Raw genomic sequence first — 72,089 nt, 5'->3', positions numbered from 1 at the left:
TGTGTGTCTTGTTCCTAGAAGACTTAACGGACTGACCCCTCTTCCAATTAGAATGCCTAGAGTATTCTCTGTCCGGTCTGTAGCTTTTACTTTCCCTAAAATAACCTTGATCCCTGAAAGGTCTACGGTCAAGATGAGGTCTCTTAGGACGTCTATCCTGTGTCAGCATGACCTGCTTGACATCAGCAGCTTTTTAATAGCTTCATCCAGTGGTTTACCAAAAAGTACCTCTCCCGTAAAAGGAAGGGTACACAAATTATTTTAAGAGGAAAGGTCTGCTCCCCAGGACCTTAGCCAACGTGCCTGTCTGGCAGGGACAGAATGAGTTATAACCTTAGAGAGAATTCTAAGATCCGTAGAGGATTCCAAAAGCCAGTCACTGGCGAGTTTGATATCCCTTAAAGGAAAACTCCAGTGCCAGGAAAACAATCCGTTTTCCTGGCACTGCAGGTCCCCTCTCCCTCCCACCACCCATCCCCCGGTAGTTGAAGGGGTGAAAACTCCTTCAGGTCACTTACCTGAGACCCCGCCGATGTCCCTCGGTGGTGGTTTTTGCTCGCTGCCGCTCCTCCCAGTGATTACGTCAGCCGGTGGGCGAGACTGATCCCGCCCGCCGGCTGAGGAGACCTAATGCCGCGCATGCGCATTAGAGCTTTTCAATGCTTTCCTATGGGGAATTGAGCGATGCTGGAGGTCCTCACACAGCGTGAGCACGTCCAGCGACACTCTAGCACAGGTTTCCTGTGCTATGGACACGGAAGTGACCTCTAGTGGCTGTCTAGTAGACAGCCACTAGAGTTGGAGTTAACCCTTTATAAAAAACTGAAATAATTACACTTGCAGGGTTAAGAGTAGTGGGAGTTGGCACCCAGACCACTCCAATGGGCAGAAGTGGTCTGGGTGCCTACAGTGTCCCTTTAAGGATTCTGCCATCTGATGTCTGCTTACCCCTCTATCCAGGTCTTCCTCCAAATATAGGATCCAGGAATGCAAGGCTCTGGATAAAGCTGAAATGGATACAGCTGGATGGCATCCTAGTCCTGCTGGCATGGAGATCTTAGATAAATCAGCATCTATCCTCTTATCCATGGGTTCCTTTAGTGAAGCATTGCTATCAATTGAAAGCGTGGATCTTTTTGCTACCTTAATTATAGGAGCATCTATTTTTGGGACCGCTGTCCACATTCTAGAATCCTCCTCCTTAATCGGATACAACTTAGAAAGTCTTCCTTGACTAGTAATTATTTTCCCTGGATTATGCCATTCGGTCCACATCAGGTCTTTAATAGAGCTGTGAACCGGGAAAGAAGGCCTTCTTTTGTGTAAATCACCAAAGTGTCTGTCAGAAGCTGAACATTCCTTGACCTCTTCAGGTAAATCTAATGTTCTCTGACCGCCATAATCAAATGCTCCATAGCTTTAGAGTCCAAGGAGCAAGGCTGTTCCATAAATTCCCCCTCACTGGATTAGATTGGTTCCAATTACAGGGAGTCCAAAGCCTGTCTGAAGTCATCGTCAGACTGATCTGAATCAATGCCAAAGGTTTCACATCTTGATCTTTTACCTCTATTGGATTCTGCAATTCCCTCCACCACTGCCTGCTTAATCCAATAAGCAATATCCTTGCCTGAAGAGGTAGAGGCTTGTGGTGATTTCTGATGTTCAGACTCTCCTCCAACCATGGCTAAGCATTTTCTGCACAACCTGCAGTTATCCATAGGCCTTGCACCACATCCAGGGCAGGCCGCCGGTTTTTCCCTTCTCCTAGATGGAGATCTGGGGCTGGACCGGTCTTGAGGACTGTAAAACACAAAAGTCATATGACTGTACCCTCCATGCACTCTTTTTAGTAGTGATGTAGTGATAAAATAAAGAAAAAATTGATGCTCACCTATGACTTATTGTTGATCTTGCTGATTTTGCACAAGGTAATGATGGATCCATACTGGCTGTAGGGCTAAGAACATTAAAAAAGGTAAAAAGGTAAATAGCTATGTAAAAATAGGAGAGTTTGTTTGCAATGATCCATGACTATGTTGGTTTCTATTGGCAAATCTGCCCATCCATCCATTCCCTCACCTCCTCCTTAAACTTACAACCCTTTATTTTGCTCTCCCCTTATCCCCCCCACCCCTCCCCACTTTCCCTATTTATGTATTCTCTTAGATCACTTACAACACTCTCTCTTTAAACCCAACTTGCAACACGACGCCATGACTTTGCATTACATTACAATGCATATTATCTAATGGGGAGACAGATACATTTGTTCTGGGGGAAAAATATAAGCTGACAGGCCCAACCTCAGAGGCTCGGTGATTTCAGTTTACTGAGTAAAGGCACAAAATATCTTGAGTATAGGCTTTGATATTTAAGTATATAACACGGGTAGTGTGGAAAAGTACTGGCGCTTTAAATTCTTATTTTGTTTATTGTTTAGTTAAGCTGCTGAATACACTCCGTGGGTACTCCCGAAATCCCACCACAAATTGTAATCACCAAAGACACATACAATTTTGAGTCTGGTTAGTGTCTCCACTTGCCAGATTCTCAGTCAGAGTGCAGTACTATATCAGTGTTTTAAAGTGCACATACAACAGAATACAAATATATAAGTACTTATCCCTTTAAGAGTGTATCTTAGGGGGTTTACATGAAAATAAAAAGAGAGAGACACATAGAATAATATTGTAGAATATAGGTGAATTAAGAGCCTTTCTTGAGATTTAGGCTCTAAACTTCATCTTATCTGTGTCTTTAAGGTAGACAGCATTAACCCCTCTTGTAGCTCGAATTTCTTTTCAGTTGCTTTCCATAATATGCATAGGTAAGAAAAAGCAGAATAGGCAAACTCTAGGTGTATCACCTTTGATTGCAGGCTATATTATAAAACATGTAACAGAAATAACTGCTCACCTTTTCAAGAGCCTTTTAATAACTGGCTCTAAGTATCCTTGCTTAGTGTCAAATTGCAGGGTGACACAACCCTTACTGGAACCAGTTACAACATGCAGGTAGTATAGTATAAAGAATTTATTGAATATAAATTAAAATAACACATAAAATTACAAAATTAAAAAAAATATATATGGATATAGTATACAGAACTTTCTCCTATTGTGAAGACGCGTTTCGCCTCTACTTCCGGCTTCCTCAGTTAGCATAATCTTCATTGTACTCTTTCCCAGTTTTATGGCGTTCGTATTTCCTAATCCTCCAATAGGCATCCTCCTGTAGTTCCTCATATTGTTTTCTTGTCTTATGCAATAATTTAAAATGTTCAGAAACAGTATGCTTCTCATACATACCCTTTTTTTATTTTTTATTTTATTTGCATTTTATAATGTCAACATGCATTTCAGTATTTAGTACAACAAGGAAACATTTCACTTTGTAACAGCTTTGTTCAGCTGTTGCACAATTCTTGATGTGTGCTTTGTACTTTTCGAGCAGGTTGATACCTTAACTTTTGTTAACAGTAACGGGTTAAGGAGGGGGATGTGAGGGAAGGTGGGAAGGGGGGGTAGGAGAGTCTAGGGGTAAATCTGTGTTCACCAGAGGCTGGATATATATTGCGTAGTCATCATTACAGAAAGCAGATTCACAATTAATTTATGTTGCGTGGGTACCTTCTGTTACTCTTAGTTGTTACATTCATATTGTTGCTATGTGTCTATTGGAGAAAAGAACAAGGGAGGAAGATCTAGAGAGAGATAGGAAACTCCTAATCTCTATTCCAGATCGACCAAGGTAGGAAACCCCTTCCTAGTTGTAATGCTAAAACATAACCTTTAATGGAAATATAATAAAACAATATAAACACAAATAATGAAAATAACGAAGAAAACAAAAATAAAGATAAAAATAAAAATGGAGTGGTTCCTAAATAACTGTGGTAATGGACAATAGAAATCGTAGAAAAATCAACTGTCGTCCTTGAAAACCACCTATAGATAGAGAACTAAAGTCCAAGCTGATCCCAAATAAGGGGAGGTGTAGAGAGGTAAAGGGAGAAAGTCAGAGTTGTACTATGTTGGACCTTTAAAACTCTTTAATGGAAAGGTTAGCAACTCTAGAAAAACTGTTGCATACTAGCTAACAAGTGGGTACTATAAAAAAAGTAGCACTGTGAAATATACACTTGTAGCAAAACCCTAAATCCTTAATGGAAAGGTTGGCAACTCTAGAAAAACTGTTGCATACTAGCTAACAAGTGGGTACTATAAAGAAGTAGCACTGTAAAATATACACTTGTAGCAAAACCCTATATCCTATGGAGCTCCCATGCATTGTACATACAGGAGACCACCCACATAGAGCAGAGGAAGTGTGTCTAAACTCGGTAGACTGAATCGCCAGCTGAACCTCCAAACTTCCAGTTAAAAATCGGCTAACTGTTTAGCCAACAGAGACTCTCAACCCCTGGAACCCCTCTTAGTAAACCTCAAGTGTTCCGATAAAAGAACAAACAGTCTGGCTAGACTAAAGACTCAAAGTCTGGAAAACACTCCTGACTAGCTACCTAACGCGCGTTTCAGCGCTTCTAAATGCGCCTTCGTCAGAGTTACTCTGACGAAGGCGCATTTAGAAGCGCTGAAACGCGCGTTAGGTAGCTAGTTAGGTAGCTAAACTCGGTAGACTGGTAGCTAAACTCGGTAGACTCGGTTAGGTAGCTAGTTAGGTAGCTAAACTCGGTAGACTGAATCGCCAGCTGAACCTCCAAACTTCCAGTTAAAAATCGGCTAACTGTTTAGCCAACAGAGACTCTCAACCCCTGGAACCCCTCTTAGTAAACCTCAAGTGTTCCGATAAAAGAACAAACAGTCTGGCTAGACTAAAGACTCAAAGTCTGGAAAACACTCCTGACTAGCTACCTAACGCGCGTTTCAGCGCTTCTAAATGCGCCTTCGTCAGAGGTACTCTGACGAAGGCGCATTTAGAAGCGCTGAAACGCGCGTTAGGTAGCTAGTTAGGTAGCTAAACTCGGTAGACTGGTAGCTAAACTCGGTAGACTCGGTTAGGTAGCTAGTTAGGTAGCTAAACTCGGTAGACTGAATCGCCAGCTGAACCTCCAAACTTCCAGTTAAAAATCGGCTAACTGTTTAGCCAACAGAGACTCTCAACCCCTGGAACCCCTCTTAGTAAACCTCAAGTGTTCCGATAAAAGAACAAACAGTCTGGCTAGACTAAAGACTCAAAGTCTGGAAAACACTCCTGACTAGCTACCTAACGCGCGTTTCAGCGCTTCTAAATGCGCCTTCGTCAGAGGTAGTTTTAAAGGGCCAACATAGTACAACTCTGACTTTCTCCCTTTACCTCTCTACACCTCCCCTTATTTGGGATCAGCTTGGACTTTAGTTCTCTATCTATAGGTGGTTTTCAAGGACGACAGTTGATTTTTCTACGATTTCTATTGTCCATTACCACAGTTATTTAGGAACCACTCCATTTTTATTTTTATCTTTATTTTTGTTTTCTTCGTTATTTTCATTATTTGTGTTTATATTGTTTTATTATATTTCCATTAAAGGTTAAGTTTTAGCATTACAACTAGGAAGGGGTTTCCTACCTTGGTCGATCTGGAATAGAGATTAGGAGTTTCCTATCTCTCTCTAGATCTTCCTCCCTTGTTCTTTTCTCCTATAACGTATGTAAGGGTTACCCCCTTTCCCAGGTTTCCCCAGGCACACTCATAGGCTGGTTGCCCCAGGCAACTAGCTTTTGGTTCTCTCTTTTCGATATGTGTCTATTGCTACGTACTTATGGTCACAGCTGGTGGAGTTTCATTTTTGTCTCATATTAATGGGTGAATTTGCATATTGGTAGCTCAGGGTTTCAGCCCTGTGAAGTGGCGAGGTATTTCTCCCATAGTTCCCAAGCTGTAGTTATGGCTGGCTTCGGTTGTGCGGTCTTCCTTGCCATTTTTTCGTATAGTTTTGTGAGTTCTATCGAAGCAAGGCATTGGGCTTTTTTTGGTGGGCATGGGTCCCGCCAGTGCCTGCTTAACGTTTGGAGGGCTGCAACTATAATTTGGTATATAAGATATTGGTGGGCTTTTGTAAGGCCTTTTGGAAATAGTTGTAATAGATAAATTTCTGGGGCTCGCTGGAGGTGGACACCTGTGCAGGCCTTTATTACCTGGATTACATCTGTCCAATATTGCTGCATTGTTGGGCAGGACCACCATATGTGGAGCATGGTTCCTTTGTTTCCCATGCAGCGCCAGCATGAGTCCGGTATGGTGGGGTTACCTTTATTAAGCCGTACTGGTACCATGTACCATCTGTACAAAATTTTGCGTGTAATTTCCATATGGGAAGTGCACAGGGAGAGGTTCTTATGTGCCCGGAGTATTTGGCCCCACTGGCCCTCAGTGATGTGTACACTGAGTTCTCGGTTCCATGCTTTTATAAACGTGGGGACGTGGGGTCCCTCGTTGGCACTAAGTGTGGCATAGACCATGGATATCAGTTTCCTCCGTGGTCTTAGTTTAAGACATATTTTTTCTACCTCCGGCGCTGTAGACCATTTACACTGTTGTACAAGCATATTGTTTGGGTCCTAAACCATGACAAAAGCTGTCTGTGCGAAAATTGTGCTGTGTCTGGTAGCTTATGTTGTTTTTGAATTTCCGCAAATGGTTTCAGTGTGCGGCCTTGGTATATGTGAAAAAGATGTGTGATATTGTGGTTGTGCCACAGCCTAAAGTTGAAGCCTGGTATTACTAAAGACACCGATGTCAGGGTACCTGGAGTCTCTACCTTTGAGAGAGGTAGAGACTTAGAAGGTTATCCGTCCGGACGCCATGTCTCCTCGGTCTCCCGCGGTTCACTCGGTCTTGCTAACGCCGGCCGCGAGGGAGTCACTTCCTTTTATAACAGAAGGACCGGAGGTAGACGTCATGACGCTAACCCGAAACATCCTGCCACTCAAATCTCGGGAGACGAATCAGGACTCGCCGGAGGCGTGTCCCCTCTCCCTAGCCAGGATACTTAACGGTGGTTCTCTCATTCACTCATTGCCCTGTCGTGGTTCTAGTCCGCCTAGTCACACAGTGCTTTATTATTCACTTGTCTTTTGGTTCTGACCCGGCTTTGTTGTTTACTCTCCTGCCTTTCTGTTATCCTTGACCCGGCTTGTCTCTCGCTTACCTGTCCTCTGTTATCCTCGACCTCGGCTTGTCTCTGACCATTCTATTGTAGTTATACGTTAGTCCGGCCATTCTAAGGACCGGTATACGTATCAGCTACTCTTTGTACTCTGCGTGTTGGATCCCTGACCCGATCCTGACATTACGACAGGGCCATGGATCCTGCAGGTACAAATTGTCAGCTTGGTTCTCCTGATCCTAGGTTTGACGCCATGGATCATAGGATGGATCAGATGGCTCTGGCACTACAGGCGCTGCTGTCTCGCCCTATTAATCCACCTGAGGAGAGGCGTAACACTTCTGCTTCTTCTATGGGTTCAGGGTTAGAGGTAGCTACTGTAGGTGCTTCTTCCCGAGTTACCCCACCTGTACGTTATGCTGGTTCCCCTGAGAGGTGTCGTGGCTTTTTGAACCAGATCAGTATTCATTTCGAGCTACAGCCCCGTTCATACCCTACTGATAGGGCAAAGGTGGGATTTATTATTACCTTACTCATTGAGAAAGCTCTGAGATGGGCGAATCCGTTGTGGGAGAATGATAATCCATTAGTCTATAACTATAATTCCTTTGTAGCTGCTTTTAAAAGAACTTTTGACCCTCCTGGCAGGAAGGCCAATGCAGCCAGATTACTGTTGCGCCTTAGACAAGACAACCAAACACTTGTGGATTATGCACTAGAGTTCAGGTCTTTGGCGGCAGAGGTAAAATGGAATGAACAGGCCTATATAGACGTATTCTTAAATGGATTATCTGATGTAATACTTGATGAGGTAGCTACAAGAGAACTTCCCGAGAATCTGGAGGACTTAATTTCCTTTATCTCCCGTATTGACGAACGCCTAAGGGAGAGACAGAATACTCGAGATAGAACCGCTAAATCTTTCTCTAGACTAGTACCATCATTTCAAGTTGCTGAAACCAAAGATCCACAGGTTTCAGAACCTATGCAGTTAGGCCTTACTCGTCTCTCAGAGGAGGAGAGACAGTACAGGAGAAGAGAGGGACTGTGTATGTATTGTGGGTTCAGAGGTCATGTACGTTTGAGCTGTCCCAGCCGTCCGGGAAACGCTCGCACCTAAGTTTCTCTAGAGGACAGACCTTGGGTGTTTCGATTTTGTCCTCTACTCATAACTACAAAGAACATAGACTCCTATTACCGGTCTCTTTAACTTGGGAGAAGGGAACTTTAGAAACTATGGCATTGATAGACTCCGGCGCTGCTGAGAGTTTTATCGACCAAAAGTTTCTCACCAAACACACTATCCCATCCCAGTTAAGGAAGACACCCTTGGCTGTTGAAGCCATTGATGGTAGACCTTTAGTTGAGCCTGTGATTTCCCGGGAGACCACACCTCTTTACTTAACTATTGGTATTCTACACAAGGAGGAAATATCCCTACTACTCATTTCATCCCCTTCTGTTCCCATAGTCCTGGGATACTCCTGGCTTAAGAAACATAACCCCGTTATAGATTGGAGATCAGGGGAAATAGTTTCTTGGGGCCAGAATTGTCAAGAGAGTTGTTTAAAGAAAGTGTCACCTCTTTGTAGTGTCAACCCACTTAATAACGCTACTGACTCTACCAAAGTACAGATACCGTCCTTGTATCAAGATTTAAAGGCAGTATTTGACAAAAGAAAGGCTGATACCTTACCACCACATAGGCCTTTTGATTGCAAAATTAATTTACTTTCTGGTACCATGCCCCCCAGGGGTCATGTATATCCTTTGTCCACGAATGAAAACTTAGTTCTAGAAGAGTATATTCGTGAAAACCTAGACAAGGGGTTCATTAGAAGATCCTCCTCTCCTGCTGGGGCTGGATTCTTTTTTGTTAAAAAGAAGGATGGTTCTTTAAGACCTTGCATTGACTACCGAGGTCTTAACAAGATAACCATCAGAAATGTTTATCCAATTCCCTTGATCACCGAGCTTTTTGACCGATTAAAAAGTTCTAAAATTTTCACTAAGTTAGACCTTAGAGGTGCTTATAATTTGGTGAGAATCCACGACGGTGACGAGTGGAAAACTGCATTCAATACTCGATATGGGCACTATGAGTATACTGTAATGCCTTTTGGTCTCTGCAATGCTCCGGCAGTATTTCAGGACCTTATTAATGAGGTTCTTAGGGAGTTTCAAGATGACTGTGTAATTGTATACCTTGATGATATTCTTATACATTCCAGGGATATTGAGACTCACCACAGGCAAGTCAGGAGGGTTTTACACAAACTTCTTCAGCATGGCTTGTACTGCAAACTAGAGAAATGCAGCTTTGACCAATCCCAAACTACGTTTCTTGGTTATGTGATTTCTGGGGAGGGGTTTGAAATGGATCCGGAGAAGCTCCAATCCATACTAGACTGGCCTTTACCTCAGGGTCTCAAGGCTATCCAGAGATTCATTGGTTTCTCTAATTACTACAGACGTTTCATTAAGGGATACTCCTCTATCATTGCTCCCATCACTAACATGACCAAACAAGGGGCTGAGACTAAGAATTGGTCTACTGAAGCTCTTCGGGCTTTCGAGACACTCAAAGAGCTGTTTGCTTCCGCACCAATTTTAGTTCACCCTGATACTACTCTACCTTTCCTACTCGAAGTAGACGCTTCTGAGACAGGTATAGGTGCTGTTCTGTCCCAAAGGTTGGGTGTAGATAAACCATTACATCCTTGTGGATACTTTTCCAAAAAATTGTCCGGTACTGAAAGCAGATATGACATTGGGGACAGGGAACTACTAGCGGTTATAATGGCCTTGAAGGAGTGGAGACATTTATTGGAGGGTACTTTGCATCCTGTTACTATTTTGACGGATCATAAAAACTTATCCTATATTGGGGAGGCTAAACGACTATCATCTAGACAGGTTCGTTGGTCCATATTTCTCACTCACTTCAACTACGTACTCACATATAGGCCAGGTTCTAAGAATTCTAAAGCCGACGCCTTATCTCGCCAATATGAACCTGCTGCCGTATCTGAGCCGGTTTTGTCCTCTATAGTACCCAAGTGTAACATTATCGCTAACACTACTCTCAAAGTTCATTCCCCGCTACTTGATCAGATAAGGAACTTGCAGCATCTGGCACCTAGACTGACTCCGGTTTCCAGACTTTTCGTTCCTCCTGAACTTCAATTGGAGCTCTTACAGTGTCTTCACGAGAGTAAGGTGGCTGGTCATCCGGGTGTCCGCAAGACGTATTCTTTGATCTCCAAGGATTTCTGGTGGCCGTCGTTACGGAAGGATATTAAGGATTTTATCGGGGTTTGTGTGGTCTGTACTAAAACCAAACTACCGCATACGCTTCCTTGTGGCCTTCTACAACCGCTGGAAATTCCTGACAAACCTTGGTCCTGTGTGGCAATGGACTTTATTGTGGATCTGCCGGTTTCTAAAAAACACACTGTTATCCTCACCGTAGTCGATAGGTTTACCAAGATGGCACATTTCGTACCTTTGCCTAAACTCCCGACTTCTCCTGAATTGGCGGAGGTCTTTGCTAAAGAGATTTTTCGTTTACATGGGATTCCTTCTGAAATCACTTCTGATAGAGGCTCCCAATTTGTTTCACGTTTTTGGAGGTCGTTCTGTTCTCAATTAGGCATCAAATTGAATTTTTCGTCCGCCTATCATCCTCAGTCTAACGGAGCTGCTGAACGAACTAACCAGAAGATTGAGCAATACTTACGTTGTTTTGTTTCCGAACACCAGGACGATTGGGTCGGTTTGATTCCTTGGGCAGAGTTTGCGCACAACAATCTTGTTTGTGACTCCACGCATTCAAGTCCCTTCTTCATGAACTATGGCTTTCATCCATCCATTCTTCCCCCGGTTTCTCCTTCCCAAGGAGTGCCGTCGGTTGATGTCCATGTGGCCAACTTGAGGAAGTTGTGGGATCAGACTCGACAGATTCTTCTACACAATTCTGTACTGGTAAAGAAACATGCTGACAAACGTAGAAGGGCGGCTCCGAATTTTGTTCCAGGCGATAGAGTGTGGTTGAGCACTAGGAATATTCGTCTTAAAGTTCCTTCCATGAAATTCGCTCCTCGTTATATTGGTCCCTACAGGATCTTGACTCGAATTAACCCAGTGGCATATCGTCTAGCTCTTCCAGCTACTTTACGCATCCCGAACTCCTTTCACGTGTCATTGTTGAAACCTCTAATCTGTAACAGATTCTCCTCCACAATCGCCCCTCCGCGCCCTGTTCAGGTGGAGGGTCAGGAGGAATATGAGGTTAACTCCATTATTGATTCTCGTGTCTCCCGGGGACGAGTACAATATTTAGTTGACTGGAAGGGATATTGTCCTGAGGAGAGGAGTTGGGTACCACAAGAGGATGTTCATGCTCCTCGTCTTCGCAGGGCATTTCACTCCCGCTTTCCATCTCGCCCCGGCTCCTTCCGCCCGGTGGGCGTATCTGAGGGGGGGGGGTACTGTCAGGGTACCTGGAGTCTCTACCTTTGAGAGAGGTAGAGACTTAGAAGGTTATCCGTCCGGACGCCATGTCTCCTCGGTCTCCCGCGGTTCACTCGGTCTTGCTAACGCCGGCCGCGAGGGAGTCACTTCCTTTTATAACAGAAGGACCGGAGGTAGACGTCATGACGCTAACCCGAAACATCCTGCCACTCAAATCTCGGGAGACGAATCAGGACTCGCCGGAGGCGTGTCCCCTCTCCCTAGCCAGGATACTTAACGGTGGTTCTCTCATTCACTCATTGCCCTGTCGTGGTTCTAGTCCGCCTAGTCACACAGTGCTTTATTATTCACTTGTCTTTTGGTTCTGACCCGGCTTTGTTGTTTACTCTCCTGCCTTTCTGTTATCCTTGACCCGGCTTGTCTCTCGCTTACCTGTCCTCTGTTATCCTCGACCTCGGCTTGTCTCTGACCATTCTATTGTAGTTATACGTTAGTCCGGCCATTCTAAGGACCGGTATACGTATCAGCTACTCTTTGTACTCTGCGTGTTGGATCCCTGACCCGATCCTGACAACCGATTCCAGTGGCATTGCTAAGGAGATGCCCCCTTTCGATATGTGTGCATCCCCGAATTTGTCCCAGGTTTGTAGCGTAAGCTGTGTTGTGGGAAGGATGTCCTTATATTTTGGTCTAAGTTTCCTAGACATCCAGGCCAGGGTCGGTAATGTGAAGCCATTAGTGTAGACCGCCTCTATCTGCACCCATTGCGGGGGGTTGGGGTTGCCACTGGTAGCTAACACCTGGCCTATGACGGCTGCTCTGTAATAGTTGGTTAAATTCAGTAGGCCCATACCTCCCAATGGGAACATTTTATATAGAGTGGATTTGGCAATTCTGGGTTTTTTACCATGCCATATAAATTAGTTGATTACTGTTTGTGCTTTGCGTAGGTAACTGGTAGGGACCGCTAGTGGGATGGTTCTGAATAAGTATTGTATTCTCGGGAGGAGTAGCATTTTTGCAGCAGCTATTCTGCCCGCCCAAGAGATAAACTTCCCTTTCCAACTGTGTATGAGGTTTTTAAGTTTTATGAGTAGCGGGTTGTAGTTGGCTTTGTGGATGCCTGCTAACGTTTTTGTTAATGCTACCCCTAGGAATTTTAGATTATCCGTTCACCATTCATATGCGAACGTCTCTTTAAGGATGCCTAGCTCCAGCTGTGGGATGTTGATGCCCATTGCTTGTGTTTTGGAAATGTTTAATTTGTAATATGAACAGTTGCCATATTGGCGGATTAGGTGGTGTAGTGCGGGTAACGAATTCCGGGGGTCCTGTAGCGTAAGGAGGATGTCGTCTGCAAATAACGTTAGTTTGTGTTCTGTGTTCCTTACTTTGATACCCTGTATTTGGGGGTTGGTTCTGATCAAGTGTGTGAGGGGTTCCAGGGCTAGGATGTACAGTATTGGGGATAGGGGCAACCTTGTCGTGAGCCGTTGGATATGTTAAAGTTGGCTGAGGAGAAGCCACCGTTCACCACCTGGGCCGAGGGGTTTGAATATAATGCCTTGATGAGAGTCGTGAACTGCGGGGGGAATCCGAATCTCCCTAGGACTGCGTGGAGGAAGGGCCAGTGGAGGCGATCAAATGCTTTCTCGGCATCCAGTGATACCAAGACACTAGGCGTGCTTCCTCCACGCAGCCCACCCAGCAAGTCCAGCACCTTCCTTACCCCATCCGCTCCCTGGCGCCCGCTCACAAAACCTACTTGGTCCGCATGCACTAGTTTGGGAATAATTGAGGACAGTCTGTTGGCGAATATCTTGGCTAGGATTTTCGTGTCCGTATTGAGGAGCGAGATTGGGCATAAATTTTGACTTTTGTTTGGGGGTTTCCCTGGTTTGGGGAGTGTCACTACGTGTGCAGTGAGCATTTCTTTCAGTATCTGGCCTGTGGTGATAATATGGTTGTAGACTGGTGTCAGGCGGGGGGCTAGTATGCTAGTGAATGTTTTGTAGTAATAGTTTGTTAGGCCGTCTGGTCCCGGGGATTTCCCGGTTGGAAGAGCAGCTATTGTTTGTTGTATTTCGTGAGTAGTTACCGGTGATTGAATCGCTTGCTTTTGCTGCTGAGTCAGTGTTGGCAGGTGTATGGGGTCTAAAAAGTCCTCTATTTCAGTGTCCGTGGGTTGATGAGTGCCGTCATCCTGTTTTAGGTTATATAGAGTATGGTAGAATTGGGCCATTTCGTCATTGATATCTTGGGGATTGTATATTTTCCCTCCCTTGCTGGCGATTAAGTAAGGGATCTTGGACTGAGCTTGCTGTTTCCGCAGCATCGCTGCCAGAGCCTTCCCCACTCTATTGCCCTGTGTGTATTGTCTCATCTTTAGGCGTTGCAGTGTGTACGATGTTTTGGCTAGGTGTATGTCGTTTAGGCGTTGCGTGGCTTGTGCGATTGTTGCGAGGTGGGTCACGTCTGGATTTTTTGTATGTGCATTTGTGGCATCCCGAATAGTGCGCAATAATGTTATGTGTTCTGCGTTGGATGTGCGTTTGATCTATGAGGCCCTGCTTATCATTAGTCCTCTAATGGTTGGTTTATGTGCCACAAGGAGGCGGGGGATATATCTGGGGTGTCGTTGGTCTGAAAGTATAGTTCCAGGTCTCGGGTCATTTGGGTCAAGAAGGTGGGATCGTGTAATAGAGCGCCATTCAGACGCCAAGGTGCCCGACCTCTGTGGGGGAAGGAACCTCTTAGTGTCATCGTGAGTGGGGCATGATCGGACCATACTATGTCCCCAATGGTGCATTGGTTGATTCTCGGAACCAGTGTTCCTGACACCAGGATATGGTCTATTCTTGAGAATGATTTGTGGACCTGTGAGTAGTAAGTGAACTCCTTATCCATAGGGTGTAGTGAGCGCCATGCATCATGTAGGTTGTGTTCCGCTAGCAATTTAGTTATGGCTGTGCTCTGTGTGGTTGTTGCATGTTGTCGGTGGAGGGTATCTGTGTAGGTCTTGTCCATATATGGGTCTAGTACATGGTTTAGGTCTACACATATGACCATAGCCCCCTGTGTCTGATGAGGGAGTTTATTCAAGACTTTTTGTAGGAATTGCTTTTGGTTTGTATTTGGGCTGTATATGCCTACTAATACATGTTCATTATTGTTTATCATGCAGTGCAGGATTATATATCTTGTGTGTGTGGCATGAAATTGAGTTGGGAAGTCTCGGAGTCCAAAGTTGGGGACCCTGTTTTTCACAAAATGTGTTTCTTGGGCACACAGTATGTCTATCTTATCTCGCTTTGCTGCTTCTAAGAGAATGCAGCGTTTGTGCGGGTGATTTAGTCCTCGGGCGTTGTGGGTTCATATCGTTATAGACATTGAAGTGATTTGAGCTGCTGGGTAAAGTCACGCTGCGGCCCTAGTGTATGTACCTTTTTGTAAGCTTGGTGGTGATCGATTGCGGGGTGCTTGTGCGCCCCTAGTGAGGCTTTACTCTCCTGGGGTTCAGTAGAGGAGGGGGGGAGGAACCAGGGTATAAAAACTTGGGTGGTATAAACAAGAATTCCTCCTAGGAGGGTATGGTGTGGACGATCCACACCTCGGGGACGGGAGTTTTCCATCTCTCCCATGAGTGGCTGTCGAGCTCCGTATTGTGTATGTGTTATTGCTTAAAGGCGTAATTAAAGGGAAATTCTAGGGAATGTCTAGTGTTGTTTTGTTTCCCCATTCAGAGTAGTTATAATGATTTAAACCATCGTACAGTGCCGTTTTTTGGGTCTTGTGGGTCCCGGACTATGTTCATACTTTGCCTTACTCCGTTGGCAAGTCGTGTAGCCTCTGCCCGGCCCATGGCCCGTATGCACAGCCCTCTTGGTCATGCATAGGGGTGATGCTAGCCTGCTTCGTCAGCCACACGCCGCCTTCTAGCAGTGACTGGCATCCCCCCATAGCCAAGACCCGTGTTATTGTTGTGGACTATGGCCTAGGTTATACCTTGGAGAGCACTGTGTCATAGTAGTGATTGTGTTAGCATTTCAATACAAGCCCCCGAACTCGCTTGTGGCCCAGAGACCTGTGTATGAATCTATGACCAGTGCATCGCATAACATGTCATCACATTAATGTCACATCATTTCTATCATCCCATCTGAACTTGATTAGCCGTAGCCAGTCCGTTTGCCATTAGTCTCTGAGATGGGTCTTATGGTTGGGGTAGGGTGACCCCCGTGTGCTCCGCGGCTCAAACTGAGTCAACCGCTGTATTTCTCTACATTTGCCGTGTCAGTATGCATGAGGATGTAAAAGTTGCTGTAATTAGACTATGTGTAGTTGTTATTGAATGGATGTATGAAGGTGCATAGTGTTGCGTTGTGGTTGTGTGTGGCAGGTAATACTTGCGAGTTATGTCCCATGCTTTGAGAGAGTCACTTGCGGACCTTGGTCCACTCCGCAGCAGTTTTCTTCTTGGGTTGTGAGGTTGTTTCGGCAGGTGAGAAGGGAATGTTCCATTCTTTTAGGTGGTTGATGCACTCCTCCGGAGTGAGGATAGGTTTGAATCCCCCGCCATGTTGGACCAGCATTTTGGTCGGGTATCCCCACCGGTACCCGGTTCCGTGTTGCCGTAGCGCTTCTGCCACCTGTTGGAAGGATTGTCTCCGTTTCAGTGTAGCTGCAGACAAATCGTTAAAGATTTTAACTGTGGGATAATCTTCATGCGGGTGTTCTCGATTGCGGCTTGCCTTGAGAATTAATTCCTTGATATGAAAATAATGAGCACGGAGCAGCACATCTCGCGGCGTGGTGTCAGGTAAGTAGGCAGGTTTGGGGAATCGATGTATGCGGTCTATTAGTAGCATATCAGCCGGGATGTCTGGCGCGTAGGCCTTCATCAGGCCTCTCGTGTAGGCCTGGAGGTCCACTTGTTGTACTGACTCAGGCACCCTCCGGAGCCTAATGTTGTTTCTCCGTGCCCTGTCCTCCGCGTCCGCCATCTGTGCTTCCAGCCTTTCCACCTTCCCTTCTAAGCGCCTAACATGATCATTGGTATTGTTTTGGGTGGTAGCAAGGTCCCCCATTTTGTCCTCCAGTTGCGCCGTGCGGGTTCCTATGTCCTGTAGTTCTTTAGTCAGCCTTTCAGCCGTTTGTTGCCACGAGGCGATCACTTTGTTGGACAGGGTGTCCAGGGCTTGTGCTAAAAAGCTTTTAGTAATGTGTTCTGAGTGTATATTCTCCGCCATGGTGAGGCTCGTGTCTGAGTCATCGCCGCCATCTTGAGTGTCTCGTGGTGAGGCCGCCCGCGAAGATTGGGTTTTGTGGCCAAAGAAGTTTAGTTTGTCCGGTTTTGTGGCCGACTTCTTCGCTCTGTGACTAGACATCACCGCAGGGATTGTCGTTTTCCCTTATTTGTGCCTATTGATGCTTGGTTGTTGGAGCTCTGTACCGGAGCAAGTCCTTATGCGGCCATCTTGTCCGGTGGTCAGCCACGCCCCCATACATACCCTTTTTTAATATTTCTTAAATGTTCATTTATCCTAATTTGTAACAGGCGTTTTGTTCTTCCAACGTTATATAAATTGCACGAACACCTTAATATATAAATTACTTTTTTTGAAAAAAAAGTGATCATATACCTTATTTTGTACTCCTTTTTACTATGCAGATCTTGAAATGTGGTTATATGCCTCTTATTGCTCTTAGTACTTCTACATACCAGACATTGTCCGCAGCCAAAAAAAAACTTATTTCTAAAAAAAAGGGGGTACATTTCTTATCCCTTATATGGTTATGTGTGAGTTTTTGTTTCAGATTCGGGGCCCCTTTGTATATGATTCTTGGTTTCTCAGGCAATATAGTGTATAGCATTGGGTCATTCCTCAGAATGGGCCAACATTTATTTACTATTTTTCTCACTTTTTCACTCCCTTAATTGAAATTACATATACAGGGTATGATTTTTGTGTCATTCTCTTTTTTAGGTCTGTATCTTAACAAAGAAGATCTATCTATTTCCTCTACCTCTTTTATGATATTTAGTAATGCATTTTCTCCATATCCCTTTTCAATAAACTGTTTTTTTTATTCTCCTTGCCTGTAATTGAAAAGTGCTTGTATCTGTGCAGTACCTACGTATCATGAGAAATTGAGATTTCGGTATGTTTCTGAGCCAATGAAATGGCAACTGCTTAAAGGATCACTATAGTGTCAGGAAAACAAAGAGGGTGCCCCCCTTCAGCCACTTACTTTATTCCAGCACCGGGCTCCCTCGGCGCTGGTGACCTCTCCTCCCCCGCCAATGTCAGCTCCCTCTGCCAGGAAAAGCTGTCAATAGGAAAGCATTTCTCAATGCTTTCCTATGGATGCTCTGCGCGATGGAGGCATAATATGCCTCCAGTGTCGCAGATGTGCCTCTAGTGGCTGTCCAGAAGACAGCCACTAGAGGCTGGCTTAACCCTGCAATGTAAACATAGCAGTTTCTCTGAAACTGCTATGTTTGTATCTGCAGGGTTAAATCCTGAGGGACCTGGCACCAAGACCACTTCATTGAGCTGAAGTGGTCTGGGTGACTGTTACGGTACACCCAGGCATAAAAGGGGTTAATACCGCTAAGGACGTTCACCTTCCGAATGGAGAGACAGCTAACGAAAGCTCCAATCAGCCGAACAGGAACCATACGAAATCCTTCACGTATCAAACAGCCGAACAAGTAAACCATACGAATCCAATACCCCCAAGTACGAGACCAAGCTCTGTATTGAGGGTTAAGCAGAGATCTGATTTATTGAGGGCTACCTGCCCGGTATTTATGCAAGTCTCCCACCTGGTGGACACTCCCCTAGGGGACCAGATGGAAGACTGGGAAAATATGGATATAGTAGCCAATCACAGTGGCACAAGCATAAACACTCCCCTTTAGCTGAGAAAAACCCTCCTCTCTATCCTGGAGATAATTGGGAAGTAATCCAATTATCTCCACAGATAGAGGCCAAACTCCATTTTGTACATAATACAAATACATACAAATCAATAACTCCAAATTACACAAAAAGACTAACCGCATTTAACGTATCCCCAGATAGCTTAGATCTGAGCGCACATTATTACCGAATGGCGCTCAGATCCTATACACACAGTTCAATCGCCATGGAACCAAAGTATTTCACATTGGCTCCATGGGGTGGCTATCTGGGGTAAGTCATTTTGTGCAGAAAAGTACTGAATGGGCCGGCGTTCATATGCTGGAAGGCAGAGAAGGGTAGGTCGCTGGTTTCAGCGGTTTTCGGGAGAAATAGTGTCAGTTTTCAGTTCCAGGAAATCATTGACGAACACCGCTGATCATTCGTGCATCCAAGATAGCCGCCGCCTCGTGGTCGGCATATGAACGACGACCACCCAGCATACCGTTGATAATTAGGAGGTGTCTGCGGTTAACCACAACATTCTAATGAGACCAAGAGGTTAACCAGCAGCACACTTCCAGGGTTGGTGGCCGGCCGTTCGGCAGTTTGTTCGTGAGTTTAGGAAATAAACGAATCGGGGGTACGGACAGGCAATTAACCGAAAAACAGACGAACCCAGTGGGTTATAGGCACAGTTCCAAGACAGAGGGATTTGTCACTGTGACTATAGTGTCCCTTTAAGTAGATGTAACTATTCACATATACTGTTTTAAAATGAGTTCTTGTTTTAATCTGTCCATTTTCTATATAAATATTTAAATCTTAAAAAAATCACACTATCCTTACTATATTCTGTGGTGAGGGTAATCCCCCAATCATTGGTATTTAAAAAAAATGTAAAATATCTCCAAATTCTCTATTGTGCCATTCCAAATGAAACAAAATATTGTCTATGTACCGCCTATAGGAACAGACTGGAGTGCAAACCTAGTTTCCTATAGGCGGTACAAGTGGCTATCTGGTTGACCGCCACTAGTCTTAACCCTGCAATGTCATTATTGCATTTTCTCAGAAACAGTACTATTTAACATTGCAGGGTTGATGGGGAAAGGACAATGCACCCAGATCACTTTAATGAGTTGAAGTGATCTGGATGCCTAAAATGTCCCTTTAAACATTAAAAAAACATTCTGTACAGAAGAGATTAATCCACACACACATTTAGTAGGTAGCAGGGGGTGGTAACTGACATGGAATGTAAAAAATATTAGAAGAACTTTATTATAGCCATTCTGCTTCAAAAAATGTGTGTTGATTTTGTCTTGCTTATGTACAATTGTACGTTGTTTGTACGCTTTCAAGGTTAAGATATCTACTCGCATATGCAAGACTGCATTTACAGATAACTGATACTGCGGTGATTAGAATAAATAAATCTCCCATAAAAATATAATGAAAAGGAGGCAAGCCTATGTGGCCCCTATGCTTGTGTGTATAGGAGATCTAGTGTGTGTGTGTAAAGGATTCAGAGTGTGTATAGTAGTTCTAGTTTGTGTGTGTGTGTGTGTGTGTGTGTGCGTGTGTGTGCATGTGTGTGTTCATGATTCAGAGTTGTCTGTTATGTGTGTGCAGTGGTGCAGTGTGTGTGTGAGGGGAGCAATGTGTGGTGTGTCTGAGGGATGCAGTGTGTGAAAGGTCAATGTGTGTGAGGGGTGCAGTGTGTGAATGTGTTGGGAGGTATTGTATGTGGGGAGGCAGATTAAAGCAAATATATATCTACGTGTTATAAAAAAGTTTAAATAAAAAAAAAAAAATCATTATATCCCCCCTCCCTTCTTACCTTTGCTCAGGGGAGACACTGTAAATCCTGGTGGTCCAGTGGCGTGTGAACTCTCACAGTGTTGCCATGGTAACAGCGGCAATGCTCCGACCTTGTGAGACAAAGAATTCAGCAGTGATTCAGGCTAGAGCACCTGGGTCATCTCTTTCCTTGCTCCCCCCTGCCGGCTGCCGCAGTAAGGCACCTGCGGGCCAGTAAAGGAGATCTTTGATCTCCCCACCAGCCTATCATGGCACACAGCAGGACCGGTGCTTGGATAACACGGGTCCTGCATGGGCCGGCATGGTAGATCTGATCTTCCCTGCCGGCCTTGGTCCCTGGCCAACACGGCCCACCGGACGTTTGCCTGGTTTGCCCGATGGCAAGTTCGGGCTTGTATTCAATTTAGCTATGACCTTATTTACATTGATTATTTTAAAAACATGTGACATATTTCGTATGCAGCAGGTTGAAAAGATTATAACATAGTATGTTTTATTCACAAGTTCTAAGTTGAAAGACTTTAAATAAAGATTGTGTAATTTCTTGTGTCTACCAACATTTTATGATTATCAGTTATGTACTGATATAAAACTGTAAAGTGCTTCAGAATACAGTGAGGGAAAAAAGTATTTGATCCCCTGCTGATTTTGAACATTTGCCCACTGACAAAGAAATTATCAGTCTATAATGTTAATAGTAGGTGTATTTTAACAGTGAGAGGCAGAATAACAAACAAACAAAAAATTCCAGAAAAATGCATTTGTCAAAAAAGGTATAACTTGATTTGCATGTCAATGAGTGAAATAAGTATTTGACCCCTTCGACTTAGTACTTGGTGGCAAAAACTTTGCTGGCAATTACAGAAGTTAGACGTTTCTTGGATACCAGGTTGGCACACATCTCAGGAGGGATTTTGTCCCACTCCTCTTTGCAGATCCTCTCCAAGTCCTTAAGGTTTCAAAACTGATGTTTGGCAACTCAAACCTTCAGCTCCTTCCACAGATTTTCTATGGGGTTAAGGTCTGGAGACTGGCTAAACCACTCCAGGACCTTAATGTGCTTCTTCTTGAGCCACTCCTTTGTTGCCTTGGCTGTATGTTTTGGGTCATTGTCATGCTGGAATACCCATCCACGACCAATTTTCAATGTCCTGCATGAGGGAAGGAGATTTTCATCCAAGGTTTGACAGTATATGGCCCCATCCATCGTCCCTTTAATGTGGTGCAGTTGTTCTGTTAGCAAAAAAAAAACACCCCCAAAACAATGTTTCCACCTCCATATTTGATGGTGGGGATGGTGTTCTTGGGGTCACAGGCAGCATTCCACCTCCTCCGAGCATGGCGAGTTGAGTTGTTACCAAAGAGCTAGATTTTGGTCTCATCTGACCACAACACTTTCACCCTGTTCTCCTCTGAATCATTCAGATGTTCATTGGCAAACTTAAGATGTGCCTGTACATGTGCTTTCTTGAGCAGGCGGACCTTGCGGGCGCTGCAGGATTTCGTCCTTCGCGGCGTAGTGTGTTACCAATTGTTTTCTTGGTGACTATGGTCCAGCTGCCTTGAGATCATTAACAAGATCCTCCTGTGTATATCTGGGCTGAATTCTCACCGATCATTGAAACTCCACAAGGTGAGCTCTTGCATGGAGCACCAGACTGAGGGAGCCTGACAGTTATTTTGTGTTTCTTCCATCTGCGAATAATCGCACCAACTGTTGTCACCTTCTCACCTAGCTGCTTGGCGATGGTCTTGTAGCCCATTTCCGCCTTGTGTAGGTTTACAATCTTGTCCCTGACATCCTTGGACAGCTCTTTGGTCTTGGCCATGGTGGAGAGTTTGGAATCTGATTGATTGCTTCTGTGGACAGGTGTCTTTTATGCAGGAAACAAACCTTTAAAGGGAAACTCCAGTGCCAGAAAAACGATCCGTTTTTCTGGAACTGGAGGGTCCCTCTCCCTCCCACCCACCAATCCCCGGTTACTGAAGGGGTGAAAACCCCTTCAGTCACTTACCTGGGACAGCGGCGATGTCCCTCGCCGCTGTCTCCGCCTCCGCGACGCTCCTCCTAGTGATTACGTCGGCTGGTGGGCGAGACTAATCTCGCTCACCGGCCGAGGAGACCTAATGCGCATGCGCGGAAATTCCGCGCATGCACATTACGTCTCCCCATAGGAAAGCATTGAAAAATCATTTCAATGCTTTCCTATAGGGTTTTGAGCGACGCTGGAGGTCCTCACACAGCGTGAGGACGTCCAGCGACGCTCTAGCACAGGAAACCTGTGCTAGAACCCAGGAAGTGACCTCTAGTGGCTGTCTAATAGACAGCCACTAGAGTTGGAGTTAACCCTGCAATGTAAATATTGCAGTTTATGAAAAACTGCAATAATTACACTTGCAGGGTTAAGGGTAGTGGGAGTTGGCACCCAGACCACTCCAATGAGCAGAAGTGGTCTGGGTGCCTGGAGTGTCCCTTTAAGAGAGTGCTCCTAATCTCAGCTTGTTACCTGTATAAAAGACACCTGGGAGCCAGAAATCTTGTTGATTGATAGGGGATCAAATACTTATTTCACTCATTTACATGCAAATCAATGTATAACTTTTTTGACATGTGTTTTCTGGATATTTTTTTTTTGTTTGTTTGTTTGTTATTTTTCTCTCACTGTTAAAATATACCTATCATTAAAATTAAAGACTGGTCATATCTTTGTCAGTGGACCAACGTTCAAAATCAGCAAGGGATCAAGTACTTTTTTCTCTCAATGTATGTTGGCTCTGTGTAAATGTGTTGTTCAGTGACTAACTCTCAAAGTGAATTTTTTTATTCTAGTTTTTATTTTTCCATTTTTTTAAATAAATAAAAAAATGTATGATAATTCTGCTTTACTACATGTCAAACAGTGATTTTTTTTTATGTTATAGGATTTTTCTTATGACTCATTTTTTAATTATTTATTTTAAATAAGGGTCATAACTAGCAATTTGTATGTCTTGTGAAGCTATTGTTCCAGAACATGTTAATAATTCCTTAATGAGTTGAGCTTTTATTTGATTTGTAGGTTTTTATTATTAGTGTGACTCATGGAAGAAATCTGACTTTATAGTTTGTACTTTACTTGTTATGCTTCTAAGCTACATTAGTATTATATATCCTGTGCACTTGAGAATAATTCAAATGCCTGTGAGAACAAGAATTAAACCACATAGAAATAATTAGCAGGTGAAAAGCATATAAAATCCTTATAATTATCCAAAATAATGTTTGAGAACAAAATATACCTTTGAGAACAAAATACACCTTGAATTCTTTGGGCTTAAATTTGAAATTCACTTTAGTGAATAACCCTAATATGTGTTCCGTGCAAACTGATGCAGGAGACATTGTACTGAAGTGGTTATGGTGCAAATACTCTGCAACCTTTCTTTTTAAAAATGTTTCATCCAGTTGCTCTCAACAGGCCGAAATCCATTCTACAATCAATTAATACAGAGACCGTTGCAAAATCATTGGTAATTCTTGACAACGTCTTGATTTTGCAGTCACATGGTACCGGATTATTTGTGATGCTGGTAATATTTATCAGTAAATAACCCTGTAAACGTAATTCTGTTTGCATGCAACCCTGTTTGAACTATTACAGGACAGGAGATATGGATTATTTGCTCAGTTTGAATTGCTACGAATTCAACTGAATTTCAAATTTAAGGTCAAATTTCCTGAATCAGAAAAAAGTAAGCTATGCTCCCAAGGTTAGCTGTTTTGGTTTAACATAAAATTAACCTTGAATTCACTTTAAATTGCCAACATTTTTCATTTTAGTGAATAACCCTGCTAGCCTGTAAAAAAAAATGTATATTAGTGGTTGTATATGTTTTTTGGTACAAATATACACAATTATCAGAGATTACAGTTGATCTGTTTATTAAATGGGCATTCTAAGCATCGTAGCCACTTCCGCTCAGTGCAGTGGGCATGCTGCCAAGAGTCTATGGGCGACCCACAGGCTGCTCCCTCTTAGATCTAACACGCTAATACATAGTACCCACAGTCCCAAAATAGGGTCCCGGGAACCTTTCCCACATTTTTAAATCTACTGGCCAGCTGTCTCAGCTCCATGTATATTTCCATATGGCATTATTCATTTGTGACAAAACATCTGTACTCATATTGCCACTGATTACATAGGACTGATACAATGTAATAATAGACATTCCTGCTTTAATGTGTGAAGGATACATCATCCTGAATTAATATGAATTAGTATGTAGTTGCACACTATAATTAGATTACTAAAGGCAATAGACTGTTACAAAGCAATAATAATAAGCATTCCTACTACACAAGGATAGTTAAATCATCACAATGGCTTGCAGCCTATATAACTAATGTTATAAAGTTCCATCATGTTTATTTGTGCCCTATTATTCTCTCTCAATACCTTCACCTGTTCTCCAACATACCATAAAGATACATGTAAACTGTCCTTAAATAATTCTTCCACATTAGATGATTCCCAAAAGAACATGACGAACATGTGGCACTTGCAATGATTATATGAAATCAATATTTGCCTATCTCATTTAAGGTGATGAATATTCAATCTTAATTTACGGTAATTGAAAAGTAGCTTCATCATAGTATTTTAGTTGAGGAATTGTACTCGTGCCCGAAATGACACATCTTGAGGAGTTGCTGCGTGTTGCCCATATTTCACGCTTTTTCTTCTATTGTTCAGACGAGACCTGACATGCAAGAATATGTATGGGCAGATAACGAAAATGTGTCTTTGTAATAGAAGAAGAACACATTGAGACTCTCATTATTGTGAACAGTGTGACAATTTAATTCAAGCAATCTGTTTCACTCCCTTGTTGACATATTTTTCTTTGTACTTGAGAAGCAAAGTTCACATCATGTATAAAGTTTAAGGCAAGATGTAACCATAGTAACAATAAAAGAAATATAGAAGTGAAGTGACTGATAAAATGTTCAATACGTTCAATGTAACAGTCACAAAGATGTACCATTTGTTATATAAATAGCTGTATAAACGTAAAAAATATCAAAACATAGAAATATAGAATGTGACGGCAGATAAGAACCATTCAGCCCATCTAGTCTGCCCAATTTTCTAAATACTTTCATTAGGTGCTTAAACTCCCTCACTGTGTTAAACTCTACCACTTTAGCTGGAAGGCTATTCCTTGCATCCACTACCCTCTCAGTAAAGTAATACTTTCTGATATTATTTTAAAACCTTTGTCCCTCTAATTTAAGACTATGTCCTCTTGTTGTGGTAGTTTTTCTTATTTTAAACATAGTCTCCTCCTTTACTGTGTTGATTCCCTTTATGTATTTAAATGTTTCTATCATATCCCCCGTGACTTGTCTTTCCTCCAAAACAGGTAGGTGACCACAGTCCGTATGCAGTCCCTCCGGAAGTTCAATATGAGATTCTCAGAATAAAATAGTACATTACTTGAAAGGTTGATTAAAATACCTCTTTCTTGATATGTGGATTAAGATGTACATAATAAAAAAAATAGAATATAGCCCATTAGATATTGACCGTAACATGCATAGTGCATGCAGATTACAAATTTGCACTTACACGTTTCAGAGCCATTTTATCAAACTCTGATTGCAGGTATTGGTGCTGTTTTAATGGTGGATATTTTTTTTTAGTGTTGTTCTTTTGAACGTCCAGAGGTTCCCAAATGATATACATATGAGGGTAACAATAATAATAACTATAATAGTGAAAACTTGTAATATGAAATAGAAACAGTATCAACTGATAAATGCAGTCATATGTTCCAGAATCAATTTATCTGGTTTCTGAAGTGAATTGCAGAGGTAAAGTTTCACAGGTGATAAAACTTAAGGATTAATATATTCCACAACTTTCATAAGAGGAAAGAAAGTAATATTTCATTTGAGTTAGTCAGAAAGCAGTTCTGCCTTCATATTTTATGACCACCTGACTTCATTGAGTTTCAAAGGTGTTCAGGAAGAGTATTAATAAAAAAAGTACACGTTTATATCATCTACCAATTGTTTTAAGATTAATATAAGAATTTTCAAGCAAATATTAATAATGATCTAGACTTAAGAGGAGCAAAGAATATTAAATGAAATTAATAGAAACAATTAAGTGCTAAAGTGCAGAACCATGCTTAGAGTGCTGATCACCTGCACGAGTGAGAAAAGTGCCCTGTGAGAAAAAGAGAGGAGCTCGACGTGCGTTTCGGTGCCTTTGATGTGCACCTTCGTCAGGGGTACCTTGAGTTCACTTTAAATTACCCCCTGACGAAGGTGCACATCAAAGGCACCGAAACGCATCGAAGGCACCGAAACATATCAAAGGCACCAAAACTCGTGCAGGCAACCAGCACTCTAAGCATGGTTCTGCACTTTAACACTTAATTTTTTCTATTATTTTAATTTAATATACTTTGCTCCTCTTAAGTCTAGATCAATAACAGCTTAGTAGAGCTTCTTACAGTCCTGAGAACCCACACTCATAGATGTGGGTATTTGGACTGTTTTCAGGAACAATATCTTTGGCACATAAGACTATCTCTCTTAAGTACTTTAGAGACTTCAGACCCAGATTCAGGCAAATATTAATGCCCCTGAATTAGGTTGTCTGCTATCTATGCAGTATTAACTGCAACTATCTGTTCACATTCTTCTACAGAACGATCAGCAGTGTCAGATACAGCTTCAAAATGGCTTTAATATAACAAACCCAAACAATGTTGCTCTTTTCCTCTACTTTGCACTAATATCTCCTTTTTCCACATGTCCGTAACTCTCTTATAGCTATCAATAGGAGCAGTCCATTATTGATCTATGGGATTTAGACTTTTTTTTACTCACCTGCATACTAAGATCCTATTTTCAGCTATAAGCCCTATTGATTAAAGTCTGGAATTTTGATATATAGGAAGCAGTACATCTGAGTAACCAGAGGTTTAGCCATTTGGCTTTCGTTATCTTCCTTTTTTTCTGTCCTTTCACCTTCCGGTTACTTTATGGGTTAGAAACGTGTACTAATACAACTTGTAAATTTGTAAATATCCTGTTTTGAGATTATCTCCAGCTGACATTCACTTGCGGAGTCTCGCTACCCTTGCAAGTTGATTGTCATTATATTTTGTGTCTTAAATAGTTATCCTTTTAGTTTGTAAACTTGTTTCAACAGGACCAATTTTTATCTACTGTTCCTGTATGTCAAACATGTTTTGTTAGAGCTCATTGTTTGTTTTGCTCTACCTATTGAACAGCTTTGAGGAAGATACTGGCACTATTTAAATTGTTGTAACAGTAAGTATTCTAGTGAGTAATATTTTTTTTCGGCAGCGATTATCTCTCAGTTTGCAAACCAAGGCCTCATGTCCTCCCCATGCACACATAGATGTATCACTCTGAAGAATACAATAAGAAAAATAAAAAAAGTCTTGAACCTTTTTTTTTTTTTTTACAGGGATAATACAAGCTATACTGGTTATGCTGCTTGGATTGTAATAAGGTAAAGTAATTTAGAATGGTTTGGGGTATACCGGTTCTGCTCTCTGCCTTTACTGTTAAGGCTTGATAACAGACTAAGGAACTTACAATGGAGACAAGAAGCATCAAGGCACCCCAGGAACCATAATGACTACATCGTGCTATGGTGCTTGAGGCGTTCCTTTAACATCAGATTCATGTTTCACAGTTCACAATTACTTTTCACATATTTTATATCATGTAGATGTTTATGCACCTATCACAGAGATATTGAAGACTGTGATCACCTACTTGTTTAGATAATTTTTTAGGTCTACACAGCTCTGCTCTTTATAACTATTATCTTCTGTATCTTTTCTTATTGAATGTGAGTTTGGAAGTGTGATATAAAGAAAAAATATTTTGAAAAAAAAAAAAAGAGAAATAATCTGTGACCACTTTCTAGGGCAGTAAAATTGTACTTCGCTCCAAAGTGCTGTATGGGTCCAGTGGACCCACAAAAAGCTCTTCTAGGGCCAAGCCTGTCTTTTAAGGTAAATCAGTCGCATCACTTCTGAAATATTGTCACATGTATAGACTGATCCACCCTCACTTCACACCCAAATGCAAAGAGGAAGAACCAGATTCGTCATTTTAATAATAGCCTTTAATTAGCCTATTGTCATTGACTTGTGTAGAAAAGAAGTGGCTGCATTCATTTAGTGCCGAGATTGGAAGAGGAGCCAAGACAGGTATTTCAATCAAAGAACATGTCTATACTATTTTATCAATCAGCTTCTGTTTAACCTCTGGAAGGGCATTGATACTTATCAGCATGTAAATTCTCATCACCTGTATAACACTATTGTTCCATAATTCTTTTCTTCCTAGCAAAATATATATAGTCATTTGCCATGATGCAGTACTTTGGGTCCATCACATCTATCTTTTTGGTGCTGCTCAGTCTGTGTTCAGCAGATAATCCTGGGTTGAAAGTCAAGATGACTAAAAAGGGCTTGGATAAGGGTAAGTTTTAACTTTGTTGAGTTAAATCTTTGTACTGAGTAAATATTTTTCAAGATTTTAGTTTCTGCTTGTTAAGGAATGTACATTCTGAAATTATTGATAAAACAATTGATATGTATTCTCTGCTAGAAAAATATTTATATTTCACATTTTAAAAAGGAATTTTCACTTCTCTGAAATGTGTTCCATTAAATATCACCCATAAAACGTGTTAACTTTTTCATGAGATGTTCAGTTTTCTTTAACATTTTTATGAGTTAGTAAATACAATTTAATTTCTTCTCCGTATGCTTACTCTATGCTGACTGCCAGGTGCAAATGACCAATCGTATAGCAATGATTGACAATGAGCTTAGATGGAGGTTCTCAGTTGCAGGATAAAGAGGTGTAGATTTCTAAATGTAATTGAATTTTCCACATTTCACATACACATATTTGTTAAATAGATGGATATAGAAACAGTATATTAGAAATCCTGGGACTTGACAGATCCCCTTTAACAAGTGATACATCTGTTACGTATCTGGACATGTCAGGGGTGAACTGTGGTCCAAAGAATTTGACATGGTGATTTAACTATGTTTTTATAGATTGGCTTTGTTTGCTTCAGTACAACAGAAATCAATCAGTTTCCTTATTCTACCCCAGTGGAGGCATCCTTTGGCACTGCAGATGTTGTGGACAACATCTGAACCTAATGTTCTTACAGCCATAATGCTGATGAAGCACCAGGGGAATTGTAGCCCATAACCCCTGGAGTGCCGAAGGTTGTCAACTCCTGTTTCACACTGTTTATTCACTGAAGTAGGAATTGATGATTAGCAGTTTATTGCATAAGCACCTGTTTACAGGCATATTGGATCATTTGGTCCTCTGTATCCTTAGAAACTAATGATGAGACACTGGATAAGATATTTTAGTTCATGCAGAGGTCATTATTATTGACATGCACACACACCCTGATAGCACAGGCGTGTCAGAAAAGAAAAGTGATGCTAATTTTCCTTAATAGATGTATTTATTTATTTTTCAATCTTTAAAAAAAAAAAAAAAAAAAAGGAGAAAATGTGTAGTCTTACTAGATCCATTTTTTGGAGCTGTACTCATGTCATATTTTATTGCTTTATAATTTTATGTATAAATTATGGAGTTATTCATTGAAAACCATAATAGACTCATATTAAAGAGCATAAATATCAGCACTGCTGATGAATTCAGTTTGGCTTGGAAGTTAGTTTAAAGATTAATGATATTTACTATCGAGGCTCGCAGGCTGGCTTCTGAAATTAAAGGGATTCTATAGTGCCAGGAAAACAAACCCGTTTTCCTGGCACTATAAGTTCTTACAGTGCCCCCCTCCCTAGTACTCTACTTACCTTCGGTGCTGAAGTGGTTAAAGTCACACAGAGTCCTGGGGGAGAGGCACACAGAGGGCTAATGGAGAGAGGCATACAGAGGGCTCAGAGGGGAAAAAGGCACATAGAGGGCTGCGGCGGAGAGAGGCACAGAGAGGGCTTAGGGGGGAGAGGTGCACAGAGGGCTGGGGGAGAGACACACAGAGGGCTGGAGGAGAAAGTCACATAGAGTGGTTGTGGGATCAAAGAGACACACAAATGGGCCGGGGAGGAGAAAGAGACCCACAATTGTGCTGGGGTGAAGAGACATATAGAGGGGCCTGGGTAGGAGAAAAAGACACACAGAGGTGCTAGGGGCACAACGAGACACACAGAAGGGCTGGGGAAGAGACACACAGGGAGGCTGGGGGGGAGAGATCCAGTAAAGTATTGAGTGGGAAGAAACACACAGAGGGGTCAAGGAAGGGGGAAAACACACGAAAGAGACACACAAAGTAGCTGGGAGACGAAAGAGCTGCGCAAAGTGCTAAAAATAGCACCACTCCCCCCCCCCCAGCTTTGCTACTGAATACTTTTATTAATATGTTATATCTTTTATTTTAAGGAGTGGAATATGGAATGCATAGTCTGATCTCACAGTTAAAAGCGACGGCAATCCCTGCCATCAATGGAAGTGTAACCATGGGAGAGGATTCAATGAATTATGGATTTACAGAGTAAGTAGTGTAAAAAGGTGATGCTGATTGAGTATTTAGTTTAATTTCCATGTCCCACAATTCCTATTGAGGGTAAATTGTCAGCATTTGGAAAAAGTATCCGTCAGCCATGCTTTCAGTTTGGCTACTTTGACCTGAAATGTGAAATTCACATTGAATTCACTAAAATTCCCACTTTAGTGAATAACCTTGATTGTTCTTAATTGAGTTTGATAAAATGATTTTCCGTTCTTTGGATTATTTTGTACTAATTAAAACATTTTATTGTTATTGTTTTATTCCAGTACACGAATTGTGGATTTTAAATACTCAAGCATCTCCTCAACTTTTGTGCCTGGGACGGGCATACAGATTTCTATTCAAGGTGGACGTGCAACACTCAATAGTAATTGGGAAGTAACTGGCTGGTTGATGTAAGTATTACCAAGCATAACAAGAGAAGATTAACCATTTGCAACCCCCCCCCCCCCCCTCACTCCAAAAAATAAAATAAAAAAGGGTTCGTATGAATCATTGTTCTAAAATATTTAGTTGGTCAGAAATGTGTATTGGGCGACATAAGAGAGCATCAAATGCTATTAAAGGAATGCTCCAAGCACCATAACCACTTAAGCCTGTGGTTATGGTGCAAGAAATTCCGGGGGACCTACCAGAGTAAGTCATCTGATACCAGTTTGACCACTTATTGTGTCCAGTCAGCCATGCAGGGTTGTGCTCGTTGGCTGAGAGTGCTCAGCCCAAGAGCACAGCCCTGCATATCAGAGCTTAGCTCAGTGGAGATAACCGAAAGCTCCTTACAAGAGGTAGGATGGCGCAGGCACCTGGTGAGACCAAGTTAAGTTCTTAACTCTTAAATGATTTTACTACTTACTCTGGGATAGCAGCTGGATACCCCTGGCACCATAATTACTACAGTGGACTGTAGTTGCTATGGAGCTTGGAGTGTACCCGTAAATTAAAAAAAGTTGTCTTGTTAATTTAATTCAGATGATCTCTATTAACTTTAATGAGTGGCTGAGGTGGGCATGTCATTCTTATGCAAATACAGAATTAAAACAATGAAAACCCAATTTGGAATTCCCTGGGTTGTCTACTTTTGCAAATGGTATGCCATCATGATGGTAATTTTCATTCCTTGGCTGCTACATGGTCTAAAGGCAACATATCTAATCTGGCACATTGTAATGGGCATAAACTGAAAAAGGGAAAGTGCTATATTTGACCCTGTAATTTTCCAAAACCCCATAAAACCTGTACATGGGGGCTACTGTTGAATTTGTGAGACAAATCTGAACCCAAATAAGTGTATTTTATTGTAGTAAAAGCTAACAGTATTATGACATTAACATTTAAAAAAAATGCCATATTAAATTATGTTTCCCATATAAATATTTGATATGAAAATTAAAGCCCTGTTTCTCATGAACAAAATGATATATATAATAAGTGTGGGTGCACTTAATATGAAAGAGGTGAATTATGGTTGAAAAGACATATAGCGAAAATTCCAGGTTTTGTCAAAGTTTTGTTTTGATCAATACATGTACTATTGACTCCGTCCTTAGGGGGTTCAATGAATAACAAAATATAAGCAGAATCTATTGAAAAAAAAAAAACTGTGAAATAACAATGCCAACACAAAAATGTACAAATAGGGGCGGGGCCGGGCCGCCGAGCCGAGCGGTCGCAGGACGGCTCGGCTCCTGCAAAATGAGGCACAAATAGCCTACTAATCGTGACTTACACCGGCAAAGACTGCGTCCCTCGTTGTAAATGGGCTGCCTGAGCCGAGGAGAGGCTCGCTCCTGAAGTATTAGTCCCTCGGAGGATGGGGCCCGCTGCTACGGGCGGGACCTATGCTGGCGGTGAGTGAAGCGGACGGCCGCCGCAACGCTATCCTGCCCGATGGAGCCCGACATGCGAGGAAAGCCGGCGGACCAGGTCCTGTTCCCCCCCCTATGGACCGGGGGGGTGATCCCGGTCCAAACCACGCCGGGCCACGCTTACCAGCTCATTGTACAAACTCCGACATGCAGCCCGAGACCCGCACACAAGATGGCGGAGACCACGTGCGCTAGACCTGCACTCTCAAACTACAGACGACGAGCAACCACCATCCACCCTGGCACCTAGAGCACTACCAGGTAGAGGCCCAAACACCCAGAGATACCCTGAAGTATGGATCCCAACGACCATCACACATGTGAATCCCACTTCCGAGAAGCCCGCTCTCTCTTCATCTGAGCTGGGCGCTCACTGGGAGGTACCCCACCCCACAGCCTGCCATACACCCAGGGAGAAGCTAGGGCCCGGCGGAACCCTGGGCCCACGGTCCTGAAGATGGGTCCAATGGCGAAAAGGCACGAGTGCCTATTAAGGCCTCAGGCGGAAGACAAGCGGCCCTCGGAAGCAGAAGTAACCACAGCGGGGATCCGGGTCAGCGGATCACAAGCAACGGATAAACACGAGACTCTGGGCACACACCTGGCACCCTGTCACTTAACAGCTTAAGGACTCACCCGCGTAGCGGATCGTTGGTAGTATTCAGCCGATGCTACTGTACACAAGTTAGACTAGCCTATTAATGTATTCATTAATCTTAACCTACTAGGAACTTGCACTGCACGCTGTTTTACTTGTTTATCATAAATGCAAACGTTATCTTGATAACTTAATGCAGATTACTATTAATCGATAACCTGATCGCAACATGTTCCTAAATTGTACGGATCTAGGCACCCCTTACCCTAACTCGGTTGCTGACCCTAAGTACTAGACCAACCAAGCGTGTTTTTCTTTAAGACTAAGGGCTTAATGTATTAATACCACTGTTAACACCCTGCATGTCGCTCTGATACCATCTATTTTGAACCGATTTTGGGCTTGGACAGATATCCTTATAACGATTCTTGAGACACTCCTGTCATTAGGCCTGGCGTAACCTTCCAGCGGGTTTATACCCATGCTTTAATCTATTAATAAGTTTAACGTGTATTTCAATATCCTGCAACTGTATAACCATCTGACGTAACTTTATTATTATACACATAAAATGAGGCTAACACCGTTTAGAGATAATATGTCTTGCATTGTATTACCCCCGAATTGTTTGATACTTTATTGTCTCCCTTTCTACATTCTGTACCCACGCAAATTTATGCCTCAATAAAAAAGAGATTTACAAAAAAAAAAAAATGTACAAATAGTTGAACGAGCAATCCAAAAATAAAATAAGTTGTCTACAAAATGCTTGGAATTTTCATGGTAATAGTTCTCGGTCAGAAGGCACATGGATGACTGAAATAGGGGGTTCAGTTCATAACATCTTCAAGGCTGGAACCCTTAACATAACATAACACTATCTGTCCCTAGCCAGCTCCCTTAGATTGACCACCTCCTTCCCAATTATCATGCTCCCCGTTGTTCTGAAATATGCCATATAGCCTTCCTAACCCTAAACAGCACCTAGCCCTAAATTTTGCATGTCACCCAATATGTAACCATCAGTTCCATCCCACAGCTGCTTAAAGGACCAATAAATTCACCTGGGTGCAGGGTTAAATTCACCTCTGACAGCCACTAGGCAAGCTTCTTCTTCCAGAAATGAATGAAAGCATTTGATTGGAGGAGCATAGCATTTGTCCATGCATGCCTATTTCTAATCTACTTCTCTATGAGAAGCATTAGATTGCAGCTGGTGGCCGAAGGTGTTAGCAGGCATGCTTCAAGCCTGAGGTCACACTGTTACAGAACTACAGTTCTGCCACTATATAGAGACATTCACCCCAATTTCTCACTTAAGAGCAGAAGTCACACTCCCTGGTTTTCCTCCTGTCCTTCACCAGGCCCAGCCGCAAAGAGTGCTTTCACTCCAACCCACACAGTGACTGAGCCTCACTATGAAAGCCATGAGTTCTAGCGGTCACTCTGCCTAAGATTTTAACCAGTGATGATTCAACATCATGAGTGCAAAAAGAGCGCTCTTTTGACCAAAGGACGCAAAGGGGAAGAGCTAACTGGAGATATTAGACATGTGGGGGTTATTAGTATTATTTTGTACATTTTGAGGCAAGTTGGAATGGTGCCCTGATGTCTGGGGAATATTTAACTTAGCGGTTACTGATCTAGTTATTTCTAAGACTCAGAGATACCAGGGCTGGTGTCCAGATGGATTTACGTTGTTCAAGCCATGGATCCCATGTTGAGGTTGTGAGTCTGAAAGAGTGCCTTGTTTCCAATAAACCAGTTCTTATTCACCCTCAAAGAGATGGACCCTTGACACACACACACCCCACACACTCAAAAATGACTAATAATGAATTGTATAAACACATGTCTTTCCTCTTGAAATGTCTTTCTAACAATGTGAATGTTTAGTGGTATGTTTATTCATGTTTCAGGTGAATTACTGAAAAAGATGAATTAAAACTTGTCTAAATTTTTTGACAAAATATAAATAGAAATAAATCACACACATCTTTTTTCTTGCAGCACTGATAGCGGTACTTCTATACTGACGCTGTCAGAAATGACAGTCACCTTTGTTTTTGGAATGCGACTCACCGAATCAAGCAAACCATCCATATATACTGTTAGCTGCCAGTCAGATATTATTGGAGTAAATCTCACAATGGAGGGGGGAGTTGAGTAAGTTCATACATTATTATTATCATTATTATTATTATTATTATTTGCATTGGCAGGTTATTAGTTAAATGCCAAGATAGGGAACATAATTTTCAGATTTGGAATTCACTCCAAATAATCAATGGACAGCAGACAGGCCAGAATTAGTTGTGTTGTCTTTCGTAATGTTTTCCACAGTGGCGTACATATAGGGGTCGCTGCTGCGACCGAGTCCCATCACTCCAGGGGAAACAGCTTCCATGTTTTGCGGCCCGGCCCGCGCGGCAAGCCTGCGCGTGAAGGAGCACATTGGGTGTCCCATGCTGTTAGGGGCACCTGATGGGCATGGATTTCCAGGGGTCCCGGTCAGCGCAGCGGCGCTTTAACAGCGAGACCGTACCCCTGTGATGAGATCACTGCTTGGAGGAAGTTACTGCCCCGGTCTGTTCCTCCCAGCTATCAGAGAGCCGCGCGGGAGGAAGAAGAGGGAGTCAGAGTGTGAACTCTGACTCCCATCAACCTAAGCCACCACTGGACCTCAGGGAAAGTCACCCTCCTGCACCTAAAAGGTAAGAAACAGGAGGGTGACTTAAACATTTTGTATATGTGTGTGTGTGTTTGTTTGTATGTTTGTGTATGTTTTTGTGTGTGTGTATGTATCTGTATGTATGTGTCTGTGTGTGTCTGTCTCTGCATGTCTGTATGTGTCGGTGTGTATGTATGTGTGTGTGTCTGTCTGTTTGTATGTATGTGTCTTTGTATGTGTGTGTATGTCTGTCTGTATGTATTTATGTATGTATGTATGTATGTGTCTGTGTGTATGTATGGATGTTTCTTTGTATGTATGTGTGTGTCTGCCTGTGTGTGTGTGTATGTCTGTCTGTATGTGTGTGTGTGTGTGTGTGTCTGTATTTCTGTGTCTTTGTATATATGTGTGCCTTGTATGTATGTGTGTCTTGTGTGTGTGTGTGTGTGTGTGTGTGTGTGTCTGTGCATCTGTATGTATCTGTCTGTCTGTATGTGTTTGTGTGTCTGTCTGTTTGTTTGTATGTATGTGTGTCTGCGTGTATGTGTCTGTATGTATGTGTCTGTTTGAGTCTTTCTGTGTGTATGTGTATGTATGTATGTGTCTGTATGTATCTGTCTGTATGTATGTGTCTGTATGTATCTCTCTGTTTGTATGTGTCTGTGTGTGTATCTATGTATGTATTTGTCTGTATGTATGTGTCTGTGACTGTGTTTCTGTCGGGGGGGGGGGGGGTAGGGAGGGATTGGGGGGGGAAGACCTACTCCCCCCGACAGACAAACACACAGTTACAGACACATACATACAGACACGTACATACGTAGAGACACACACACATAGACACATACAGGAACACATAAAAGAACAATATAATGTTAAGACCATCATCTAGCCCCCTTTGCCCCTTTTTCCCTAAATAAAGCATCATTTTAACTTTATATCAGTCTGCTGCTGCTTGCTCTACCCCTGATCTGCATGCTTTACTGACATTATCAGAAGTGGTGGTCTGAGCCAATCACAATGCTTTCACATAGGAAAGCATTGGATTTGTTGACACTGTTAAGGAGGCAGATCAGGGGCAATGCCAGAACAATCCAAAAACAGGCCTGGCCAATCAGCATCTCCTCATAAAGATGCATTAAATCAATGCATCTCTATGAGGAAATAAAGTGCATACCTTGTGTAATATCTGGCGCTAAAGTAACGTGCAGCTAGTTAATGCTGTGAAATAAACCACGATATTCCCACCCTTATAATAAATACAATCAAAAATAGATAGTGAATAGCGCAAAACAAAAGTACATTAAAATGTGTATACACTTCAAACAAGCTGTGTCACACTGTAGTAATGTACTCTTTCCAATTCTTTCTCTCACAGTTTTAATTGAGGCTGATAACCAACAAATAATCTATTTATTATTTTACAATATGATCTCATTTTCCAGACATATAGTTGTCTTCTCATCCCTTCCCCATGTATATATTATTTTATTTATCTCTTCGCATTTAGAATGGGGTATGTGTGTTTTTCTACTTGATGTGATTTTAACTTAATTTCAATAAAGCTGTATATTTTACTTAAGATGCTCTTTTGCGTCCAGTCCCCTTCTTTTGTTTTGTACCTCTATTGACTAGGGTTGCCTCCTTCTTTGGAATTATTGCCCCAATATCTTAGGCAGCTGCTCTTTCTGTTATATACTTAAATGTCCAGGTGTTCCTAAGAGCCAGGCAGCATTAGAGCTCAATTAACACCAATGTTAATAATGATGCTTTGGGGGGCTACGGTTAGGTTAGCATTAGAGTTATGTTAGAGTACGGTTAATGGGAGGTTGGGATTGGGAGTATAAAATCTTTTAGAGGTGGTTAGGGTAAAATGGTTTAGGATTAGCGAGTTCCTGTCATTGAAATGCTGTGAACTATTACTTTTCAAGTGAGACATGTTGTTCATTTACTTTTTGCGTCTCACTAATTATATCTTTGCCTTTAGCTATATTTACGATGCTGTTAAAAAGCCAATGACGAAGATGATCCGCAAAGACATTAACCAGCAGGTAAATTAAGAAGTTACGGTAGGCATGGTGATAAAAATTGTAAAGGTGTTTTGTATGCTAAAACTTCTTTCCTTGTGTTGTAGATGTGTTCATTGCTGAGAGGACAGATGCAGCGTTGGGATGAATCTCTAAGCAACTTAAATTGTGAGTAGTTTAAAGGCAAACTGTCAAAGAAATAATTTCAACCACACCTTATGGGTTCAGCTCATAAAACATTATTACGTTCTTCGTGTTTATACTTCCGGTTTCATTTAAAATTTGCAGAGAGCATAAACTAGACTTAATTTGAATTGTTACTTTTAAATGGAGATATATATATTGTGTCTTTTTTATTGGACTAACAGAATATCGGAATGACAAACTTTTAGGAAACCCTCTCTTTGTTTAGACTTGAGAAATTGAGGTTCTCCCGGAAGCTTGTAATTCTAAAATTATGTTAGTACACTATACACACACACACACACACACACACACACACACATACACATACACATACATGTAATTATGCAATGCTCATTTCTTGAACCATCTATGTTTAATGCTTATTAAATAAACATTTTTTTCTCTTTTTTGTTTCTTTGCAGTAAATGTTTCTATTGATTTCCTTATGGGTGTGGATATGTCTCTTATGAATAACCCAGTATTTACAGAACAGTTTGCAGAAGTAGATTCAAAGGTATGGTATGCGTTGTGGATTGTGCAAAAACACAAAGAGTAGCACTGGGGAAACCAAGTCATACCGGGAAACCAAGTCAGTGTTTGTAAAATGAAAAGTAAAAACTAGGTGAAATTAAATGAGATATTATTTATCTGCTCTTTACCAAACTTACTGTACTACATAATTCCCCAAAGTCCTGGGTCCAGCAGAGCATTCCTAATGTTGGACTCCGGTTCTGCATTTCCAAGTTGAGAGTAGAAATGATGTTGTAACGAAAGAAAGAAAATTAACAACTGACAACATTTAAAAAAGAAAAGATCTGCCTATGAATGTGCTGTATCATTCCCTTAGAGATGAGGCTTAATATGGATAGAGCCACCAAAGAGATGATTAATTTTCTTGCATATTTTCTCTAGGCTATGTTCTACTCAACTGTAAACAAGACCAACACTGTTGTCCCTTCATCAGCCATGTCTCTTGATTGTAAAGCTGATTCCATGCTCTGTGCTGGAATATCAGAAGCCTCACTGAATTCCGCCAGCCTTGCTTACTATTCTGGAGGTGGCTTTTTCTTTCACCTGTCAAGACTCTTTGTAAGTACTCCCAAGGGTAGAGGTGGGCCAGATTTCATAGCCAATGTTTGCCTCTTCTTTTTCTTAAATTACTTTTTGCATTATTGAATTGTGAAACACACAAAACGTCGCCATGTTAACGATAAAAATAGATATACATTTGTACAACAGTCAGTTAGTTGAAGGTTCACTCTCTGATGATTTGGGCAAGTTTCATTAACAATAAATGTTTTAAATCAAAATAATTGAAATTCACACAAAGCAAAAATGGAAGTTTTAACCCACCTATAAAACAGAGGCTACAGATATATGCTACCATGCTTATACTCTCCAATTTTGTTTGCAGGATTTTAACGGTAAAATTAAATCAAAGATATCAGGTCTATTAACAGAGGTCAGTATAAAAGTGAAAAGTGTAATGGACATGCTGTTCGAGGGGCTTAATTGTTGGGCATTTTTTAGTAATGTACTTTTTTGTCCTCTTGTTTTATACGTTACCATCAGCTTTCTCAGCGTTTTTCAAAGCCGAAAATAGAGTTTGTTTCGTTATCAGCTTCCAAAGCGCCTACCGTCATTCTGCTACCAAACAATGCGACAGTGGGATTTTCTGGGTATCTTAATGCTTATGTCCTACTCCAAAAATCCAAAAGAGAAAATCTTTTTACTGCACACATGGTAAGTTATCAAACATAAAAGGTAGAATGAAATCTTCTTTAGACAACTCACAAGTAGGGGATGAATCTTTAGGGGATGATGAATCTCCTTAAAATTAGTTATCATGATGGTGTTTTCATGACACTTTTCTGTACAAACAAAAAACAAACACAAAAAAAAAAACACATGAAGGAGTTGATTCTGCATAAAATGTACAGCATACTGTTTTGATAATTTCTATATGACTTTCGGAGAAATTAACTGTAGCGGATCACGTGATAACCTGACCGGTTACCTACGCTAGTTTCCTTCCTTCAGCCGATCAGGAACCATGTAGAATGTAAAGAGACTAATTCCCCCCCCCCAGTAACTGGATGACACACAGTTCTGGAGGTACAACAACACTTTATTTGTCACACTCTGCTTTTATGCAAAACCCCAATGCAAGGGGTGAACACACAACAACAGTGCCTTCTCCCAGGGGTCCTAGTGTGGCACAGAAACTCCAGTTCCTTTGTCCCCTGTTTTCCCCACCCAAATACAGGGTCCCTGACTTCCAGTGACAGCGGGTCTTCTTCCCAAGATCCTTTATGCCTGGGAGCCAAATCACAGTAGAGGTAGTGGGGGTCGTTGTCCCTTTGTCTCCCAGGCATAAAAAGCCTGCCAAACCAGCCATAGTCCCCAAAGGATGCCCACACCAACCTCATAATAGTATCTGTCATGAACAGCCTCCATTCACAGGGTTCCTGTGTGAAACCACTCAAGGGAAGGGTCTCCTTTCGGTTGGTGTTTGTCTATACGAACGGCGGCCACCCTGGGGAAGCACTCATTAATTACTTCCTTTGCGGTTTCACACTATGTTGCGAGTTGTTAGCGTTCTTATTGATTGGTGTGAACATTCTAAGGGGCAATGGGGAAGCCATCGTTCGGGAACTGAACAGGGGGAAGCAGTTCACGAATGCTCTCCCTAGATGGCGTTCATCTATACGAACTAGCAGATGCCCAGGGGAGAGCATGCGTCAACGGGGAGCAGGTATTGCACACAATAGGATGGGAAAAGGATGGGGAAAATACACATAAGAGGAAAAAGCTATTCACTGACCTCCAGTGGTCCCACCACATTAACTTCCTGTCAAGGGTTGCTTTGTGTGACATTGCATATATCAGTATGTTCGAAGTTCAAAGTATGTTGTTAAAGGTTAAAAACAACAACAACCTTTATTGAAAACAGCATATGTGTTTATACCTCCAACATCTCTATTTACATACAATAGTGTTACAGTAGTTCACACTGCAAGTGGAAAGGGGAAATAGACATTTTCTTTTTTTATTTTTCCTTTTATTTTTATGCTCTCTCTATGCTGACTGCCAGGTGCAAAGAATATTTTATTTTTATTTATTTTTTTAACAATGGCTGACAGGGAGCAAATATGTAAGTAGTCACTTCAGGATAAAGAAGTGTGGATTTCTACAGTTAATTTAATTTTTGACACCACACAACTATATATTTGTTGAATATAGGGATAAGTAAACATAATAACCCTCTCAGAATCACTCTTACAATCTCCCATCAGCAGTGTAACTTTTTTTTACGCTCCACAAAATTGTATGGTTTGAAGTAGGCTCTATAAAGGTCTGCCCACCAAGATTTCTGGGCATCCTACATCAATAGGTAACATAACAGAATGCATTTGTGCTCTTATTCATGTTTTCCTATTCAATGCAGGATATCAGCGTCAGTGCAAAGTTATCTTTATCAGACAGTAATCACAAGTCTGGACAGAACCTCACCGGATCTGTAAGTCTAAACAGGTGAGATCATACTGTATTTTAAAGCTATTATCACTTGGTAGACATCTCAATAATGAAAATAAAACCTTGCAAATAAAAATATATATGTGTTGTAATGGTGAAGGTTTAGGTATACCATTCAGATGTTTACAAGTGACTCTTTATAAAAAAAAAATCACCCTTCTTTATTTTACATGTTCTCCAGCAGATTATTTTATTTTAACAATAATAATAACAGCTTCATTTCTAAATTTTATACATTTGAAATGCATTCAATTCAAGTAAAACTGTTTAAAAGTGTGCTCCCTTCTACACCCGACTATTAATTCTCATCATAGACGTCTATGACAATGGAATAGAGGTCTATGTTTAAGACTGAGTTATGGTGAGCAGGAGAACCCTCCTCCTGCTCTCTGTTATGACAAATTCAACTCATGCATTGTGTTATCAGTCACATTCCTCCAGCAAGCTTGTCACTCCATCCAGATGTCAATGCACTGAGCAATGATGCCAGTAACAGTCCCAGTTTCCAGATGCAAAGGATTCCATCACCTCATGTGGGAGAGCTGGATGGTAGATTAGATCTTGTGATGGCTATCTATGTTTACTCTTTACTTATCTCTTTCTGTAAACAATGGTGGAGAAGGTTTTGTACCAGTGTGTCTATAAAGAAAGAATCACAATGTGGATGCATAGTCTGCATTAAAAATTCCTCCCAGTTATCACAATGTGCTTCTAGAACTATATCAAGTTGTTCGTTCACTACATCTGGTATTACATTCCCACACCTATATCATGTAGGTCAAACCGTGTTCAAATGAAGATTCTTAGTTGCAGGGATGTAAGTTAAATTGGGCCTGAGGAAAAAGAAGGATGAATATCCATTACTACAATAATCTATATATTACATAATACTTTTTTTCCCCAATACACCTAACCAGTGTTTGTATTCTTGCAGATTTGATTTAAAACTGGAACAGATTGAGTCAGAGGTAAGTGGGGCTAGGGGTCCAGATATGTTTTTTTTTTATATATATATTCTTCAATAAGTTAGAATCTTGATTCTAAGAATCCCACTCTATTTTAGGACAAACATAGAGAAGAAGACATTAAGAAGATTTTTGAAGAGGACTTAATAACACTGATAAATGGTAAGTACTGTAAAACCACATATACACATATATCTATAAATATATCCAACTTCTGCTGTTACTGTTAATCTCACGTTCTGTTTTTGCCCCCTTCAGAGAAACTAAAGGTTGGATGGAATATTCCATTTCATTTAGTGAACAATACGTCTTCAGACATTAAACAGGTGAGAATTGTTACCATTTGGTCCACACAAAATCTATATTAGGTAGGTAAAACAATTTGGATTTCCAATGAGGAAAATCAGGCATTAACCTAACATTCTTCATTTTTAGGAATAGCAGGGCCTATACTCTAAAATGTCTTGCTTAATAATGTCCATCCTTTTGTACGAACAAGGGTAGAGAAAGAGTGTCCCAAGCTCTCTGGCCCAAATACAAATAATGTCCCATCCTAAAATAAAGGAGCAGGGACGGGAATGTTTTTCCACCTGGAATGTGATGTAGATTATTGTTTTCTTTAAATCAGTGGACTGATTATTCCATAGTTCGTTGCTCTAGGTACCAGACAACTGAGCATAATCTGTCCTCTATTGGGCTAGGGGATTCCTTAGCCAAGAATAAACCATTACCCTCAACATCACATGCCATAGGGTGGAGGAAAGGGCAGGTGACACATTGGGTGGAAGAAGTGGGGAATATTCATTCTTTTATCCAATGGCCCCTTCTTTTCTATTTTCTCTCGTGAGTCTTAGTTAGATTTCCTCACCAGAGAATTATGTCTTCCTTTTCCAATTGAAGTATCCCACTATTAGTAGTTGACATGTGCCCATTGATGTCAAGATACAGTTTTCAGAAGGTCTAAATAATAGTTTAGTTCAAAATCGATTGTCCCCTTTATTCATTCTTCTAAGGGAATAATGGGCATTAGAATTTCAAAAATGAAACAAAAACATCTTTTGGATTGAATTCAGTTAGTCTGAATTGATATTTTCTGAATTTTGGATGAACCGAAATTAAAAGAATTAACAAATTGAAATGGAACTAAAAAAATGTTTTCCCTGTAGACATCTCTACTAAATAAAAAAATAACTCTTGATCTATGCATATGCAAGTAATGTGGCTAGCACAATATGTATATATATGAAACTGTATTCACCATAAGGTGACAATCATGAATAAGTTAAAAACAAGTTGAGCAATCCAAAGATTAAACTGAATAAAATATGATTGTGACAAATTATAAAAAAAACATATTAATTATGGTTATATATTGTTTAGGTTTTAATCCATGGTATTGAAAACACACAGTTACTGTAAGAAGAGAGCATTATTATTTCATGTAACATATTTATGTTTATGTTTATGTTTTATTTTTGTCACTAGGGTTTTTTGGTGCTGAACTCGGATCTGATCTTTGAATCTGTGAAAAACATTTTTTGATGGCGAAGAATTTAATGCCCTCAAATTTTCAACAAACAGCTTTCAGAAGGATTTGTACAGGAATCTAATATAAGAAAAACATTGTGTGCATCAACAGAAAGCCATGAACACTATAGATACACTATAAAACACTCAAATCCAAATGAAATATTTTGTAGCATTTTTTAATATTAAGTTACAGTATTTATGTTAATTAATATTTGTGAGACATATGGTGTAAAAAATATTTCAACAGATTAAAAATGTAAAAATAATAGATGTGTTGCAGTATATGGTAATGGGTTTTTACTGAACAAACAATACATATTAAAATAAAAGCTTTCAAGAATATTCTCTATGATGTGTTTTTGTCAATTTTATTGTAGGTGTGGCACTGTCCCAATTACTCATTCACAGGGAAAAGTAAAGGGTGGCCATATAATATCTAGACCATGTCTGCTAGTGAGAGAGAGTTTGTGTGTGTGTGTGTGCGCCTGCAAGTGAGTGAACGTGTGTGTGTTCCTTCTAGATAGTGAGCTTGTGTGTGTGTGTGTGTGTGCCTGCTAGTGAGTGAGATTGTGTGTGTGCCTGTTAAGGAGGGAGCTTGTGTGTATGTGTGCCTGCTAGTGAGAGAGATTGTGTGTGTGTGCACGCCTAATAGTGAGTGAGATTGCGTGTGTGTGTGCCTGCTAGTGAGTCACCTTGTGTGTGCCTGCTAGTGAGTCAGTGTGTGTGTGTGCCTGCTAGTGAGAGAGCGTGTGTGTGTGTCTGTGCCTGTTTGTGAGTGAGCTTGTGTGTGTGAGCCTGCTAGTGAGAGAGCTTGTGTATGTATGCCGCTCATGAATTCTGTCAGATTGTATTGAAACAGTTTGATAAAGCCTGAGATTCTCCACTGTATATAACCAGACCCCTCTTAAATGAGGTTGTATTATCATATCTGTTCCATTGTAGGTGTGGCATTGTGCCAAGGACTCGTTCGCAGGGAAAAGTAAAGGGTGACCATAGAATATCTAGACCATGTCTGCTAGTGCGCGTGTGTGTGTGCCTGCAAGTGAGTGAACTTGTGTGTGTGTGTGTGTGTGTGTGTGTGCCTGCTAGTGAGTGAACTTTGTTGTTTGTGTGTGTCTGCTAGATAGTGAGCTTGTGTGTGTGTGTGCCTGCTAGTGAGAGCATGTGTGTGTGTGCCTGCTAGTGAGTGAGCTTGTGTGTGTGTGTGTGTGTGCTAGTGAGAGCATGTGTGTGTGTGTCTGCTAGTGAGTGAGCGTGTGTGTGTGTGCCTGCTATTGAGTGAACGTGTGTGTGCCTGCTAGTGAGAGAGATTGTGTGTGTGTATGTGTGTGTGTGTCTGCTAGTGAGAGCATGTGTGTCTGTGTGCCTGCTAGTGAGTGAGCTTGTGTGTGTGTGTGTGCCTGCTATTGAGTGAACATGTGTGTGTGTGCCTGCTAGTGAGAGCTTGTGTGTGCCTGCTAGTGAGAGAGATTCTGTGTGTGTGTGCCTGCTAGTGAGTGAGCTTATGTGTGTGTTTTTGTGCCTGCTAGTGAGTGAGCTTGTGTGTGTGCCTGCTAGTGAGTAAGCTTGTGTGTGTGCGCCGGCTAGTGAGTCACCTTGTGCATGTGCCTGCTAGTGAGTGAGCTTATGTGTATGTGTTTTTATGCCTGCTAGTGAGAGCATGTGTGTGTCTGTGCCTGCTAGTGAGAGAGCTTGTGTGTGTGTGCCTGCTAGTGAGAGAGCTTGTGCATGTGTGTGTGTGTCTGCTAGTGAGTGAGCTTGTGTGTGTGTGTTTGTGTGCCTGCTAGTGAGTGAGCTTGTTTGTATGTGTGTGTGTGTGTGTGTGTGTGCCTACTAGTGAGTGAGCATGCGTGTGTTTGTCTGCTAGTGAGTTATCTTGTGTGTGCCTGCTAGTAAGTGAGCTTGTGTGTGTATGTGTGCCTGCTAGCGAGTGAGCTTGTGTGTGTGTGTGTGTGCCTGCTAGTGAGTAAGCTTGTGTGTGTGCCTGCTAGTGATAGAGCTTGTGTATGTGTGCCGCTCATGAATTCTGTCAGATTGTATTGAAACAGTTTGATAAAGCCTGAGATTCTCCACTGCATATAACCAGACCCCTCTAAAACGAGGTTTTAGAAGCATATCATCATATCTGTTCCATTGTAGGTGTGGCATTGTGCCAAGGACTCGTTCGCAGGAAAAAGTAAAGAGTGGCCATAGAATATCTAGACCATGTCTGCTAGTGAGATAGTGTGTGTGTGTGTGTTTGTGTGTGCCTGCAAGTGAGTGAACTTGTGTGTGTTCCTGCTAGATAGTGAGCGTGTGTGTGTGTGCCTGCTAGTGAGAAAGCGTGTGTGTGAACCTGCTAGTGAGAGCGCTTGTGTGTGTGTCTGCTAGTGAGATCATGTGTGTGTGTGTGCCTGCTAGTGAGTGAGCTTGTGTGTGTGTGTGTTTGTGTGCTAGTAATAGAGCTTGTGTGTGTGTGTGTGTCTGCTAGTGAGAGAATGTGTGTGTGTGTGCCTGCTATTGAGTGAACGTGTGTGTGAGCCTGCTAGTGAGTGAGCTTGTGGGTGTGTGTGCCTTCTAGTGAGATAGATTTTGTGTGTGTGTGTGTGTGTGTGGGCGCCTGCTAGTGAGAGAGCTTGTGTGTGTGTGTGTGTGTGTACCTACTAGTGAGTGAGCATGTGTGTGTGTGTGTGTCTGCTAGTGAGTGACCTTGTGTGTGTGTCTGCTTGTGAGTGAGCTTGTGTGTGTATATGTGCCTGCTAGTGAGTGAGCGTGTGTTTGTGTGTGCCTGCTAGTGAGTTATCTTGTGTGTGTGCCTGCTAGTAAGTGAGCTTGTGTATGTATGTGTGCCTGCTAGTGAGTGAGCTTGTGTGTGTGTGTGTGTGTGCCTGCTAGTGAGTAAGCTTGTGTGTGTGCCTGCTAGTGATAGAGCTTGTGTATGTGTGCCGCTCATGAATTCTGTCAGATTGTATTGAAACAGTTTGATAAAGCCTGAGATTCTCCACTGCATATAACCTGACCCCTCTAAAACGATGTTTTAGAAGCATATCATCATAATTGTTCCATTGTAGGTGTGGCATTGTGCCAAGGACTCGTTCGCAGGAAAAAGTAAAGAGTGGCCATAGAATATCTAGACCATGTCTGCTAGTGAGAGAGTGTGTGTGTGTGTGTGCCTGCAAATGAGTGAACGTGTGTGTGTGTGTGTGTGTGTCTGCTAGTGAGTGAACTTTGTGTGTGTGTGTGTGTGTGCTAGATAGTGAGCTTGTGTGTGTGACTGCTAGTGAGAGAGCTTGTGTGTGTGTGTGTGTGTGTGTGTGCCTGCTAGTGAGATTGCTTGTGTGTGTGTGTGTGCCTGCTAGTGAGAGCATGTGTGTGTGCCTGCTAGTGAGCGAGCTTGTGTGTGTGTGTGTGTGTGCTAGTATTAGAGCTTGTGTGTGTGCTAGTAATAGAGCTTGTGTGTGTGTGTCTGCTAGTGAGAGAATGTGTGTGTGTGTGTGCCTGCTATTGAGTGAATGTGTGTGTGCCTGCTAGTGAGTGAGCTTGTGTGTGTGTGTGTGTGTGCCTTCTAGTGAGAGAGATGTTGTGTGTGTGTGTGTGTGTGTGGACACCTGCTAGTGAGAGAGCTTGTGTGTGTGTGTGTGTGTGTGTGTGTCTGCTAGTGAGTGAGCTTGTGTGTATGTGTTTTTGTGCCTGCTAGTGAGAGTGTGTGTGTGTGTGTGTGTGTGTGTGTCTGCTAGTGAGTGAACTTTGTGTGTGTGTGTGTGTGCTAGATAGTGAGCTTGTGTGTGTGTCTGCTAGTGAGAGAGCTTGTGTGTGTGTGTGTGTGTGCCTGCTAGTGAGATTGCTTGTGTGTGTGTGTGTGCCTGCTAGTGAGAGCATGTGTGTGTGCCTGCTAGTGAGCGAGCTTGTGTGTGTGTGTGTGTGTGCTAGTATTAGAGCTTGTGTGTGTGCTAGTAATAGAGCTTGTGTGTGTGTGTCTGCTAGTGAGAGAATGTGTGTGTGTGTGTGCCTGCTATTGAGTGAATGTGTGTGTGCCTGCTAGTGAGTGAGCTTGTGTGTGTGTGTGTGTGTGTGTGCCTTCTAGTGAGAGAGATTTTGTGTGTGTGTGTGTGTGTGTGTGTGGACACCTGCTAGTGAGAGAGCTTGTGTGTGTGTGTGTGTGTGTGTCTGCTAGTGAGTGAGCTTGTGTGTATGTGTTTTTGTGCCTGCTAGTGAGAGTGTGTGTGTGTGTGTGTGTGTGTGTGTTTGTGCCTGCTAGTGAGAGAGCTTGTGTGTGTGCCTGCTAGTGAGACAGCTTGTGTATGTGTGTGTGTGTGTGTGTGTGCTTGCTAGTGAGTGAGCTTATGTGTGTGTGTGTGTTTGTGTGCCTGCTAGTGAATGAGCTTGTGTGTGTGTGTGTGTGCCTACTAGTGAGTTAGCGTGTGTTTGTGTGCCGCTCATGAATTCTGTCAGATTGTATTGAAACACCTTAGATTCTCCACTGCATATAACCAGACCCCACTAAAATGAGGTTTTAGAAGCATATCATCATATCTGTTCCATTGTAGGTGTGGCATTGTGCCAAGGACTCGTTCGCAGGGAAAAGTAAAGGGTGGCCATAGAATATCTAGACCATGTCTGCTAGTGAGAGAGTGTGTGTGTGTGCCTGCAAGTGAGTGGACTTGTGTGTGTTCCTGCTAGATAGTGAGCTTGTGTGTGTGTGTGTGTGTGTGTGTGTCTGCTAGTGAGAGAGCTTGTGTGTACCTGCTAGTGAGAGCGCTTGTGTGTGTGTGTCTGCTATTGAATGAACGTGGGTGTGTGTGCCTGCTATTGTGTGTGTGTGTGTCTGCTATTGAATGAACGTGGGTGTGTGTACCTCAACCAAAAACACCCTAGAACACCGGTGATTTATACCCTTCCAAAAATCCACAAGGATCCAATACAACCTCCCAGAAAACCCATTGTATCAGCTATAGGTGGTCTTCTGGAACCTATTGCTAAATAGCAAGCTTTTCTATTCAAAGCAACCATAGAACAACTCCCTATATGTGTCAAGGACACACCTAGCTTGCTCTCTCTTCTCAAGGATATCACACTACCAGATACTGACACAGATACTTACTCACTTGTGATGTAAAGAGCTTATATACAATTATTCCACATAGGACTGGAATTGAAGCAATGCGCACAGTACTTACCAATTCAAGAGTATATATGGGCCCTCCAATCGAATTTATATTGGAACTATTGGAAGGGGTACTCACTAATAACTACTTCCGATTTGAGGCCAAATGGTATAGACAAGTGGCAGGAACATCTATGGGTGCAGCGATGGCCCCTATGTACGCCAATGGATACATGTATATATTTGAACAAGAACATCTGTTGGAACCCTACAAAGAAAACATATTATTTTATCTTCGATACATCAACGATATCCTAATGCTTTGGGAAGGCACCATAGAGTCTGCAACTGATATGTTACAATACATCAATACCTTGGACACACCAGTACGCCTGACGATGAGTACAAGCACGACACATGTCGATTTCCTTGATATAAGGATATATAAAGATGCTCAACGATTGGCATATACACTGTATACAAAACCTACAGATAGAAACACTCTTCTTCAAGCCAACAGCTTCCATCCACGACATCTGAAGACTTCGGTGCCATATTTCCAATTCTTAGAGTATTGAGGAATAACTCACAAAATGCGACCATCCAGATTGGCGAGATGTGGAATATGTTCCGCAAGAGAGTCTATAAGAAGATGGTATTACAAAAAGCACTTGACAAGTGCTATGAAGAACCAAGAACCAACACTAAAAATTAGAATAGACTTATTTTCCCAACCACTTACACCACTAGTTCACGAAACCTCCAACAGAGTATCTCTAAAAGCTGGAGAGTCCTAAACAATGATGACTCGCTACCAAAGCAATTCCGAGAACCACCGATAATGGTGAACCAAAAAGGCAAAAACCTTAGAGACCTCTTGGTCAAAACTGATTAGATCCACTGTTATTCTACTTCCAAATCCTTTCAGAGTTTAGGCTGCTACAGATGCCTGGGGTGCGTCACCTGCAAGCTTGCAACCTTGCAACCGGAAATAGGTACACCATAAGACATAGACTTACTTGTACTACTGACTATGTAGTTTAAAAACTACAATGCCCATGCGGATTGACATATGTGGGCAAAACCGACCTTCCTCTTAGAGAACGGATGAGAAACCATCGATCAAGCATCCGAACAGCCTATCGAGATCAACAGTAAGATGTACCTGCGGCTAAACACTTCCCAAGCGCAAAACATCCAATACCTTCGATGAAATTCATTGCTATCGACCAGATACCAGCACCACTGCGCAGCGAAGATAGAAAAAAAAACTTCTACTTCAAAAAGAACTGTTTAGGATCAGGTTGCTAGTAACAGTATGGCCAAGAGGTCTCAATAAAAAGTATTCTTTGTCCATCTTTTTGTAAATATTTTTTGTAAAATATGTTTTTGTAAATAATTTCTCTGCTAGTAGTTTATTAATTTTGGCTAGCAGATTAGCATCCCTAGAATTCAGGGTCCTTACTGGGTGCTCTTTAATAACACACCGGTAGCCCACCTAGAAATTGCCTATAGGTCTAACAATATATTGCAATTATATTGAACATATTAATCAAAATGGTACAACATATTGCAATTGAATTTACTTTCTATATCTGTGTGATACAATGGGGGCGTGGAGGTCGACGTACATATGTCTTACCTCAACACTAATAGGATCTAGATCACTACAAACCTCTTGACCTTTCACTTTTTCTTGCTGTATGCTTCATAAGTATCTTGTGGTTTTCCAATAATGTCTCCTTATGATTTACTTAACATTGTGACAAGTATTTAGCTACATACTGAAGGCTAATTTGCTGTTACTGCTATAACAGTTGAAACATTGTGACACTGAAGACACTTGCAAATTTCACTGACGGTGGTTCAGTCTCCCTATAAGCAAAAAGTGGATAGCTGCATCTTTGTGTGGACTAACATAACAGCCCTTAATATCTCGAGGCATAGCATTAATATTGTTTGCAATTATTATGTCTGCATACACATACGCTAGTTAATCGACCCACTCTCCAATTCATTGTTTTTAATATTTGCATGTATTTATTTACATAATTTTACTCTTATTTATACTTTGTTTTTAGGTACAACCACCTCTGGAATTGAGATAGTTAATCTATCATTGCCTCTACTTGCTGCCCGGGACTTGGCCGATGGTTAATATAGAAACCACATAGCTATTCCCGTACAGACTCCCGTCGTAGAGCAGGTGCGTTCCAGTGATCTCTATGGTTACAAGCTGGAACGCAGAGACGGGAGCCAGAGGTTGAATCGCTATCTGAGTAATACCAGGTCAAATTTTACCCACGCACGGGAGACAGCTGCGGGCAGAAATCCAGAGGTTAGAGGTGGTGAGTACCGATATGTTTGACATTTGTTAATCACTGTGATACTATTTAAATGTTTTATGCACTTTCTTCATGTCATCCTGATCTATCATTTCAAACCTTTATGATATATATATATATATATATATATATATATATATACATGTTTGTGTGTTTATATATTACTCAATCATTTGGGGTGGCAAGACATAGCCTTACATATGACATGTGACAATATATGGCGCAAAGACTTATGGGGCTGGCATAGATTTTCTTTTCCAGGGCTCCTGTGTATCCCCAGTCTGGCCCTGATCACAACAGGGGGTCATGAACAGTGACAATAGGTTCCCTCCCTGGCGCCTCTGTGTCTGGGATATAACCAGATCAATTACCACTAATATAATTAGCTTCCAGACAACAGGGCACTTGAACTAAATATCCCTAAAAACACACATTTATTCATTAACAAACCCTACACATGTGGTATCCCCAGATAGTTTATCCACAAGCATCCTAACTGGCAAAATAGTGCTGTGATCCGTCGCAGGGGGTCCAAGCTATATCTGATTAAAGTTTCAGTGGGTTGTGCCAAAGTTCCTATCCGTTCGTCAGTGTCACACAGTTTCTAAGTTTGTCCCAGACATTGAGCCCTCGTAGCCGTTCAGTGAGTGGAAGTCTGGTTTGGACAGGCCAGATTTGGCTTCCTGGTCATCCTGATCCCTTAATAAGCATGGGGTAAGTTAGACTGGAGATGGGGAAAGGTTCTCCAGTTCTCAGTGAATCTGTTATGACCTCCCTCCCAAACTTACCCCCATATGTCCCCATTCTCAGGGGGTCACCGTGACACCCACACATTCCAACAGTAAATCTTGAACTCCATGTTTCCAGCCAGGGATGGTGCAAGAACTTCTGTCTACACAGGCGAAGACACATTTTGCTGCCCCCAAAATGTGTCTTCACTTGTCTGTCTAATATTCTCCCTTTTGCCCCTCCTACCCATTCTTTTGCCCTTTTGTTCACCCTGACACCTTTTTCTTTCTCGTTTTCCCTTTTTGTATATTGTATCCCCTGTTTGTCATTATTTTCATGTTTTTGTGTCTTCATCCTAATTTTGTGGTCTCTTTACCCCTTTGTGACACACACACACACACACACACACAGTCTCTTACACACACTGCTTATATATAAACAAACACTGGATATTACACACACACACTGGCTCTTACACATGCACACTGACTCTTACATACACACATTGCTTATACACACGCACACACTGCTTTTACACACACACACACACACACACACACACACTGACTCTTACACACACTGGCTCTTACACACACACACACTCACTGGCTCTAATACACACACACTGGTTCTAATTTCTAAACAGAAGTCCCCCAGATGTTGATGCACTGTAGTAGCTTTCCTATACTCTCCACAGCAGTTGGCCACTCAGATATGATGTTCCAACGGCCTTAATATCCTAAATAGGCTGGCCACGGTCGCTCCTCACTGCTCCACCCCCTCCCTCAGTGGCTGCACACTTTTTCCCCATCACACAGCCAGCCAGCTCGGTAAATGTCTACCATGGGCATTGCTGAACAGAGTGACTGGCGGGAGCAGAGTTTCTCCAGCTAGTCACTCGGACATCTTTGCGCCACCCGGGTTGATGCGCCCTAAGGTCGCTTGTGTTGCCTTATGGTAGCACTGGCCCTGTTTTCAGCCCAGGATAGTTCATGTCACATCTGTAGTTAGTCATGTGTATAAGCTCATTTATACCTGTTGGGGATAAAATCAGCCCGGGCCCTTTGTGGATGATGGATATTTGCCAACTCATTCAGAGCTCTGGAAATTGGAAATTAATAGCACAGATGTGTTCAATAACCAATTCAAATTCCTTTATTACGCAAGTTATATTTATACCCCATTTTCATAGCAGGATGGGAGAGGGAAAAATGAGCATATGGGCGTGACAATGATGACAATGACATAGATTGTTTATCACAAGTTATGAACAGCTGTTTCTAGTAATATCCTACGTTATATAACGCACGTATATTTGATAAAAACAGATATTTACAAATACCAAAATCTTGGACAATTAACAAGAACATTTCAAAATCAGTACTTTTCCCGTAACTAGGATTTTAGATAATTTTATTTCTGAGAATCGGAGCTACAATTCCAAATTTATTCTTGGTTCAAATTAACCCTTATATGAACAGCTAGGATAGATAGTGAAATGGATATTAATATCTACAATACCTTTACTTTGTGTATGCAACCACATACCCAATCCTAAAACAAAAACAACCTTGGCCAAAAACACCTCATCCAACTATGTACCATTCTATCTCCCTGACACTATTCGATGCCAAGATCCTTGAGAGACTTGCTTACATAAAACTGGCTTCCTTGAATCTAGCTCTCTACTAAACCTACTTCAGTCTGCTTACTGCACTCATCACTATGTTGAAACAGTTTTGACCAAAGTGACCAATGATTTAACAACTCCAGAATGCAAGGATACTGCTCCCTAATCATTCTTGACATTTCTCTTGCTTTTGACAATGTTTATTATTATTATGTTATTATTATTATGTTATTATTTATATAACGCCATCAAATTCCACAGCGCTTTACAATGGGTGGACGAACAGACATGTAGTTGTAACCAGACAAGTTGGACACACAGGAACAGAGGGGTTGAGGGCCCTACTCAATGAGTTTACATGCTAGAGGGAGTGGGGTAAAATGACACAAAAAGGTAAGTGAAGTATTAGACTAGTGACAGTTGCAGAAGAGGAATCAGTCAGGAGCTATTAACAGTTTAATTGATACGCTTTTATGAAGAAGTGAGTTTTTAACGATTTTTTTGAAGGAGTGGAGACTGGGTGAGCTTCTAAGGGAGGAGATAAGTGAGTTCCACAGGAAGGGTGCAGCCCTCGAGAAATCTTGAAGGCGAGCATCAGAGGTGGGAGTACGGACAGAAGATAGACGAAAGTCTTCAGCAGATCGTAAGGGCCTAGACGGGACATATTTGTGTAATAGGGAGGATAGATAGGTGGGAGCAGCATTATGTAGATTTGAACACAAGAACCAGAATTTTAAATTGAGCTCTATATTTTATTGGAAGCCAATGTAGGGACTGACAGAAGGGTGAGGCATGGGAGGTGCGGGCGGACAGGAAGATGAGCCTCACTGCCGCATTCATTATGGACTGTAACGGCGCAAGTTGGGAGCACGTAAGACCACTGAGAAGCGCATTACAGTAGTCAAGGCGAGAAAGGACAGTGGAATGGACCAACACCGTAGTCGCATCTGGCGTTAAGTAGGGGCAGATGCGCGCAATGTTTTTGAGATGGAAATGACAGGATTTGGTTAATGTTAAGCAGCAATTTCTTCTCCTTACCCTTCACAACCTCAGTTAACATGATTCTACTTTCATGGTTCTCCTCCTACATCCTCCAGAACTATTTTAGTGCCTCCTTACTTTGCTCTGCAACTGTTCTCTTGGTGTTCAAGATTTCCACATTTCCTTACTGTTCTCAATCTATGCTGTCTTTCTTGACAAACTAATCAATTCCTTTGTTTTCTTGTATGACCTTTATGCTGAGAACACACAGATCTGCAGGTCTTTTGCTTCATGTCAGGATAGTGCATGATCCTATAATTCAGAACTTGGGCCTAACTTAACAAAAGCAAAGTATAGAAAGAATGGAAATGCACCTGTCTAGCCAGGACAGGTCAAAACAGAGTAAAACAGGCAGATAGTGAGTAAATGAGGACAAGTCCAGGTTAAGGAACACGTGAGACATGCCAATTGAGGACTAGCCAGGTCAGATGCCAAAACAGTAGATTTAACCAGAGAGGAAACACACTATCAGAAGCTTATACAGAAACCATAGGGGCCTGTTAGCCATCCTTTTGCCTTGTGACTATGACCCCTGGGATGTATTGCCCTTTAAAAACACTAATTGTGCATATTGGGACTTGGCACAATACCCCTTGAACTTTTAACTGGAACAGATTTTTTTAAAACTTTGTTTTACCATTTGGGTTTTCTCTGTACGGCCATTTAAGCTGGGACCTCCCATGCATTTAAATTAAAAACTTAGGAAAGACTAGCTCAATGTGTTTTGAGCAGTTGACTACGAGTCCGAATTTTATGGTGAGTAGCCAATGCTCGATAATTCTTATCTATTTTTCAAGTGCAATTTGTGTTGATTCGAGTTTGGCACTAACAGTAGTAATTTGGTAAATTTGCAGTGAACTTGTCTTCATATCTAATGATGGTCATTTAGATAGTAAATTCCCTCAATACTATGCAAGTAAGTGGATACTTGCTTTTATACACTGAAACACACCAGCAACATGGAACTAAAGAGGTACAGAGGGTTTTGAGTCCCATATAGGGTCTGACCCTCCTCAAAAGGGAAACTTGGGAAAACTAATTTTGCTCTATTAAACTGTGATCTAGTGATTTAGTGATTGCAGAGGCCAGTAAAGTACACTAGTAAAGTACACATGTCTGTGTCAGGTTCATGCAATCAAGTTGGGATTATTTGTGCTATGTGACATGATGTGGCATCATGATAAAAGTAGCCATTGGTTCAAGGTTAGAATGTGACCATAAAGGTTAGCACATGGTAAGAACCTTACAGCAAATGTACTCAAGTAATCATTCACATTTAAATGATGTATAAAGAGTACACATTTACTTAAAATGAAAGTATTTAAAATTAGCAGTGCCCCATATTTGATCAGACAGCCTATATATTGCCCCGTATATATTGCCACTAATGCTCACAGTGTACCAGGTCACCAGAAGTTTGAATACAAACAACCAAATAAATTTGGGATACGGCTGTAAATCTAAAACAAACAAAAAATATACAGAGTGTAATACAATTTTAAAAAAAAACAAATTGTGTAAATGTAATACACTCACAAGATTACATGAAAGTAGCGCTCTAGGGTGCCTCCCCCGATAGCTGTGGGGGGCTGAATAATCCCTTCTGTTGTTTCATCGATGGACACACAATGCAGGACTCCAGTGGTGGTTAAAGAACAGCACCTTTATTAATAAGGTGAAAAACTTAACCAAATAATTATAAGATATACCGGTAATATAAAATACCAATAGGTCCCAGAGGTTTGACAGTGACATTGTTGTTTGACCTAGCTTAGGGGGGTCTGCCTTGACGTTGGTAGGCGGGCATTCCCTCCAATGGCCATTGGAGCAACTAAATGACCTCCATTTGTCTAAATATACATAGGGATTAAGGAGAAAGCGCAGGTAATGTTTTTCTTTTCTTTGGTTTTTACTATATATTGGGGCTGATGTGTGTTGTAGTCCTTGCTGCTTAAGCGCAGGACTTCTCTTTTTGTATTTGTATTTACTTTGTATCACACAGCCTGGTTACAATGCTGCTACCCATCCCATGTGTTCCCTATTAAGGGTTAATAAGTATAGGGGTGTATATAAAAAATACCCCTTTCTGTCTCATTAGAGATATCTTTGCCAGAAGCTCAAGGAAGCAGGCTGAAGGGTCAGTGTTAGGACCCGCTTAGGGGGGTCTGCCTTGACGTTGGCAGGCGGGCATTCCCTCCAATGGCCATTGGAGCAACTAAATGACCTCCATTTGTCTAAATATACATATGGATTAAGGAGAAAGCGCAGGTAACGTTTTTCTTTTCTTTGGTTTTTAGCTAATGGCTAGGTCAATAGTATAATTCACATGTGGTGGAATATTGATTAGTGTGCCTAGAGATCTCTCAAACAAGCTTTGCTGACAGGCCCCAGTGAAGACCAAAACTACTGTGTGGGTGTGTTGTAGCTCTCATACAGACACACACATTCAGACACAGTATGCAAACTGCCATACAGACAATTAGACAATCTATACACGCAATGATATACTGCTATACACACACACTCAAAATATACACACTGCTATACATACACTTATTCAGACAATATTCACACACATATGACACACACTGTTATACACAGTATAGACAAGGCAATATTACACAGTGCTACACACCTCCACAAACACAAACCGTACAGACACTGACACACGCTGCAATTATTATTATTATTATTATTAATAATATTTATAAAGCACCAACAAGTTTCTCAGCGCTTTACAGTGGACTAACAGACACATATTTGTAACCAGACGAGTTGGACACACAGGAACAGAGGGATTGAGGGCCCAGCTCAATGAGTTTACATACTAGAGGAAGTGGGGTATAAGGACACAAAAAGTAAGGGTAGGATAGAAAATTATGTTGCTAGGTGTTGCTAGGTGTTGCGCACCGACTACACGAGCTTACCTGCTCGTCGGCGAGCCGGGAACCGCGCACTTAGTTCTTCCGGGCATCACGCCCGAATCCAATATGGCGCCGACCACGTGGTCGCGTCTATGGATAGCCCCGCCCCCGAGAATTATACTAACGTGTGCGTGACGTCACGACGTCAACGCACACGCACGTTTTGGGGTCAGAGGTCGCCCTCTGACCAATCACAGCCTAGAGAGGGGTATTTAAACCCCTAGCTTTTCCCAGTACTTTGCCCTGTCGTGGTTTCAGTTTCCTGGTTTCCTGAAAGTGCTATTTTCGTGTTTCTGATTTCCTGGTATCCTGATCCTTGGCGTTTCCCTGGTTATTCTGATCTCTGGTTTCCCTGACTTGGCTTGTTTAATCGGTATTGAGTATTTTCTGGCTTCCTTGACCTCGGCTTTCCCTTTGACCATTCTCTGTCTCTAGCGTATTAGTCCGGCCATTCTAAGGTCCGGTTTACGCTCTATCCTGTTATTTTCCTTTTCTTACTTATGTATATGTTTACATAGTTTCTGCGTGCTGGACCTCATTACTAGCCGTGACATTAGGATAGTTTTAATTGAGGGCTTATTGTTGTTTTGATGACTGTGGCAGGATTGGAATTGCGGTGCGGGGAGAGAAATCTGTTCACAGTATAATTAATATGCTTTCCTAAAGAAGTATGTTTTCAAAAAAAATTTAAAGAGTGAAGACTGGGTGAAAATTTAACAGAGAGGGGAAGGGCGTTCCATATGAACGGTGCAGCCCTAGAGAGGTCTTAAGGCATCAGAGGTAGGAGTACGAACAGAGGTTAGACATAAGTCTCCGGCAGAGCGTAGGGGCCTAGATGGGACATATGTGTGTATTAGTGAGGATAAATAGGTTGGAGCAGCATTGTGTAGAGATTTGTAAGCAAGTATCAGGATCCTAAATTGGGTCCTATATCTTACGGGAATCCAATGTAGGGACAATACTGTTCTGATTGGTTTTGTGACTTTGTGACCTGTGCTCCACAAGGTCCACCTAGGTGGTAAACTTTTGGGGAAAACTGTATAAAAGACAATAAACCCTCAGATCTGCCGAGTTCCTGTTTTACCCTCAACATAGAGCCTCATCTCATGTGTGGGGGAAAAGGCTGCATCTACACTGGGGATTGCAATACACTGTATACTCCCCTGGCTATAATCACTAAGAGCTTGCTACTGCTATGCTCTCTGGATGAGGAAAGGTCTACCCACTGGGTGCTGGATCCTGGTCTTGGGTCCAGGGTGGGTGGAGGAAGGTGAGTCCCCAACCAAGCTACGGCAGTTCGTGGGGTCTGCAGTGCTTATGGTGTCTGGTGTGGTTCTAATGATCCTTGGTAAGCACTAGGAGCATCAATTGACGGAGAATCCGTCACACATAGCAATGGGAAGCAATATGCGATGGGAGGTCTCCTAACTCTATCGCAGATATTTAGTAGAGAAGTGGGAAATGTCCAAGTTATCCAGTGTCACATCACTAACAGAGACAACTTTACTTATTCCCCATACCCCTTTATACTCTACTTAGTTAGATCATGATTACATCATGATGGCAAGATGTTATATTGTGCCACTTCCTATCCACACTCTCTTTCAAGAATGAGGGTGCAAGGACAGTGGGGAATGCTGCAACTGGTATCAAATCCCACAGTGACAACTCACTGACCCAATAACACCACAGAGGATGTTGAAAAAATTCTCTCCTGTCTCCATAATGCTGAAAGGGTTGAGGGAACAATTAAACCAATATATGTCATGGGATATGTAATGGAAGTCATGAAAGGAAGGTTTTTAACCTTTCCCCCTAAACTTATAAATTGTTAAAGTTGGCACACAGTTAAAGGGAAACTCCAGTGCCAGAAAAACGATCCGTTTTTCTGGCACTGGAGGGTCCCTCTCCCTCCCACCCACCAATCCCCGGTTACTGAAGGGGTGAAAACCCCTTCAGTCACTTACCTGGGACAGCGGCGATGTCCCTCGCCGCTGTCTCCGCCTCCGCGACGCTCCTCCTAATGATTACGTCGGCCGGTGGGCGAGACTAATCTCGCTCACCGGGTGAGGAGACCTAATGCGCATGCGCGGAAATGCCGCGCATGCGCATTACGTCTCCCCATAGGAAAGCATTGAAAAATAATTTCAATGCTTTCCTATGGGGTTTAGAGCGACGCTGGAGGTCCTCACACAGCGTGAGGACGTCCAGCGACGCTCTAGCACAGGAAACTTGTGCTAGAACCCAGGAAGTGACCTCTAGTGGCTGTCTAATAGACAGCCACTAGAGGTGAAGTTAACCCTGCAATGTAAATATTGCAGTTTATGAAAAACTGCAATAATTACACTTGCAGGGTTAAGGGTAGTGGGAGTTGGCACCCAGACCACTCAAATGAGCAGAAGTGGTCTGGGTGCCTGGAGTGTCCCTTTAAACAGCAACATACTGATCTACACATATTTTACATAATATGACATATGAACTAGATGACAATAAGGAATATCAGAAAATAGTGAAATAAACTGATCAATGTAATAACAAAAATACTAGCCACCGGTATCAACATTTAAAGAGAGAGACCATTATCCAGAAGAACATTCTCAATAATAGAAAAATGAGAAACCAGCATGAAATGTACCATATTTACAAAGCATATACATACAGGGTTAACACAGCATACATTTATGAGCATAGAGTGGTATAGAGCAAGTACAAAATAAATAGATATAGAAAATGAAGAGGTTGCATTGCTAGGAATCTTTTAATTTCAAACAATGTCCTAGTTTAAGACACCAGAAAGCCCAGATTCAACCAGTTCCTGTCACAATGCTCTCTTCCGTTTCCTTAAACTGGATTTCTTTACAACAGAGCTTCTCATCTTTTCTCCCTCAAGCAATGCTACTACCATTTGTGTCTCTCTCTAAGTCAATAGCACTACCCTCAGCTCTACTTCACAGGCTCGCATCCTTTGAGTTCTCTTCAATTCCAACCTCTCCTTCACACCTCATATCCAGTCAATCATCAAATCCTGACGATGGCATCTCAAAAACATAGCTTGCATCCAGCCCTACCTAACACATGATGCAGCTAAGGTGCTAGTCCATGAAACTATTTTATCCCTCCTTGACTAGTGCAATCCACTTCTCACTGGTCGTATGCATTCCCAGCTTGTCCTGCTGTGGTTTTTAATGATGCTGTGGCAATGCTCATCTTCCTGTCCTCCCATACCATCCACGCCTGTCCCCGTTGTCACTCTTATATTAGCTTCCCATAAGATATAAGGTTCAATTTAAAATTCTGGTCCTTGCTTACAAATCTCTACATAACACTGCTCCTACCTACATATTTTCAATTATACACAAGTATATCCAATCCAGGCTGTAGATCTGGGTCTATCCTCTGTTCACACACGCACCTCTGACGCTCACCTTCAAGACCTCTCTAGGGCTACGTCGTTCCTATGGAACTCTAACCTAGACTCCATTCCTTCAAAAATGTATTGAAAACTCTTTCAGAAAGAATATTGATTAAACTGTTAACAGCGTTCCCTTCCCAAGCTTTAGTAACCTGCCTTCCTCTCCTGCAACCACATCATCCAAATACGTTTGCAAACTTTCATAGCACATGACATACATCTTATGATTACTTCTTGTTTCGATTTACACCATGCCCCCTAGAATGTAAGCTCATTTGAGCAGGACCTTCATCTCCTTCTGTTCCTGTGCCTCCAACTTGTCTTGTTGCAAATACTTGTTTGTTAGCCCATCTTTTGTACAGTCCTGTGGAATTTGTTGGTGCTTTATAAATAATAATAATAATAATAATAATAATAATAATAATAATAAGAAGAAGAAGAAGAAGCCCAGCTGGGACAAGGTGCTTGGAATTAGCAAAACCCTACCTCGGGGCTGTTGGCCAACTTTGATGAAGGTATTAGAATGAAGTGCCATGTGTATTTAGTCTTCCACCCACTATTAACATCAATCTCTTGTGGCCAGAATTACCTTCACTAGGTCAAGGGGAGAAGACCGGGCACCAGTATGAATGTAGAAATCTCTGATACGCAAAAGCCTCTATATTGAATCTCCAGCCAGACTGCAGGTTGCATAGTTTTGCAAACCAACACTATGAAGACTCACCAAAGAGTGTTCCGGAGAAGAATCAATTAGAATGATAGCTCTTGCTCATCTACAAATTCAGCAAAATAATAATACAAATAATGATACTATTAATGCCCTAGTTCAGAATAGTTTCAATCCAATGTATGATCACTATGTCTGTTAGGCACTACCTTCTTGATGAAACATGTTTGTTTACTGTGCCCTTGGGTGATCTTTGGGTGTTTTCATGTTAAAGGAGGAACGCAAGAGCAATGAGATTATCTGTATTTATGTTAAGAGATATGTTTACCATGTAGAAGACTTTGTAAATCCAATTGCTGTGTGATTATATAACTACTTACAATAAGCATGCAACAAGTTGAATGGTAAACATCATATCATGGAATGTTAATACTGCAACTGAAACTTCTCACAGAGCTTACCATTGATCAACAACAACTGAATAAACTCTGCAGGTGAATGCCTCAATCTGATCTGAAGGTTCTTAATTTGTGTATGCTTTAATTTAAGCAGAATTATTTCTCATATCCAAACATATCTTTAGACAAGGTTTGTAGGCAGAATTCCAAGGAGACCTAAGGAGTGACTTAAATGAATTTATTAGCTGGACATTACATAAAATATTTAAAATCATATATTGCCATTTGACAACTGTATGTGTGTGTGTTTCTGCTTGTAACATACTGTGTTTGAATCTTTGAGTATATTGACTGTATGCAACTGTGTAAATTTATGCAGGGTTCAAAATCGTGATAGAAGTAGGTTTGAGAGGGGTAAAGGTTTGAGAGGGGTAAACTTCAGAGTTAATTAACATTGATGTTTAGTGTTAAAATTATTAAACACTTGAGAGGAGTCATAGGTGTTGAATAAGGGGTGTTTAGAATGATTCATAATTAAGGTAGGAGTTGGGTTAAGTTTTGTATTGGGCTACATGGGGTTCAGTTTTTAAGAGGTGTATAACCTAGGATTACTGTAAAAGTTGTTTTTCATGGTTAGGCTTTAACTGCTTAACTGTGGGACTAAGGTTAAGTGTTTGTTTAGGTTTTGGGATGGGTTAAATGTATGGTAAGGGAAAAGGGGTGTTTAATGCATGTGGAGTTTGAAAGGTTGCAAAGTACTCACTATCCTATGCCTTCTTAGTCCAGTCAGTAGTGATGTTGCGAACATAAAATTTTCAGTTCGCGAACGGCGAACGCGAACTTCCGCAAATGTTCGCGAACGGGCGAACCGGGCGAACCGCCATAGACTTCAATGGGCAGGCGAATTTTAAAACCCACAGGGACTCTTTCTGGCCACAATAGTGATGGAAAAGTTGTTTCAAGGGGACTAACACCTGGACTGTGGCATGCCGGAGGGGGATCTATGGCAAAACTCCCATGGAAAATTACATAGTTGATGCAGAGTCTGGTTTTAATCCATAAAGGGCATAAATCACCTAACATTCCTAAATTGTTTGGAATAACCTGCTTTAAAACATCAGGTATGATATTGTATCGATCAGGTAGTGTAAGGGATACGCCCGCTTCACAGTGACAGACCAAACTCCCCGTTTAACGCAAACAACCGCAAACAGTCCATTTGCACAACCGCAAACTCCCCATTTGCACAAGGTTGGATACCAAGCTAGCCATGTCCCGTTCCTTGTCCTCACTGATGTCATTGAAGGTCTCTTCCTCCACCCAGCCACATACAGCACCAAGGGTCCCTTGGTGACAACAGCTATCAGGGGACGTGTATATAAGGCATCGATTTTAGGAAGCGGGAGATGGAAAAAGATGCTTGGTCGGTCCTCCTACTTCAAATTTGGGGCACTGCGCGTGCAATCTAATGTGCCACCAGATAGGAGTGGTGTGTTAAGTAGTACTATTCTTATCAGTTTAATCCCTGTTACGTCCCCTATCAGGGGACGTGAATATAAGGCATTGATTTTAGGAACTGGGAGATGGAAAAAGATGCTTGGTCGGTACTCCTACTTCAAATTTGGGGCACTGCGCGTGCAATCTAATGTGCCACCAGATAGGAGTGGTGTGTTAAGTAGTCCCCCTCATTAGGCCTTTTTTAGTCGAATGTATTTCCCACTGGTAGTCCCTTTGGGATCCATCCCTCATTCATCTTAATAAAGGTGAGGTAATCTAGACTTTTTGACCTAGGCGACTTCTCTTCTCAGTGACAATACCTCCTGCTGCACTGAAGGTCCTTTCTGACAGGACACGTGAAGCGGGGCAGGCCAGAAGGTCTATCGCAAATTGGGGTCAAGCCTGCACACCCAGTAGTCAAGGGGTTCATCGCTCCTCAGAGTGTCGATATCTGCAGTTAAGGCAAGGTAGTCTGCTACCTGTCGGTCGATTCGTTCTCTGACGATGGACCCTGAAGGGCTGTGGCGATGCGTAGGACTTAAAAAGCTCTGCATGTCCTCCATCAACAACACGTCTGTAAAGAGTCCTGTCCTTGCCGGCGTGGTCGTGGGAGGAGGAGGATTACTTTCACCTCTTCCCCTGTTAGATTCCCGTTGTGCTGTGACATCACCCTTATACGCTGTGTAAAGCATACTTTTTAATTGATTTTGGAACTGCTTCATTCTTTCCGACTTGCCGTAATTTGGTAACATTTCAGGCACTTTCTGCTTATACCAGGGGTCTAGTAGCGTGGACACCCAGTACAGGTCGTTCTCCTTCAGCCTTTTTATACGAGGGTCCCTCAACAGGCACGACAGCATGAAAGACCCTATTTGCACAAGCTTGGATGCCGAGCTACTTATGTCCTGTTCCTCGTCCTCAGTGATCTCACTGAAGTTATGTTCTTTCCCCCAGCCACGCACAACACCACGGGTACCAGATAGGTGACAACGAGCACCCTGGGATTCCTGTTGTGGTTGGTCTTCCTCCTCCTCCTCAAAGCAACATTCCTCCTCTGACTCCTCTACCTCACAATCCTCTTCCAGCGTTGCCGCAGGTCCAGCAAGCGATGCTGATAAGGCTGTTTCTGGTGGTGATGGTGACCACAACTCTTCTTCTTCACACTCATCTCCGGCCTGATCCAGCACTCTTCGCAGGGCACGCTCCAGGAAGAAAACAAATGGTATGATGTCACTGATGGTGCCTTTGGTGCGACTGACTAGGTTTGTCACGTCATCAAAAGGACGCATGAGCCTACAGGCATTGCGCATGAGCGTCCAGTAACGTGGCAAAAAAATTCCCAGCTCTGCAGAGGCTGTCCTAGCACCCCGGTCATACAAATACTCGTTAACGGCTTTTTCTTGTTGGAGCAGGCGGTCGAAAATTAGGAGTGTTGAATTCCAATGTGTCGGGCTGTCGCAAATCAAGCGCCTCACTGGCATGTTGTTTCGCCTCTGGATATCGAAAAAGTGCGCCATGGCCGTGTAGGAATGCCTGAAATGGCCACACACCTTCCTGGCCTGCTTAAGGACGTCCTGTAAGACTGGGTACTTATGCACAAAGCGTTGTACGATCAGATTACACACATGTGCCATGCACGGCACAAGTGTCAACTTGGCCAAATGCAATGCCGCCAACAAATTTCTTCCGTTGTCACAAACCACTTTGCCGATCTCCAGTTGGTGCGGAGTCAGCCACTGATCCACCTGTGCGTTCAGGGCGGACAGGAGTGCTGGTCCGGTGTGACTCTCTGCTTTCAGGCAAGTCATTCCCAAGACGGCGTGACACTGCCGTATCCGGGATGAGGAACAGTACCTGGGGAGCTGGGGGGGTGCCACTGATGTGGAGCAAGACGCAGCAGCAGAAGAGGACTCAGCCAAGGAGGTTATGGAAGAGGATGGAGTAGGAGGAGTAGGGGAGGTGGCAGCAGGCCTGCCTGCAAGTCATGGCGGTGTCACCAACTCCTCTGCAGAGCCACGCATTCCATGCTTGGCAGCCGTCGGCAGGTTTACCCAATGCGCAGTGTAGGCGATATACCTGCCCTGACCATGCTTTGCAGACCAGGTATCAGTGGTCAGATGGACCCTTGCCCCAACACTGTGTGCCAGACATGCCATTACTTCCTTTTGCACAATCGAGTACAGGTTGGGGATTGCCTTTTGTGCAAAGATATTTCGGCCGGGTACCTTCCACTGCGGTGTCCCAATAGCTACACATTTGTATGGTAAAAGCTGGCGGGCTAAGAGTTCAGTCAAGCCAGCTGTCAGACGCCGGGAAAGGGGGTGACTTTGTGACATTGGCTTCTTATGCTCAAACATGTCATTGACAGACACCTGACTGTGGGCAGATGAGCAGGAACTGCTCAAGGCGAGAGACGGAGAGGCGGATGGTTGAGAGGGGGCAAGGAGGACAGCAGTGGTTAACGTGCCTGAAGATGCTGGACCAGGAGGAGGATGGCGGCTTTGAGTTTGTTTGCTGCTTGTACTCATGTTTTGATCCCATAGGCATTTGTGATGTGCGATCATGTGCCTTTGCAAAGCAGTTGTACCTAGGTGGGAGTTGGACTTCCCACAACTCAGATTCTTTTGGCACAGGTTGCAAATGGCATCGCTGTCGTCAGAGGCAGACACACAAAAATAATGCCACACTGCTGAGCTCTGCAATGACGGCATTCTGGTGGTGGCAACAGCATGCGTTGATTGGCGTGCTGTCTGGCTGACCCCGGGTGCCGATGCATGCTGTCTGACTGTGCCTCTAGCTCCTTGCGACGACCTCCCCCTGCTTCCAACTCATCTCCTCCTCCTCCTCTTCCTCTTTGTCTCCCCATCTGAACTGTCTTCCCCCTGTTCTTCTTCTCTTCTAGCGGGCACCCACGTGACATCCACGGACACATCGTCATCATCAACTTCTTCACTTGTATCTGACAACTCAGCAAAGGAAGCAGCAGTGGGTACAACATCATCATCATCACACCGTACGTGTGCAATGCTGCCTGACTGAGTCATAAACCTGTTATCTATATCCTCTTGCAATAATGGTTGCGCATCACTCATTTCTTCCAACTGATGTGTAAATAACTTCTCTGACATACCAAGTGAAGTGGCTGTGGTGCTAGTGTTGGTGGTGGCGGCAGGCGGGCGAGTGGTAACTTGAGAGGTGCCCGAAGCTAAGCTGGAGGAGGATGGTGCGTTGAGGTTCCGAGCGGAAACTGTAGAAGATTGGGTGTCCTGTGTTAGCCAGTCAACTATGTCCTCAGAACTTTTCAAGTTCAGGGTACGTGGCCTCTGAACACTGGGCATTATTCTAGGGCCAAAGAGAATCACAGAACCACGACCGCGACGGCCCCTGCGGGGTGGCCTGCCTCTGCATGTCATTTTTTTTTTCGATTAGTGGTACTATGCGTGCAAGCTACTGTAACAACAGATATGAGTGGCACTGGTGTGACACTGTGCCCTGGCAGGCCCTGAAATGCACACTCATGAAGGAAACTGACTGTTATTAAATTACAGTCCAAAAAGTGTATTTTTCATTAAATGCAAGCTATTGGGACACCAGATATGAGTGTGTGGTGGCACTGGGCAGGCCCTGAAACGCACACTAGTGAAAAAAAACTGACTGCTATTATGTTACAGTCCAAAAAGTTTAGTTTTTTTTAAATGCAAGCTATTGGGAAACCAGATATGAGTGAGTGGTGGCACTGGGCAGGCCCTGAAACGCGCACTAGCGAAAAACACTGACTGCAATTATATTACAGTCCAAAAAGTTTTTTATTTGTTAAATGCAAGCTATTGTGACACCAGATATGAGTGGTGGCACTGGGCAAGTGGGCACAGTATACGCATGAGCCTGACACACACGCTGGCAGACAACTAACTGCTATTCAATCTATTACAGTCATTTTTTTTTTTTTTAAATGTACACTACTGTTACACCAGATATGAGTTGCACTGGTGTGACACTGTGCCCTGGCAGGCCCTGAAATGAACACTCGTGAAGGAAACTGACTGCTATTATATTACAGTCCAAAAAGTTTAGTTTTTTTTAAATGCAAGCTATTGGGACACCGGATATGAGTGAGTGGTGGCACTGGGCAGGCCCTGAAATGCACACTTGTGAAGGAAACTGACTGCTATTATATTACAGTCCAAAAAGTTTTTTTTTTGTTAAATGCAAGCTATTGTGACACCAGTGAGTGAGTGGTGGCACTGGGCAAGTGGGCACAGTATACGCTGTGAGCCTGACACACACGCTGGCAGACAACTAACTGCTATTCAACAGTCAATTTTTATTTTTTTTAAATGTACACTACTGTTACACCAGATATGAGTTGAACTGGTGTGACACTGTGCCCTGGCAGGCCCTGAAGCGAACACTCATGAAGGAAACTGACTGCTATGATATTACAGTCCAAAAAGGTATTTTTTTGTTAAATGCTAGCTATTGTGACACCAGTGAGTGAGTGGTGGCACTGGGCAAGTGGGAACAGTATACGCTGTGAGCCTGACAAACGTTGGCATACAACTAACTGCTATTCAATCTATTACAGTCAAAATTTTATTTTATTTTTAAAATGTACACTACAGTTACACCAGATATGAGTTCCACTGGTGTGACACTGTGCCCTGGCAGGCCCTGAAATGCACACTCGTGAAGAAAACTGACTGCTATTATATTACAGTTCAAAAAGTTTTTTTTGTTAAATGCAAGCTATTGTGACACCAGATGTGAGTGGTGGCAATGGGCAAGTGGGCACAGTATACGCTGCGAGCCTGACACACACGCTGGCAGACAACTAACTGCTATTCAATCTATTACAGTCAAAATTTTATTTTATTTTTTTTTAAAAAATGTACACTACTGTTACACCAGATATGAGTTGCACTGGTGTGACACTGTGCCCTGGCAGGCCCTGAAACGCACACTCGTAAAGGAAACTGACTGCTTTTATATTACAGTCCAAAAAGTTGTTGTTTTTTTAAATGCAAGCTATTGTTACACCAGTGAGTGAGTGGTGGCACTGGGCAGGCCCTGAAACGCACACTAGTGAAGGAAACTGACTGCTATTACATTACAGTCAAAAAGTTTAGTTTTTTTAAAAATGCAAGCTATTGTTACACCAGTGAGTGAGTGGTGGCACTGGGCAGGCCCTGAAACGCACACTAGTGAAGGAAACTGACTGCTATTATATTACAGTCAAAAGAGTTTAGTTCTTTTTTAAATGCAAGCTATTGGGACACCAGTGAGTGAGTGGTGGCACTGAGCAGGCCCTGAGACGCACACTAGTGAAGGAAACTGACTGCTATTATATCACAGTCCAAAAAGTTTAGTTTTTTTTAAATGCAAGCTATTGTTACACCAGTGAGTGAGTGGTGGCACTGGGCAGGCCCTGAAACGCACACTAGTGAAGGAAACTGACTGCTATTACATTACAGTCAAAAGAGTTTAGTTCTTTTTTAAATGCAAGCTATTGGGACACCAGTGAGTGAGTGGTGGCACTGAGCAGGCCCTGAAACGCACACGCGTGAAGGAAACTGACTGCTATTATATTACAGTCAAAAAAGTGGTTTGTTTGTTTTTAAATTTAAGCTATTGTGACACCAGGGAGTGAGTGGTGGCACTGGGCAGGCCCTGAAACGCACACTAGTGAAAGAAACTGACTGCTATTATATTACAGTCAAAAAAGTTTTGTTTTTTTTAAATTTAAATGCAAGCTATTGTGACACCAGTGAGTGAGTGGTGGCACTGGGAAAATGGGCACAGTATATGCTGTGAGCCTGACACACAGGCTGGCAGGCAGGCAACTGCAATTACATTACACAGAAAAAAAGCAGACTGATATTCTAGCCCTAAAAAGGGCTTTTTGGGGTGCTGTCCTTACAGCAGAGATCAGATGAGTCCTTCAGGACTGTATTGGACACTGAATACACTAGCCTAGCTATCAATTTCTCTATCAAATCAGCAGCAGCTACACTGTCCCTACTCTCACTAAGAATGCAGCTTCACAATGAATGTAAAATGGATGCTGTCCAGGAGGTGGGAGGGTCTGGGAGGGAGGGTCTGCTGCTGAATGGCTGGAATGTGTCTGCTGACTGTGAGGTACAGGCCAGGTTCAAAGTTTAGTCAATGATGACGAATAGGGGGCGGACCGAACAGCGCATGTGTTCGCCATCCGTGGCAAACACGAGCAAGCGATGTTCGCCAGGAACTATTCGCCAGCGAACAGTTCGGGACATCACTACCAGTCAGCCTTTTATGATTGGTAACAAAGATGCAAGAGTTATACAGTGTGTATCAAACAATGCTCGTCTTGTTCCTTTAGGAAGTCATTTCCTGTATGAGAGACTGTTAGTGGAGATGGGAAATTGTCCTTCCACTTGCTGTTCAACCTCACACACAGACACTGGAGGAGCTGAGAGAGCACTGAGGTTTACACCCTCTATAACTCTTACTGCAGCTCTGCTATCATACATGAAACTGACTGGACTACAGAGGACACTGGCCAAAGGTCCAAGTACTTATCTCTTCCTACCAGACCACCTAATCTCCAAAAAGGCATATTACAAGTGCTGAGAACAGGAATCCACTAGTGGACAGACACCTGTAGGCAGCTGCCTACTCTGCCTAATGTAAAATCTGACCCTGTGCTTAGGAAATAGAGGAGCAAGCTACAGGTGATACTCGAAAAATTAGAATATCATGCAAAAGTTCATTTATTTCAGTAATGCAATGTAAAAGGGAAAACTAATATATGAGATAGACGCATTACATGCAAAGCAAGATAGTTCAAGCCATGATTTGTCATAAGTGCGATGATTATGGCTTACAGCTCATGAAAACCCTAAATCCACAATCTCAGTAAATTAGTAAATTAGAATATTGTGAAAAGGTCTAAGCTAAGTAAGCCATAACACATGCAAATGGTTTCTGAGCCTTTAAATGGTCTCTCAGTCTGGTTCAGTAGGAATCATAATCATGGGGAAGACTGCTGACCTGACAGTTGTGCAGAAAACCACCATTGACACCCTCCTTAAGGAGGGAAAGCCTCAAAAAGGTAATTGCTAAGGAAGTTGGATTTTCCCAAAGTGCTGTATCAAAGCACATAAATAGAAAGTTATGTGGAAAGGAAAAGTGTGGAAGAAAAAGGTGCACAAGCAGCAGGGATGACCGCAGCCTGGAGAGGATTATCAGGAAAAGGCCATTCAAAAGTGTTGGGGACTTTCACAAGGAGTGGACTGAGGCTGGAGTCAGTGCATCAAGAGCCACCACACACAGACAGATCCTGGACATGGGCTTCAGGTGTCGTATTCCTCTTGTCAAGCCGCTCCTTAACAACAAACAACGTCAGAAGCGTCTTACCTTGGCTAAAGAAAAAGAGACCTGGTCTATTGCTCAGTGGTCCAAAGTCCTCTTTTCTGATGAGAGTAACTTTTGCATCTCATTTTGAAACCAAGGATCCAGAGTCTGGAGGAAGAATGGAGAGGCACACACTGCAAGATGCTTGAAGTCCAGTGTGAAGTTTCCACAGTCTGTGTTGATTTGGGGAGCCATGTCATCTGTTGGTGTTGGTCCACTGTGCTTCATTAAGTCCAGGGTCAACGCAGCAGTCTACCAGGAGATTTTGGAGCACTTCATGCTTCCTTCCGCAGACGAGCTTTATGGGGATGCTGACTTCATTTTCCAGCAGGACTTGGCACCTGCCCACACTGCCAAAAGCACCAAAGCCTTATTCAATGCCTGTGGGATTACTGTGCTTGATTGGCCAGCAAACTCGCCTGACCTGAACCCCATAGAGAATCTATGGGGCATTTCCAAGAGAAAGATAAGAGACATGAGACCGAACAATGCTGAAGAGCTGAAGGCCACTATTGAAGCATCCTGGTCTTCCATAACACCTCAGCAGTGCCACAGGCTGATAGCTTCCATGTCACACCGCATTGAGGCAGTAATTGCTGCAAAAGGGGCCCAAACCAAGTACTGAGTCCATATTCATGCTTATACTTTTCAGAGGTCCAATATTGTTCTATGTA

At 42.4% G+C, this 72,089-nt stretch overlaps 1 protein-coding gene across 1 annotated transcript; it reads left to right on the top strand.

The window, feature by feature from the left end:
• Positions 1–28,493: 28,493 nt before the first annotated feature.
• Positions 28,494–44,637, top strand: LOC134565811 (BPI fold-containing family C protein-like). The gene is made up of 16 exons (XM_063425467.1): positions 28,494–28,555; positions 28,695–28,829; positions 30,789–30,900; positions 31,185–31,313; positions 35,392–35,547; positions 38,040–38,103; positions 38,187–38,247; positions 38,688–38,779; positions 39,178–39,354; positions 39,680–39,727; positions 39,838–40,008; positions 41,714–41,799; positions 42,737–42,770; positions 42,866–42,929; positions 43,026–43,093; positions 44,253–44,637. Exons 2-16 carry the CDS (start codon positions 28,718–28,720, stop codon positions 44,307–44,309), a joined length of 1,431 nt encoding a protein of 476 aa, XP_063281537.1. The 5' UTR covers positions 28,494–28,555; positions 28,695–28,717; the 3' UTR covers positions 44,310–44,637.
• Positions 44,638–72,089: the final 27,452 nt, after the last annotated feature.

Source organism: Pelobates fuscus, chromosome 6 (genome assembly GCF_036172605.1).
Source record: "Pelobates fuscus isolate aPelFus1 chromosome 6, aPelFus1.pri, whole genome shotgun sequence".
Taxonomy (NCBI): Eukaryota; Metazoa; Chordata; class Amphibia; order Anura; family Pelobatidae; genus Pelobates; species Pelobates fuscus.
Note: the sequence above shows the minus strand (reverse complement) of the source record. Positions and strands in the feature narration are given on the sequence as shown.

What these genes read in the sequence shown, in the direction of transcription:
- LOC134565811 (XM_063425467.1), top strand. Translation starts at nt 28,718, where the DNA reads ATGATGCAGTACTTTGGGTCCATCACATCTATCTTTTTGGTGCTGCTC. An exon ending in ATGAATTATGGATTTACAGA is followed by an intron (nt 30,901 to 31,184) that starts GTAAGTAGTGTA and finishes GTTTTATTCCAG; the next exon opens with TACACGAATTGTGGATTTTA. An exon ending in TTGCAGAAGTAGATTCAAAG is followed by an intron (nt 38,780 to 39,177) that starts GTATGGTATGCG and finishes TATTTTCTCTAG; the next exon opens with GCTATGTTCTACTCAACTGT.